The following is a 72,089-nucleotide window of genomic DNA, read 5'->3' as shown; positions in this document are numbered from 1 at the left end:
CCGTGTGTCGTGCTCTGCCTGTGTGGAACCCCATATAAGGACGTCGTCCATGTGGCAGACGACTCCTTCTAAGCCTCCTGTCACTTCCGTCACCATCCGGTTCTGAAAATGTTCTGGAGCTGAGGCAATACCAAAAGGTAAGCGGTTAAAGAAATAACGCCCCGAATGGGGTGATAAAAGTGGTGTAATGGGCACAGTCTCTTGATAATGGGATCTGCCAAAACCCCATATTGGCGTCCAGTTTTGTGAATATTTTTGCACCAGACAACATGCCTAGTGTCTGGTCCACAGACGGGAGGATAAACTTTTCCCTGCACACCGCTTCGTTGAGGGGAGAGAGGTCTACACAAGTACGGATTTCATCCTTAGATTTCTTTGGTGCGACCACCATGCCAGAGCACCACTCTGTCGGCTGTTCAATCCGGCTGATGACTCCTAGCTGCTCCATGCGCTGTAGTTCCTGCTTTACTTTTCCCATCAAGGGCAGTGGGACACGGCGAGGTACTTTCAAAGACACGGGCCTGGCATCTGGTCTGAGCTTAATTGTGTACTGCTGCTGTACTAGACCTAGCCCCCCGCACAGCTTTGGGTATTGCTGTTTTACGGAGTCCAGGTCGATGCTATCTACTCTGGCTACCAGTCTGAGGCTAACTGAGGCGGGTCGACTCAGCAGAGCTGTGTTCAGGTGCTCCACTACATAAATGTCCTCTGTGGTGCATTTGTCACCACATTTCAGTATTTCTCTGGCTACACCGACTACTGAGAGAGGTACATGCCCTGGCCCGAACAGCGTTTTATTACCTGGGGTAAGGTTGTATGCGGTGCCTCTGCATATCTGTCTGTACACCTGCTCTGGTATGACAGTAACGTCTGCCCCTGTATCAATCTTGAACCTCACATTAGTATGTCTAACTTGTAAGTCTACTGTCCATGCATGTTCTCCTGCATCAATGGTTCCCAGGAATATATCATCATCTTCCCTGACAGCACTCACGCTTTTAGCAGACTTGCACACTTTGCCATAATGCCCTCTCTTACCACAATTGTGGCAGTCTGCATTCTTTGCAGGGCACTGGAATTTAGCGTGCAGCTTACCACATTTAGGGCATGACCTATGCTCTGCTCCTGATTGTGCTTCGTATTTGTCTTTATGCTGTTTAAATGGCAGTCTTTTATTTTTCCATGCCTGCTGTTTTGCTTTCTTAGTGTGTAGAGCATCCACTGTTGTTTTTGTAGCATGTGAAGCATCACCTCTCAGATCTGTTTGTTGCCGTTTCATATCCTCTGCTTGTCTGACCATGTTAATGGCTTTTGCCAGATCCAGCCTGCTCTCCATCTGCATTTTCTGCGAAAGCACACTGTCTCTAATGCCTACTACGATCCTGTCTCTCAACAGTTCATCGCGCAGTGTCCCATACTCGCAATCTTCAGCCAGTGCATATAAAGCAGTTATAAACGAGTCTGCAGATTCAGGCGGCCCCTGAGCTCGCTGGTTAAATTTAGCTCGTTGGTAAATCACATTTTTCTTCGGCACGAAAAAGTTTGTGAAGCCGTCTTTGACGGAGCTGTATATCAGTTTCTGTTCAGCGGTTAATGTTAGCCCTTTTAGCACGTCATCTGCCTCGTCCCCCATGCAATATATCAGCGTATTCACCTGATTAGCGTCTGATGACTTATCCAGGTCGCTAGCCACTCTGAAGCGCTCGAACCGTCTTATCCACTTTTCCCAATCTTGTGGCTTCGAAAAGTCGAAGGATTCCGGCGGGTTTATTGAGAACGTCGCAGATGCTTTAGCAGGAAGCTGCGGAGGGTCGTTCTGTTCAGCGTGCTGTCCTCGTTGCGAGAGTGACATGCTTGCAAAGTTTGCTTAAGCTTCTCCACTTAAGTTATTTCCTTTCTCCCTCTTCTCATATAATACCCACTATCCTTTCTCTCAGTGTAGCACCACTTCTGACACCATGTCGCGTTGGGTTCTTTTGCCTCGAATCAAGACAGAGCCGAATATCTTTCACATGGCTTCTCTATTATTCACCCATGAACTCTCCCCCCATAACAACATTGTGACCCCCTCTACCGCCCCCTGGAGTCCAGGCAATGTAACAATATTATAGATCACACCACATGAACCTTCTGTGAAAATCATTCCAAACACTATCATTGCAATTTCTTCCTGCATATCATCCATCATGCTTATTCTGAAGTCTCGCAAGATTTTGTGAGATTTCCTGTGTTCACAGTCAAGATTCTGGTTGAAAATCTGTTCATGTGTGGTGTGCTGTCTTTGTCACATCATGACACACCATACACTATAGGAGCAAAACAATTAAATCTAAGATTTTTTTATCCTCATGTTTGTGGTCTATCACATTTTGAAAATCTTATAAGATGTAAAAAATATTTTGGTGTGTACCCAGCATTATCTTACAAATACCAAAACTCTGCTTCTGTCACTCTTTTTTTTTTGCTTGTGTTTTAAATGGAAGGATACATACTGATTTGCAATAGCACCCAAACATGTCCCAAATTACGGAACCATCTGTCAATGGGAGAAAAGAGATACATATGTTACCAATTTGCTAATTCATGCAAAAAAAAAAAAAAAACGTTAAATCCAGCTAATCTTGGCCTGTCTGTTTTTCTAATAAACTGTATTTCCATCTAAACATTTAAACTTCAAACTATTTGGTCATACTTCCTCAAGCCAAAATCAGTATGTCTTGGCAAACTTTTTTATCTGGTTATAACTATTGTCTCTCTTTGTTAACAGACCGGTGTCCTAGTATGCTGTATGACTGCAGCAGCATTTCCTTCATTACACTTCTCAAAAACATGCTGAACCACCACTTATTAGTCATTGTGTGAAAAGACTAAAAAACCTGCATGTTTTCATGTGATCACGGTGGTGCTGTATAATGCTCAGGCATTCATGGTGTTTTATCAGACATTTTCAGAAGAGTAAGACAAGCAGCAGATTGAGGAAGAACTAAATGCCATGGTCAAAATGATCCCTCATTTTTCCAGTGAGACAGATGCAACTTTAAAAATGATCAATGCTGAAAAAAAAGATGGCTGAGAAGACCACCTGCACATTTTACAGTGGTGTCCACTTTGAGCAGAAGCCAATCACATACATGGAGGCCCTGAATCTGTACAAGCAGCTCCCTGCTCTGCTGAAGAATCCATTGAATGAAGTCCCAATAAAAGTCTGTCTTAATCCACTCAGGTAGCTTAGGTAGAAAGAAAAATCAGTGAAATTGTGGTGTTCAGTATTGAAGCTATAATTGAGGAGCTGGGAGAGGCAGAAATGACATTTAATGACCTGTCAAGACACACACTGGTTAATAGTTTCAGAGACATTTAAGAGAGGCTGTGCTCTTTTCAGGACTCATTTAACATTTACAAGGCAATGCTACTGAAAGCAGTCAGAAAGGTCTTGCCTGCTGTTCGAGGAGGAGAGATGGAGGAGAAGTCTCTGGAAGACATCCTGAAGATCCACAGGAGCTCTCAATTCAATGCTGACATTCTTAACCAGTGGTTAAGTTATGCAATGTCCGAGCTTCACATGTTGAGTTCTCTCACCAAGTCACTGGAAGAGGTCTGAATTGAAGACTCAGATGGTCTCAACAGCATCCTTGTTAATCCTGATTTCCTTGAGCCCCTTTCACACTGCCATTCCGGCAAATACACGGGTAAAGTGTTCCGGCAATTGTTCCCGGGTCGCCAGTGATTACCCGGGATATGTGCGTGCTTTCACACACAACCCGTAAAGATCTTGTAACAACACGTGACATGTAATGTACGAGTCGAAAACGTTATGCACGTTATACTTTCACTGAAGCAAGCGAGCGATCTTGGCGTCAGCGCGCAAAGTGAGGAACTAACTAATCTCTGCTTCATAACAGTTTGCTCATATTTTTTCATCGCGAACGTTGATCTTCCTTCAAAACAGCCGGTAAAAGAGTTGCACGATAACGCGCGTCATCACTTCGACACGGCATTAGATCTGGCTTTTGTTCACACAGCGCTCGTCCCGTGTTGAACCCGGCAATGTTACTAGGTCCCCGACCCAGGTTCAATGCCGGAATCAATCCCGGGACGTGGTTGCTTTCACACAGAAGGCGACCTGGCAATGTTCCGGCAATATGCCGGGTTTGACGTGCAGTGTGAAAGGGGCTTTGGAGTCTTGTGCTTGACCTTCACCTATCAGCCCTGAAGGAGTTTCTGAAAACTGACAGGTTTAAAGAGGTAGACGGGGAGCACAGCCTGGTTCCTGTGGCATCTATCAGGGAGTGGCTTAATGATTCAGATCCCATAGGAAAGATGAGGTTTAACATCCATCTCTTCAAAGGTTTATCAAAGCTGTTTAAGGGACAGAAATTCCTGTTCATTATTTCTGTTATCTCTATGGATTGTTCAACGAAAGAAATATAAAAACCAGACAGCAAGGGATGGTTTCACAAGTCGAAATGTGTTTTATTATATTTTAATGTTACAAAATTATATTTCTAGTTACGTTGGTTTGTTTCAGTCCTTGGTTAATGACCGCAGCTATTCCATGCTAGTTAAAAAACAGACAATGAACAGAAAGTATTTAAATCAATGTAATATGATCGTAAGATATTGGAAATGTGGACAGTTGTTTTGGTCTCTATTCAATAGTTTCTCCGACTGGCCCTGTGTGGCCGAGTTCAATCTTCTTCTATTTCCAGTTAGCATGCTACGCTAACTTCAGTTAGCATTCTTGCCTAACGGATATGAGTCTTAAGTTAAAACATCCACCTGAACAAGTTTATCCAAACATACTGGTTCTGACCCCTATTGTATCTGATGAGCTACGACGTGATGGGAAAAAACTGAAACTGTTTAAAACAACAAAAAACGGGAACAAACCTTTTTAGTCAGGCCCTTTACTCTGCTCTCACTTGGCTATGTCCCTTGAAGTACACTAAATACTATGGATTTATGGATTAGTTTTGTTTCCGAGGCTCTTAATAAGGAAATTAAGTCACAACTTTATGTATGTTTTGTAAGATTATCCGATTATCCTTATCCGTCAAACACATTTAATAAATTGTCCTGGACTTAACACAAGCAGAATGCTCTTTTATGAAGTTACTTCACTTAAGGACATATTTAATGAGATTATGCCTGAAAAGGTTTTGGAATGTATTTATTTATTTGATCATATGTTAATTTAAAAAAAAAGTGTAATATGACTTGCTGTTTATATTTGTTTTGTTTTTGTTGTATTTATATGATATTTGAGTTTTTGCCATGAAAATAGGATTGAATGATGAAAAATTAACTGTGCACAACTGAAAAAAAAAAAAGTCTGGAATTTTTTACCTAAATCTGATTGCACCTTGCTGCTAGTCCTTCTCATCAGTTCCTTGTGGATCAGTAAGAAAAACCTGATTGGAAGATGCATATATACATACTGTAAAAGAGATATTTAAAATTACAGTTCAGCTTTGACCACATTTCTGTGAAGAAGGAATTATTTTAAAAGCTTTCACCAAAAACTTCCAGTGGTCTCCGTGTACATTTAGGAAACTGATAACAGCTTGGTACTTCCAAAGTCCACCTGAAATCTTTGACATTTTCACATTAGTGAATATTATTAAACATTCGTTTTAAATTCTTTAATGTATAACAATACAGTGATACCTTCCACAGACTCTGCCTGCATACAGCATCTCAGTTTCCAGCCACAATCACACCAGGAGAAACAAGACTGAGGAGGTAAGTGGTACTGTCGCATTTTGTTAACATAGTTTGGAATTAGCATTCAACTACCTTGATGAAAAGAGATAATTTATATACCAAAGGTATTTGATCTGCAAGTAATATTTTTATTATAAGAAAGATGTTAAATGCATTGAGATTATTTGAACAAATATATAACAATGTGAAGTAATACCTCTTCAGTTGGGTCTTCAGATGTTTTTTCTGTATTATCAGGCTCAGTGTTGGACTGTTCTCGGTATCTGCCTCGCAGGGATCCATACAATTTCTGTATGGAGTCAGCAGGAACTTTTTTGTTTGAAGGGTGCTCTGTTTAACAATCCAAATGACTGATCCACACGACAGTTAGTTTCCCTAGTTTTGGATTGTTATTGTTGACTGACTGTAGCTGTGCTGATTTCAGAGAACCGGCTATGATCCCCAAGAATCAATCCACTCCAGAGGAGCAAAATGCAGATGTAGCTGTTCATGAGGATGTCAAAAAAAAAAATAATAATAAAAATATTATATATATATATATATATATATATATATATATATATATATATATATATATATATATATATATATATATATATATATATATATAAACACATCCTGAGATTTTTAATGACCACAGAGAGTCAGGACCTCGGTTTAACGTCTCATCCGAAGGACGGTGCTTGTTGACAGTACACTGGGGCGCTAGGACCCACACAGACCACAGGGTGAGCGCCCCCTGCTGGCCTCACTTGCACCTCATCCAGCAGCAACCTAGTTTTCTCAGGAGTCTCCCATCAAGGTACTGACCAGCTCAGCCCTGCTTAGCTTCAGTGGGAAACCGGTATTGGGCTCCAGGGTGATATGGCGGCAGGCAGAAAACTATTTTTCTTTTTTTTTCTGTCTTGCTAATGAGGTGGAGGCTCTTTGACAAATGTGCAGTAAACACTGATGTGAATGGAGATCTGCCACACAGAAACTACACTTGAAATTAGTCCCCAGCTGAAGACAGTCTCCACCTGATGTGCCTGCATGATGTTATTTGACCAAGGGCCCTTAATGTTTCCATCAGCCAACATGTCAGGGTTGGAATTGAGGAGTCGATTAACGCGTATAGGCATTATGAGGCATTTTCTCCTGATAACCCCGAAAAGAACTTAAATTACACTTTCAGTTTTGATCCTACAGATAAGAGAAACAAATCAATCAAATCTGTAAAGGGTCTACATTTTTTGGATACAGACATAATAACAACAAAACTGGGTGCACTTATAAAATAAAGATAACAAACAGGGGGCGCTGTCTGCAGCCTTTGTCTGCGCTGATCTTCTTTTACAAACATGTAAATAAAATGAACTGTAACTCAGTGAATACTCAACGAAGAGACATGAGAGATATATCTATAGAAAGCTTGACATGTCTGCTTTTAACTAAACAAGTGCCGCCGAAAACAGATATTCTGTGATAAAGTAATCCATATGAAAACAACGCGATGTCCGTTTTTCACGTCTCCCTTCATTATCTTCTAATGTGACCACGCCCCCCGCGCTGAACGCGCTATTCAGATTCAAACTGAAGCGCGCGGCTTGAATACACCACACAGAAGAAAAAGCAGCGAGACTGTTCCTTAAGTTCTTTTATTTTACTGTTTGCTTCGCGATGAGAGGAATAAGACATAATTCACCCCAAAAAGATGTTATGTGGTTGAGGATTTGAGATTTGGATTTCCTCAGAAAAAAAGGAATGAAGCACTTTATTCAGCAGAGATCATAAACATGAGTAAGTCTCTTTTTATTTATTTATATACTTGTACTAGTTTTCACATAACGTGTAAACATTTTACTAGTTAGACTTTTTCCAAAGACTTTCTCTAAACTATCATTCCTGACTAAATGTATAATCAAGTGAAACATTATGAAGTTTCAATAACAATATACAATACTATACAATACTATACCATTCAAAAGCTTGATGTAAATAATATAAATGTAACAAATAAATGTAACTGTAACAAATGTTACAAACAATGCGGTTCTTCCAATTTACCCCCCCCCCCCCCCAAAAAAAACTAAAAAATATTCTCCGCTCTTTTCAACATTAATAATACTACTACTACTACTAATAATAATAATAATAACGAAGATGATGATGATGATGATGATAACAATAAATGTGTTTTTTTTTGTTGTAGAAAATCAGATTGTTAAAATGATTTCTGAAGGATTGTGAATTGTGAGTAATGATGCAAAAAAAGCCCAGTTTGTGCTGATTACAGTGAGATTAGAGTTTAGCCATTTAGATGTTTATAAGAAACTGAAAAAAGCACAAATGTCAGGGCATAACAAAACGTCTCTAGTCCCCAAAATTACCCTTAGACTCCAGAGGGTTAAGTGGGGTAGGTGCAAAGGAAATCATGCGCCCGAGGAATGCAGGTTTGAGAATGATTTCTGTCATAAATATGGGAAGCATGGACACATAAAACGAGCATGCAGGTCGAAGCAAGCTGGGGGTAGTTCACATAAAGCACTGTTCAAAGGGCAAAGAGTGGAGAGAAAGGAGAAAGAGAAAGGTAGGAGGTCACATTTAGTCAAAGAGGAGGAAGTGAGTGATGTAGAGGATGCAAGTGACATCAAAACAATTTACAGTTTATCACAAAACCTACCTAAAGTGGCTCCTGTCACACAAAAGTTAAAGGTGAACGGCATGGAAGTGGAGTTTGAAGTTGACACAGGATGTGGTGTCACAATCATCAGCAACGAACAATACCCCAAGCTTTGGAAAAGAACAGACATGCCTGGGTGAAGATCGTGCAATATGAACTTGAAGACATATACAGGTGAGAAGATGGGGGTGCTGGGACAGGTAACAGGAAGAGTGACATACCAGGAAGTAGGAAAAAACCTACAGCGAACATTCATGTTAACCCTGAAGCCCAGCCACGATTCTATAAGCCTCTACGTTTACCTTTCGCAGTAAAACTCCTGGTGGAGGCTGAGCTTCAAAGACTGATGGAAGAGAAAATTACAGAACCAGTACAGTTTTCAGAATGGGCAGCACCCATTGTACCTGTGAGGAAGCCAGATGGCTCCATTCGAATTTTTATTTTTATTTATTTATTTATAAGTTTATTTCTATAGGGATAGTTCAAAAGAAACATTATCCCAGTCAAAACTGGAAAATTTATTTTAAACCACCGCTTTACCTTCAATGTAAAGGACTTTATTTCAAGTATTGCCTTAAACTCATTTGGCAACAGGTTCCAGAGTTTGGAGCCCTCAATAGAAAAGGTTCTTTGCCCTTGTGTAGTTCTACAAAAATTGATCCTACAATTGCCACCTGCTGAACTCCTAGTGATTCTACTTGTATCATCCTGTCTCTTTATCAGTTTACATAGAACAGATGGTGACTTATTGTGCAAACATTTAAAAATCTATTTTATATATGACAGCTTTTTTACATTTGTAAAACTTAGCATATTAAATTTTTTTTACGTTGCAATGATGCCATCGATTTGGCTTTTATCATTTATTTTTAGAGCACGATTATACAATATTTATTTTTTTTTGATTAAGGAATAATTTGTTTGAGTCCAATACAGTATGAGATGTGGGACAAGATCATTGCATGCATAAAAAGATGAGCTGCCTCATTTGAGATATATCTTCTAGTAAGTCTAAAACAGTTTAGGTTACTCCTTACGATTTTTGATAGCTTTTTTTATATGTTTATCAAATTTAAGTTGTGAGTCTATAACAGTACCTAAAAAATTAAGCTCATCTACTTCCTCTATTTTTTATACTTTATATTTACTCAGATTATTACTTTTTCTATTTGCTTTCTATTAGAAAAGCATATAAAGACAGTTTTCTTAACATTCAGAGTAAGATGATTTTCCTGGAGCCATATAGATATACTTTCCATTTGTTTATTTAAAACTGCAGCAACCTTGGCAGATGGCTTAGCTGATGTATAAATTACTGTGTCATCAGCATAAAGCTGACATTCAACATCTGGGCAACAACATGGTAGATATTTTATAATTATAATTTATATTATAATTACAAACTAAAAAGCAAGGGGCCTAAGATTGAGCCTTGTGGTAAGCCCATTTTATTTCTCACAGGCAATGATTTTGTATCCTCAATTTCTGATCTCTTAGATTTAAATATGAGGATAACCACTCAATTGAACGTTTACTAAAATTAAATGCATTTAGTTTAGATAAGAGAATAGTGTGGTTAACTGTATCAAATGCCTTTTTTAGGTCAATAAATACTGCTCCAATCACATGACCCTGATCCAAAGACTGTCTAGCTTTTTCCAAGAAATAACATATAACTGTTTCTGTTATTGAGTTTATAATTTGTGTGGATTATAAACTCATATTCAACACAGCATCCAGTGTGGAACAATATCCTATTCCTAAAGTGGATAATTTGTTTGTACAGTTGGAGGGCAGAAATTCTCAAAGCTGGACATGAGTCATGCATATCAGCAGATCATGCTTGACCCAAGTGCAAAGAAATTTGTCACTAGCAATACGCACAAAGGACTGTACACTTATTGTAGGCTACCATTTTTTGAGTAGCGTCAAGCCAAGCCATCTTCCAATGCACCATGGAAGGAATCTTGCAAAAAATGACACGTCACGGTTTATTTGGATGACATTTTAGTCACAGGAACTAGTGATGAAGAACACCTAAGGAACCTGGACGAAGTATTGTCTAGACTAAAAAGAAGTGGGCTGAGGTTGAAACACAGCAAGTGTGAGTTCCTTGGAGAGGAGGTGGTATTTCTAGGCCACAAAATCAGTGCTGCAGTTGTGCAACCAGTCACAGGAAAAGTCACAGCGAACCAGGAAGCCCCCACACCGCAGTCTGTGAGTGAACTGAAGGCATATTTAGGCTTGTTGAACTATTATCCTAAGTTCCTGCCTAGCCTATCCACCTTGTTAGCACAATTACATGCACTAACAAGTCATTTCATTGTCAGCTCTTCCAATATCTGATAGCGAGGACGATGCAGACCTCCTCTGCCCGGTCAGGGCGCTGAGGATATATGTCGAACGGAATGCTGTTTTCAGACAGTCAGAGCAGCTCTTTGTTTCTTTTGGTGGCCGTACTAAGGGACTAGCCACGTCGAAGCAGAGCCTTTCCTGATGGATAGTTGATGCTATCGCTCTGGCTTATGAGTATAAGAGCTTTTGCTGCCTGCTGGCCATCAGAGCTCATTCCACAAGAGGCATGGCCTCCTCATGGGCATGGTCTAGTAGTGTTTCACTCCAGGACATTTGTATTGTCTACATTCATTAGGTTCTATAACCTGGTAGTTCCTGCCTTGGAGGCTAAGCTGTTGTCAGTCTAGGTGTATATCCGCTGATTTGCCTGACTCAGTGTTGTGCAAACAGTGTTTTATGAGCGTGCTGCTATTATGTATACCTCAGGCACCTGCCCTGGGGAATATATGTGTGGATGTTACTATGCATGCACTGAGTTTCACATTGGGTTCCCGTAGCATAAGCTACCTAACGCAACACGAGATGACTCTTGTAAGACAATGCTCTTGGCTTATGCAAGCTAGCTTACGCAGCACTCGTTCCCTCATCTAGAGAAAACCGAGGTTACGTTAGTAACCAAGAGAGTTTCCTGATCTAATGGCCACCAGTGGGTTGGTATTAGTCATAAATGAGTTGACTGACATTGGTGAGTGAAAACAGAGGAGCTGCTGAATGATTTGATCCCAGTTTATGAATGAATAATGGTAGTTTTTAATATGTTCAGTTTTCTTGACATCTATTAACATTAACATCTTGACATCAGTTTTAACATTAAAAGGCTCTTCCACACCTCAGTCTTCAGTCAGCTTGGATACAGATATACTGTCTCTAACTTCAAAAAGCAGTGAAGAGAGTGACTGTTTTACTATTTTAGTCTGTTTTCCTAATGAATGTTGTTCAGTTGCTTTGACGCAATGTATTTTGTTTAAAGCGCTATATAAATAAAGGTGACTTGACTTGACAAGGAAGCCATCAGTCTCTACTTCATTGTGGTGGATAAAAAGCTCATCCCCTGTCAAGGATCCTCTTCACTGGCAGCCATTGATGAACTCTACAAGGTTCATTTTGTTTTCAGTCTCAGTTATGATCCTCCACTCAAAAAATTGTACACTTTTCTCCAGACTACAGTGTACAAAATTGATGTTGGTACCACAAGTGAGAGCCCAAGAGTAAAGGAGCTTAGAGCTAAGTTTTTCAATGATGTTTAGATGCTACGTCTATAAATCACTGTTTGCTACAATAGCAAAATTAAGTAGGCACCTAAAACATGGTTTATATCCTGGTAAGAATTATGCTGCGGCGCCCGGGGAGCAGTTGGGGGTTCGATGCCTTGCTCAAGGGCACCTCAGTCGTGGTATTGAGGGTGGTGAGAGAACTGTACATGCACTCCCCCCACCCACAATTCCTGCCGGCCCGGGACTCGAACCCACAACCCTTCAATTGGGAGTCCGACTCTCTAACCACCAGGCCACGACTTCCCCCGAAGTTATGAAGGGTTTAGAAAACCTTTAACTAGATTTCATTTTAGGGGTTTAGCATCAAGCAGTGGAATTGTATCTTTACAAAAACCACAAGCTCCAGATCTCAGTGAAGCAGTATCACTTGTTGTGTCTGACACAGAGCAAAGATTACATATTGATGCCAGTTTGCATGAATGTTCTTCTGTTTCAAGGGATAGTTCAAGGGAAATGTGTGCATCTATAATAGCCATATTACAGGGCAATGGTGTTGCAAACAGTATAATTATGTCAGTTGTTGAAAGCATGGAGGATTTTGTTAATGATTTCTATACAAGTTTAAGAAAAAATATTTTACATGTTGTGCCCATTGACAGCACAAGTAGAAATTCAGTTGAAGAAGTTTTTAATGGTTTTAATAATCCATTCTCCGATTTTAATACTGATAGAAAATGGAGAAAATATTTCAGTGAGAAATGGGGTGTTGTTCAACCTGTTGAAATACAGGTATCAGATACGATTCAAGAAGAAATAAAATCTCTGGGATGTATGAACAGACAACAGTTAATGACACTTTCATATTTATCACTCTTCTAAAGACTCTTGAGTTCATTTTTAGGAATGATAAAGTATGTAATCTTATTCAAGAGGAACGACAAAAACGACATGTATCATGATTTTTGTGATGGACAGTATTACTAAAGACATCCTTTTGTACTCCATCCACAGCAACGCACTTTACTCTTATGATTTTGAAACAGCAAACCCATTAGGATCTAAAGCAGGAGTTCATAAACTTGGCTGTTTATATTTTGTACTTCGTAACCTGCCAGCACACATTAACTCTTCCTTAATGCACATGCATCTATTTTCTAATTTAAAGCATGATAAGAGTGTTCTCTTTTCATCTTTATTTAATATTTACTCCGGGATGTTATTAACTTAATAAAGGCAAATCTTTTTTAACCTTATTGCATGTATGCATCATCTTTAATGTCAAATTATTAGTTAACAAAAATAGAAAAAAAGCACTATAGGGCTGTTACCATTCAATTTAAATTTACAGTGCCAAAGTACAACTGCAATACATTTTTAATAGGCCTATACAAAAAAAGATATGCTGAGGGAAAAAAAAATCATATTTTTAAATACACTAAACCACCAGTAGAAGATGGGGATTTACTGATTGGTTGGTTCAAAACACAGTACTGAAACAATTCGTTTGGTGTTGCTTGGAGAATGAAAAATACTTCTGCTGTCATCTTCCTTTGGAACTATTTTCATTGGTGAAACAGAAGAGAACAGTCAATATTGTGTCTAAAATTGTCTTGGTTGTTGAACTAAAATCAAGGTAATATTTGCACTCGTAGAAATATTCAGCAAAATAGCTCCCTTGTCATTGTAGGTTACTTAAATACATCATGTTAGAAATAAACTAAACATTGAATTTTTACCTCAGTATGTTTATATGTTTCTGTGAATTTTGTCCAAGACAGTGGACATCATCTTTACTATACTTTTCTGGCTGGACTAGCAAGGAGCATTAGAGCCAATGAGAAAGTAAGTTCAACGGTTTCACCAAGTTATTTTCTGCAGTAACTGTGGGGAATATTAACTAAAGAGACCTAATCAACAGCAAGCTTTGGATCTACTGAATGTGTATTTTTCAAGCATTTTATTGGTGTTCAATGTTATATTTCTGCATAGTGATGACTGGTGAAAATCGATGTTTTGTCATTTACGTTTTACCAAACCTCTGACTTCTGTTTTTCTCCAGAACTCCAGAAGATTCTTTGAAGAATGCTGGTAATCAAACCCAACAAGTTTGTCAGGTATGGACAGTATGAAGGGAACTAATTGATTTTCATTTTTTGGGTAAACTCTCTTTCATTAGCATGCTACACACTAAATATTAATCATGCTGGGCACAGCCACTTATTGTGCTGTCATTGCAGTTAGTGTCAAATAACAGGAACATTGCTACAACATAAATTTAATGTAGTTCACAATGATGCATTCCGTTAGACCTTTACTAATAGATATTTGCCTATTATTTGCTGTTTACAGGTGCAGAAATGAAAGCTCACAAACAAAGATGTCAGTGGCACTTGAAAGATCTTTACAATAAGGTATCATTAGTTAACGTTAGTAAATGTTGAAATTAACATTAAATAACAATGAGCAATACATTTGTTACAATTTGCATTAATATTTGATACTGTTAAAAAACAACAACTGTTCTTTGTTAGTTCATGTTAAATCTGATCAATTAATGTCAACAGGCACAACTTTTGTTCTTAATGATGTATTGAGTTATAGTTTAAATTAACTAGATTAATATATTAACTACAGTTAACTAAGATTAATGTTAATGTGTCATGTTAAATCATGTTAGGTAGGTAACTAATGTTTCAAATTAAACCTTATTGTAAATTGTAGTGATACCTGAGTGTTTATTCTTTATACGTGTTACATTATTTATATGTAAGTATAAATATTTGTAAGGGTAATTTCGCTTAATGCTATGTTTTTATTAATATATATTTTATATATAATAACTTTTTTTCATCTTTTTTTCTGTAATTGCATAGTTTTGTAAATAAATTGTTCTCATGCCAACTTAATCCAGTTAGTTCTTTACTTTTAAAATTCATTTATCATAATGAGATGACTTAGGGTTAGTGGTAAGTAAACCTTTTGGCAGCGTATCAATTTTAAATGAATGATTAGTGAACAGTAAAGTAAATATAAAAAATGAATGTTGGCCGCACCCGGGGCGCTGTGCACTTAAGTGTTGGGCCGATTCCGGCTCAGATGCGGCAGTGTCGTTTTCAAGTTAATAGAATGGAAATGTTTCTATAACGTTCACATAAACCGAGAAAAAACTTTCCTAATACATAAAAAATGCTAATTTCAAACATTTAAAGAACATTCACTAATAAAATTGTTATAACGTTTTCAAGATGATAGAATGGAATGTTCCTGTAACATTCATATACACTCAGATAAAATGTTCTGAATGCATGAAAAAAACATTTTAAATTTTAAATATTTAAAGAACATTGATGTAATGAAGTTTTTGTAATGTTTTCAAAATGGTAGGATTGAATGTTCCTGTAACGTTCGCAGAAACCCCACCAAAAAATGTCTTAATACATAAAAAAAGGACCGTTTTCAACGTGTACAAAACATTCCGGAATAACGTTTTCATAGCTTAATGGAAACATTTTTTTAAGCTGGGTCTGCGCAGCATAGCATTTCAAATCTGTGAGAAGCGGTTATGCTCGTTTAGGCATGCACAGCATTTAAATATCATCATAGAGTAATACCATCTTAAAAAATACATGTTAACAAGGTAAAACACTTACTTTTGGTGTTTCCTTTTGATAAAAAACTAATTCCCCTTCTCCCTATCATGAGTGGAGAGAACAGCACATAAATATCGCTATAAATCAATATGATGATATTAAACACATATTTTAAATGAGATAAAAACATGTACTTTCAGATATATAATTCCCATATAAAAAATAAATGACATCTTCATCTGTTCCGCATTGCGAGTGAAGGGAAATGTTGTTGAGAAAAGTTTATAAAATGATATGATATTAAAAAACACATTTTATTAATAAGAATAAATACTTCATTTCTCCGTTTTCCATCTTCATATGTGCATTGCGAGCAAAGAAAATGGCGTCTGTGAAAAATATTTCAGATGGGTCAGGCGCGCACACACTAGCAAATGTCCCGGATGTGACTAATAACACTCAGAAGTATTAATAAAGCTAACTCTACGTATGCTCTGCCAGAGGGGGCTGTTTACACTAGCTATTCTTAATTTAACACCACAACTTTAATATTTTACTCTAAAAGTTCCCAACTCTAGGATTTCAATACTGGATAATCTGCTGTGCATTGGTCAGCATTATAAGAGAGCTTTACCCTCCACTGTTAACAAGGGCATTGTGACTTGCAGAATTGAGACAGTGCTGCGTCATCACTAAAGTTTATAAATGTAATTTTTTTTTTATTCTTGCCAGTGTTTAAACCATTTGGTGCGCTCATGCACACTCGCAGCGCACACACATAACTCCAGTTTCACATTATACCTGTTTCACACATACTCCATCTGCAGTGTGTATGCAGTCCATGTGCATTATGTTTGCGGTGCAGAAGCAGCACAGACTCATTGTGCTTTCACACAGGATGTGTTTGCAGTCCGCTAGTTTAGGACACAAACACAACATTTATTTCAAATCATAAAAAAAAAAAAAAAAAATATATATATATATATATATATTAGGGGTGTAACGATACGCGTATTTGTATTGAACCGTTCGGTACGAGGCTTTCGGTTCGGTACGCGGTACGCATTATGGACCGAACGGTTCGTTGGACTAATTAATTATATTTGGAAAATAAAAAAAATTGTGAAATATAATGACATGCGTTCAACAAGGTAGCCCAATAACCCAAAAGACGTAACAGGCAACGCCCCTGACACCCCCGAAGAAGAAAAAAACACCAACTTATATGTTTATGTTAGGCTACTCAGTCAGGCGCTCGCTCACTCAGTAATACACGCTGAAGGCTCGTTGCAAAATGGCCAAACAGACCAGAAATAGAAGATCCTCCAATAACCAACAGGTCTGGTGTTTGGGTGCACTTTGGATTCCCTGTAAGCTATAATGGTGATGGCAAGAGAGTGGTGGATAAATAAAACAACGATATGTCGCATCTAGGGTACACCAGCGGGAATACAAAAAAAACAAAAAAAAAAACACCAGCGGGAATACTTGAAACATGTCAACTCATTTACGCCGACATCACCTTAGTGTGTCAGTATCTGGGAAAAGACGGAAAAAAAGAGAAACATACACGCATGAAAACTATCCCCGCAGCATTTAGACAGACATTTCCAACGGATTCAAACAGGGCAAAAGACATCACCACGGCGATCGGTAGGCTACATTTACGTTATAGCCGCGGATATGGGACCTTACTATTTACTATTCATTCTATCATCACCATTATAGCTTACAGGGAATCCAAAGTGCACCCAAACACCAGACCTGTTGGTTATTGGAGGATCTTCTATTTCTGGTCTGTTAAACGCATTAGCCATTTTGCAACGAGCCTTCAGCGCGTACTGAGTGAGCGAGCGCCTTACTCTGTAGTGGAAAACGTAGGTTTTAAGAACATGCTTAATGGAATTGAGCCCCGTTACAATATTCCTTCACGAGCCCATTTCAGACAGACCGTAATTCCTGCTTTGTTCCAAAAAACATAAGCCCTACAGAGAACCAATTGAGTAAAAACACACTCAATATAAAGAGTTATAGAGTTCCATATAAAAAGTTACATCTTTGTATTTGTTCATTACTAATATAACATTTTCATTTTTTTTTATAAGGAGCTGGTTTTGTTTTATACAGTATGCTGCTAAGAAAACACCATAGAAGATGGGTAAAGAATAGCTCCATCATTGTTCAATGTAAAAAAAAAAAAAAACATACTTTGTTAGTTTTAATAAATAAAACATTTTTTAAAAATCAAGGAAATTTATCTGCCAATTTTTTATTTTTGCTGTATCTAAAACGTACCGAACCGTACCGAACCGAACCGTGAAACCAGTGTATTGTATCGAACCGAACCGTGAATTTTGTGAATCGTTACACCCCTAATATATATACAACCCGAATTCCGGAAAAGTTGGGACGTTTTTAAAATTTTAATAAAATGAAAACTAAAGGAATTTCAAATCACATGAGCCAATATTTTATTCACAATAGAACATAGATAACGTAGCAAATGTTTAAACTGAGAAATTTTACATATCCACTTAATTAGCTCATTTAAAATTTAATGCCTGCTACAGGTCTCAAAAAAGTTGGCACGGGGGCAACAAATGGCTAAAAAAGCAAGCAGTTTTGAAAAGATTCAGCTGGGAGAACATCTAGTGATTAATTAAGTTAATTGATATCAGGTCTGTAGCATGATTAGCTATAAAAGCTTTGTCTTAGAGAAGCAGAGTCTCTCAGAAGTAAAGATGGGCAGAGGCTCTCCAATCTGTGAAAGACTGCGTAAAAAAATTGTGGAAAACTTTAAAAACAATGTTCCTCAACGTCAAATTGCAAAGGCTTTGCAAATCTCATCATCTACAGTGCATAACATCATCAAAAGATTCAGAGAAACTGGAGAAATCTCTGTGCGTAAGGGACAAGGCCGGAGACCTTTATTGGATGCCCGTGGTCTTCGGGCTCTCAGACGACACTGCATCACTCATCGGCATGATTGTGTCAATGACATTACTAAATGGACCCAGGAATACTTTCAGAAACCACTGTCGGTAAACACAATCCGCCGTGCCATCAGCAGATGCCAACTAAAGCTCTATCATGCAAAAAGGAAGCCGTATGTGAACATGGTCCAGAAGCGCCGTCGTGTCCTGTGGGCCAAGGCTCATTTAAAATGGACTATTTCAAAGTGGAATAGTGTTTTATGGTCAGACGAGTCCAAATTTGACATTCTTGTTGGAAATCACGGACGTCGTGTCCTCCGGGCTAAAAAGGAGGGAGACCTTCCAGCATGTTATCAGCGTTCAGTTCAAAAGCCAGCATCTCTGATGGTATGGGGGTGCATAAGTGCATACGGTATGGGCAGCTTGCATGTTTTAGAAGGCTCTGTGAATGCTGAAAGGTATATAAAGGTTTTAGAGCAACATATGCTTCCCTCCAAACAACGTCTATTTCAGGGAAGGCCTTGTTTATTTCAGCAGGACAATGCAAAACCACATACTGCAGCTATAACAACAGCATGGCTTCGTCGTAGAAGAGTCCGGGTGCTAACCTGGCCTGCCTGCAGTCCAGATCTTTCACCTATAGAGAACATTTGGCGCATCATTAAACGAAAAATACGTCAAAGACGACCACGAACTCTTCAGCAGCTGGAAATCTATATAAGGCAAGAATGGGACCAAATTCCAACAGCAAAACTCCAGCAACTCATAGCCTCAATGCCCAGACGTCTTCAAACTGTTTTGAAAAGAAAAGGAGATGCTACACCATGGTAAACATGCCCCGTCCCAACTATTTTGAGACCTGTAGCAGAAATCAAAATTGAAATGAGCTCATTTTTTGCATAAAATTGTAAACTTTCTCAGTTTAAACATTTTCTATGTTATCTATGTTCTATTGTGAATAAAATATTGGCTCATGTGATTTGAAAGTCTTTTAGTTTTCATTTTATTAAAATTTAAAAAACGTCCCAACTTTTCTGGAATTTGGGTTGTGTATATATATATATATATATATATATATATATATATATATATATATATATATATATATATATATATATATATTAGATATATAAATAAATTAGACATTGGTTTAAACTCAATAAATATAATGAAGGGTTTGAGAGCGGACCAGACAAATTAAAGATTTGATCGGGAGCATGGTTGAAACATGAGGAGCCGAATTCCACAGAAATCCTCAAGAGACAGGATGTTGTAAATCAGATTCTAGCACAAAAGTCAGAAGCAAGTCCACTAACTAGACGCTGGAACAGCTTTCAACATAAGAACAATATAACAATTATTGAAAAATCCAATTCAGACAGGAGATTGTCAAATTCAGAGCAAGCTGTCAAGATTGATGGTCAAGAAGATGCATAGCATGACCGTCACATGTAAATCCATGATAGTAATCATGATCACAAGCTCTTTGGATTGACTTTCCCCCACCCAGACGAAAAAAAAACCAGACTGACATTTCTTTAGGAGATATTTTAACCTCTGTTCTCCACAGAACATTTCCTTATGTTCAAGGAATGGCAAAGAAACTGTCTTTTACAGTTGTAGATGCACCAACAATGAACTCAGTCCATTGTTTAACTCCATATTATATATGTAACCCACAAATTTAACTAGTATGTTTCTAATTACTTATTGTGTATGTCTTTTTTAAAAACTATTGGATAACTTAAGGATTCATATTCATGTTTAGTATGTGTGTTTAAATCTTCTTGCTTGAAATATTTCTGCCAATCATTTATTTGTCAAATGTATGATATTCTTGTTATATGAATCATGTCCAAAATTATACACTGCAAGAGCAGGAAAACTGGGTACATGTGACTGATAAATTCACATGTTGATTTATGAAGGGGGAGAATAAATATACAACACCACAAGCAAAGACGATATCTAATTGGTTAAGACAAAATTTTTGGAGGTGTCCCGCAGCCCGGTTTAAATACTCAGGATACCATCAAATTTTGCTTTTAGCCATTTAGCTCTTTAGCTTTTTTGTCGTGGCTTGTAAACAGTGCTGGGGTAGTTACTCAAAAAACTAGTTACTAGTTACTTCTGTTAATTGCAATGAGATTTCTTTACTAGTTACTGCATTTGAAAAGTAACTTTAGTTATTACTTTACTTTGTTTAGGGCCCTATAAAATCTGTTTTATTTTTTCTCAACTCCTTTTTAATGGTTAAATTTAATTGTATTCATCAAAAAGCATGTCTAATTAATTTAAATCATAACACATACATTTTCACAGCAATTTATTAAAAGTTTAACAAAAATTACATGTTTAGGGCCCTGTGAAATGTTTTATTTTTTCTTCACCATATGTTTTATTTTTTTAGCAGGTGTAATTATTTAAATGTATAAAAACAACTTAATTTTTTAAATTTTTTTCTTAAAATAGCCTTGTGAAATGTAAAAAGTAGAGGGGATGCCACACAGTGGTAAACCTGGCCTCGTCCGAACTTTGATATGTATTGCTGCCATGAAATTTAAAATCAACTTATTTTTCCCTTAAAATTATACATTTTCTCAGTTTAAACATTTGATATGTCATCTATGTTGTATTCTGAATAAAATATTGATATTTTGAAACTTCCACATCATTGCATTCTGTTTTTATTCACAATAATGTAAGTAAGTAGGGATATACAGAATTTTCGGCATCCTAAAGTTTTCATAGAAAAAAACATCTGAAAATGCAAGCAAAAAAAGATAGGCTACGTATAATAATGTATGCCGAATAATGTATGTGTTCAGTGTGCATGTTTCACTCTCCTCATCACTGTTTAGTTTGACGCTCCTCTCAATATTCCGTTCTATGATTGTGCGTCCCGCTTAGTTATGCTCATGCTCATCGGAAAAGCAAAGACCGCTCAAATAACGCGCAAAAAGAAAATTTGTATGGTGTGTACTTGCTCCTGTTTGTAGTAGTTCTACTGTGATGTAACATGGTCTACAGCTGTAAATATGATCAAAGGTGGCTGTGAAAATTTATCTGTGTTGTTAATCCTTTTGATCTTTTATTTAAAAAAAAAAATCTAACATTTCATTGGATAATAAGAATTTAAAATGGGGGGAAATGTCATAATGAAATAAATGTTTTTCTCAAATACAATTCAAAACAATTATTGGCACCCCTAGAAACTCTTATGAGTAAAATATCTCTGAAGTTTTCCCATTTATGTTCACAATTTTGAGCAATCCAGGGTGATTATGAACATGAAATTATCCAGCAATGGTTTGTTGTTTCACAGAAATATATATAGGAGGGAAAAAAAGCCCAAATTCCCTTAATCATCCATCACAATGAGAAAAAAAACTAAGAATATATGTCTGATGTGCAGCAAAAGATAAATGAGCTTCACAAATTAGAAAGTGACTTTAACAAAAGAGCTAGAGCAGTGGAAATTCCCATTTCCACCTTCAGGGCAATAATAATATAATTAAGAATTTCCAATCAACAATTACGATTACAATCAATTACGAAACTGCCTGGAAGAGGGCGTGTATCTATATCTTCCTAATGTGTGGTGAGGACGAGAGTTTGAGTGGCTAAAGACTCTCCATATATCAAGACAGCACCTATATCACCACATGTTGTTTGGGAGGGTTTCAAGAAAAATTATCCTTGCTCATCCAAAAACAAGCATATTCAGTTATCAGACAACTGGAACTTCAAATGGGACTGACTTTTATTGTCAGATAGAAAAAAAAAAAAAACCTTCATAGCAGCAAACACTCAAGATGGGTTTGGTGCACACAGGTATAAAAACAGTACCCCATGTGCCAATATTTCTGCTGGAGGTCATGGACATCTTGTTTAGATAGCATCATGGTTTCTATCAAATACCAAAAGATAAAAAAAATAAAGTGAGAAATCTTATAATGGACCATGTTACGATCTTCCAACCATACAATAATCGAAACACAAACCTCAAAAACAACACAGAAATGGGTCACTGAGCTCAAAACCAAGCTTCTGCTATAGCCATTCCAGTTCCCTGACCTGCACCCTACAGAAAATGAGAGGAGTGAACTGAAGAGGAGACGCTGGGAATCAGAAGGGTCTGGAGTGATTCTGGATGAAGGAATGGTCTCTGATCTCTCGTCGGGTGTTCTCTAACCTCATCAGGCATTATAGGAGAAAACTGTTAAAGCTGTTAAACTGGCAAACGGAGGTATTGGGGTGGTGTTAGCGCAGTGGATAAGACGCATGCCTGTGGTGTGAGAGACCCGGGTTCGAATCCACTGTGAACCGCCAGTGTGTCCCTGAGCAAGACACTTAACCCCTAGTTGCTCCAGAGGCGTGCGACCTCTGACATATATAGCAATTGTAAGTCGCTTTGGATAAAAGCGTCAGCTAAATGAATAAATGTAAATGTAAATGTATTGAAAGTATTGAATAAGTATTGAATAAAAGGGTGCCATTAATTGTGGCCAATTTTTGACTGTCGATAGCAAGAGATAGCAGATAAAAAAAAATATAAAAAAGAGGAGCATTTTGGAGGAACAAACATTAAAAGAATTGGGTTCAAGAGATAGGACAAGCCTTCCATCAGTGGATAAACTCAAGGAGTGGAAGGGAATCGGATGCCGAGATTGATTTGCTTCTTCTTGATAGGTGAGTTACGTTGATTTTGCTTTTCCCCACAACTTTTACACACAAATATTGTGATTTAATATGCTGCTGCCGGTAGACACGGCAGAGGCAGACGGGGCAGAGGCAGAGTTATTAAAATAGGGGTGCTATGTGCTAGGGTTGACTGTACATACTGGTTTTCTAACGCATTCTCATCCCAAGGCGTCATATACTGACCCTTGTGACATTTCGTCAACATCCTACGCATATGGCACCCTCTAGCGTCAATCTGAGACACAGATTATGGATTAGGGTTAGGGTTAGGGTTAGACTGCTAGGAGGCGCCTTCTGGCCCATATTTATCTGCGTCTAATATTGACGCTAGAGGGTGCCATGTGCGTAGGATGTTGACGAAATGTCAAAAAGGTCAGTATATGACGCCTTTTGGCCATACTCAGATGCATTTGTAAGTAGGTTAGAATACTGAGAGTACATGCAGGTCTTTTCTCTGATTAGATAAAACACCATCAACGGTCTCATAAACAGTGCAATGCAATGTTAGTGCTGTGTGGTTATGAGAATGTTTGTTTTGGTGCTTTCAAATATCAACATCGTTTGGCAAAAATCGCTTAATGTGCACATTTAATGTGAAACAACAGTGAGTAATGAATAAAACCATAAAGTGATGAAATCATCTGAAGATAAAAGACATTAAAACTTTCAAGATCTAAATAAACAGCTCCATAAACAGCGTCACTGGCTTCAATGTATTGAATCAATGTGTTGTATAAAGCTCTACAGAAAGTAAGTAAGATTCAGGGTTTCCAGGCTTTTTACCATGACTTAAGACCTAATTAACATTAAAATCATAATGTCTAAGCAAATGTTTAAATAATAAAAAAATATATGGCCCATTTAAGTATATGGTGTTATTTGATAAACACCAATAAATAAATAAATCTTAAAAACAAATAAATACTGTTTGACACAACAGTGTGTATTATATCTCTGATAGCACACTTACATCACAGAGATGTCTATTTGACATCTGTGTTTAATATTGGCAGATCTGTCTTTGTAAAGGACACATAACTCAAGCCACATACAAGATTATCCTTAAAGAAACAGTTCTGACAATGTTCCCCAATGTTATTTTTTCCCACAGGAAGATGTGGGAAACAACCATGATTTTCCTGTTGTACACTTAAAAGCTGCTTGGACATTCTGTATAAATCCCTGTATAAATAAAGATGACAACTTGACTTCATAATGTAGTTCACTGTTGATATCTCTAACGTCTCTGCATGCCTCCAGACCTAAAATGCTGTTAACAGAAGAATCTTTAAAGATGTATGATTGTTCTGCTATTATACCTATGTATAGGGTTGACTATACATACTGGTTTTCTCACATTTCTGGTCATACCTTTGTAAGTAGCTTAGAATGGGGAAGGTACATGCAGACCTTTTCTCTGATTAGATAAAGCATCATCAGCTGTCTCATAAACCATGCAACACATCAATGCATAGCATCTGATCTTGGGTCTTTTTTCTTATTTACTCTTTTTTTTTCAAGTTCATTGATTGTGTACATTTTATCATTGACTGCATTGCAGCACATTGTTCTGTTCCCGTCTGAATATACAGGCTTCACTTATTACTAATCAGATTGACTTTATTTCTGTCAGATGTCTACAAAAGCTCTTATTGAGAATCAACAGAGGTTTAGATGATTATTTTCCCTTACAAAAAAGTAGTATACTTTAAGTTTATTTTACTAAGTATACTTAAGTAAAGTTCAAGTATTTTTATATAGTATACTGTATGTGTCAAGTATACAAATATCAGTGGTCTAGTAGTATACTTGTAAATGTACTGTTTCAATACTCCTTGGGACTACTTGGCCCACTTTCTAGTGTATAAAAGTATACTTTTAAGTATCCTTTAAATATAACAGTAATAAGCTTTGTACACAACTAGTTTACCTCTGAGTTTGTAGTTTGTACTGCAATTATACTAAAAGTGAATTTATATGTAAACTGATAGTTTACTAATCAAATACTTTGTACACTTTGAAGTATAGTCTCAGTTAGCTAGTAGTTTATGTATACTACTATGTCCCTATTTAGGGTAGAATTTGTATATATATTGTTATATGAATATCTGAACAGGGTATCTTCTTGAAAACAAAAACATTTTATTCTAGCATTATGCATTATTTTTAAACACTTTAATGTGTTTCATAAAAAATAAATAATAACATTTTGAACAAAAAGCTGAAAAAAAAGACTGAATTGGATTCAGAATGATAATCAAAACATAGATGGAGTCGATCAACACCTCAACATTTCATCGGTCAACATTTTATTCCATAACATTACATTTTTATGCTGTTTCATGTCAGATGATCGTTTTACATTACATGTGTTAGTATCCGGTGTTTCTTTTTCTTCTTCACTTGTGTTTTTTTGGAAATACTGTGCAGAAGATGTGTACTAGCGCCCTCTATTGTATAACAATGAAAACAGATTCTAGGAGCCCAAGTAAAGTTCAAATATATTTAGACTTTTTGTAAGTCAAGTATACTTAATTGTAATTTTAAGTATATTTCAGAGAAGAACATAAAGCCCATTTCTGAGAAGTACATGAAAAGTAAACTAAAAGCATACTTTTCTATTTTTAGTTTAAAAGAAGTATACTAATAGCTGTCACAGCCACAGCATCATCTTCACTCGCTCCACCCTCTCGTTCACTCTCCCCTGAATTCTAATCACCCTCACCTGGCCATCTCATCATCTCATGCCCTTTATAAACCACTCTCACTCACCAGTCATCGTCTGGCCTCGTCAATTCCAATGACAACAGACTCACCCGTGCTACTTACCTCAGAGCTAACCACTTACCTTCAGAAGTCTACATTCCCGTTCATCAGCCGTCAGCCAACCGTCTTCCTTCTGTGAACCTTCCCGAACTTTCCCTCCAGCTCCTAAACCAGATACTTTGGTTACCACTCAGTTAAGTCACAGAGAACGATATCTTCAACTTCATAACTCACCTTTGCATCCCGGTTCTGTTGCACAAGATTAATAAATCTCAATTCTACTCACCACCTGTCTGCCTCTTGTGATTACCTGACAGAAGGCCAGACCGATCACAATGCATGCTGCATCAGAAACCGAGGATCCGCCGCAGCGGCACCCTTTTGCTGAACTGGTTCAAGCCGTCAGTCAAGCCATACAAAGGAATCCTCCTGTCATCGCTACTGACTGCCAAGATCCTCACTCACCTTCACTTCCGCAAACACCCGCTGTTTCGGTAGCTGCCTCTGCTAGTCCCATGGCCCGATCAGCGACATACTCAGGCGAGGCGGAGAACTGCAGCGGCTTCCTTCTCCAGGTTTCTCTATATTTCGAGATGCAACCGCATCAGTTTCATAATGACTCTGCCCGTATTGCTTTCATTATATCTCTGTTATCTGGCCGCGCTCTTCAATGGGCCCAATCTATATGGGACGCTAACTCACCCATAACCCAGTCTCTTACCAGCTTCCTTCAACATTTCAAAGAGGTTTTCAGTGTGTCCGCTGAAGAACTCTCCATTCATGACCAGCTCTTCAGTCTTCATCAAGGATCATCTTCGGTATGTGACTATGCTCTCCGATTCCGCACCCTGGCGGCCTCTAGTGGCTGGAATGAGACCGCTTTAATGACAGTGTTTCGACACGGCTTAAATTCGAAAATCCGGCAATTAGTGGTTGTTTATGATGACGCTATGGGTCTCAAGAATCTCATCCAAAAAACTATCCAAGTCTCTCAACGTCTCACAGCCTGTGGTCATACATCACCAGCCGCTGCCAGTTCTCCGCTCCCAGCACCTTCTCTCGCTCCTCCAGCACCAGAGCCCATGCATGTCGACTCCTATCATCTCTCCACCGCTGAATGGCAAAGAAGGATTCAGAATCATCTGTGCTTATACTGCGCTTCTGATCAACATCTTCTCAGTGGCTGTCCTGTGCGTCCTCCGCGCACTGCGGTAAGCACCATTCAAGTCCCTCCTAAAATTGAAACTCTCAATCGTACTATGGTCTTACTCCTAACCCCTCGTCTTTGTGTCTCAGCGCAAGCCCTACTCGACTCCGGTGCCAAAGGGAACTTCATCTCCTCTCAACTACTCGAAAAATGTAACCTTCGAAAACTCAAAACTCATCAAGATCTCCGAGTACAAACCATCCAAGGCAAACCCCTGGGTCGAGGAAGGATTCGTCACTTTTCCCCAACTATCCCTCTTCAGATTGGATGTCTTCATACTGAAAGGATCTCGTTTATGGTGCTGGAGGAGTCAACTGCCGAGCTCATCCTGGGACGCCCCTGGATCGTTCAACATCAACCCACCATCGACTGGAGGTCCGGAGAGATCTTATGCTGGGGTGAATATTGCTTTTCCAACTGCTTGTCTTCAATTAAGAAACCTTCACCTCCCTCTTCTTCTAAGAATAAGCGTTCGTTCCGAGTTAGTTCAACCACCGTCGAGAGTCCCGAAACTCAACAGTCTGTAGTGATTCCCTTGGAGTATGGGGCGTTCCAGGATGTATTCAGCAAGCAACTCGCAACCAAACTACCACCTCATCGGCCATGGGACTGTGCTATCGACCTACTACCTGGAGCCACCTTACCTAAAGGACGCATTTACCCTCTGTCCATCCCGGAGCAGAAGGCCATGGAGGAGTATGTGGAGGAAGCCCTCAGTCAACAGTTCATTCGGACCTCAACCTCCCCTGCCGCTTCCAGCTTTTTCTTCGTGGGTAAAAAGGACGGAGGCTTGTTGCCGTGCATCGACTACAGACATCTCAATTCTCAAACCATCAAGTACAGCTACCCCCTTCCTCTGGTTCCAGCAGCCTTGGAACAGCTGCGTGGAGCTCAAATCTTCACCAAGTTAGACCTTCGTTCAGCCTACAACCTCATTCGCATTAGGCGGGGTGACGAATGGAAGACCGCGTTCGTCACCCCCTCCGCCATTATGAATACCTCGTCATGCCCTTCGGACTATCCAACGCCCCTGCAGTCTTCCAGGGATACATGAACGAGGTCTTCAGGAACTACCTCAACAGGTTCGTCATAGTATATATTGACAACATTCTAATCTACTCTTCTTCACTCTCTGAACACCACAAACATGTCATCCAAGTCCTAGAAAAACTGAGAGAACACCAACTGTATCTGAAGCTGGAGAAGTGTGAGTTCCATATTCCATCCGTACAGTTCTTGGGCTACATCATTGACCAACACGGAGTACAAATGGACCAGAGGAAGGTGGAAACCATTCACAACTGGCCTCAGCCCACTTCGGTAAAGGAACTTCAGCGGTTTTTAGGATTTGCCAATTTCTACCGAAGATTCATCAAGGGTTTCAGTCTCATCAGTAATCCATTAACTTCTTCTCTGAAAGGCCGGCTGAAGTCTCTGTCCTTGTCTTCTGAAGCCATCCAAGCATTCCAGGACCTCAAAGATGCGTTCGCCACTGCCCCTGTACTGGTACATTCCAACCCCGATCTTCCATTTTTCGTTGAAGTCGACGCTTCATCCACTGGAGTTGGTGCTGTATTGTCTCAGCGGCAGGGTGAGCCTCCTAAACTCCATCCATTGGAATACCTGGTCGACTGGGAGGACTATGGACCTGAGGAGCGCTCCTGGGTTCATCAAGATGACATCCTTGATCCTACTTTACTCACCCAGTTCCATTCTGACCATCCGGACCGTCCTGCACCTAGAGGTCGCGGGAGACCTCGTCGCCGTACTCGTCCCTCTTCTCAGTCGTCAAGAGCCGCCTCGGGAGGGGGGGTACTGTCACAGCCACGCCATCATCTTCACTCGCTCCACCCTCTCGTTCACTCTCCCCTGAATTCTAATCACCCTCACCTGGCCATCTCATCATCTCATGCCCTTTATAAACCACTCTCACTCACCAGTCATCGTCTGGCCTCGTCAATTCCAATGACAACAGACTCACCCGTGCTACTTACCTCAGAGATAACCACTTACCTTCAGAAGTCTACATTCCCGTTCATCAGCCGTCAGCCAACCGTCTTCCTTCTGTGAACCTTCCTGAACTCTCCCTCCAGCTCCTAAACCAGAGACTTTGGTTACCACTCAGTTAAGTCACAGAGAACGATATCTTCAACTTCATAACTCACCTTTGCATCCCGGTTCTGTTGCACAAGATTAATAAATCTCAATTCTACTCACCACCTGTCTGCCTCTTGTGATTACCTGACAATAGCACACTTGAATAAACTTCTTTTTCGTAAGGGTTGTTTGACACTACTAACATAGAGATCAGTGTTCACTAAAGTTTCACTCAACCCTTGACTTTCTTTCATTAGCTTTTTCTTCATCTGCTTTAATTGTGTTTATAAAACACATTTGTTATGGCAAAAAATAAAAAATCCTAGAGATGCCTGATTTGATGATCTCATCTAGTGTGTAATCCCCTATTGATTTTGTTATTTATTACTGATATACTTTAACATTTTTACTACCACACAGTGCGTTTGAACAATCTGGTGTTATGAAGGAAATTTTTGTTCACCAAAAAAAAAAAAAAAAAGGTTCTGAACATCAAGAATCAGTATACGAATTTAAACAATTTGTGAGAATCAATACACAGATTTGGATCTCAAAATCACAAAAACAGTAACAAGAAAACTAACAGAAATAGCAGCAAATAGTAAGAATTACAGAAAATAATAGGACAATTCAGCTTCAACTGAATCTTACATTTTCATTGAAACTAAAAAAAAAAATTATAAATAAAAAAGAACCTTTAAGCGGTAGCTTGCATAAAAAAAATTCCAAGTGTCAATTTGTCTGCCTTGTGATCAGATGATATTCACACTGAGACTGCGTCCAACATTGTCTGATTGAGCAGGACAAAGGAAACATGTCTGGTAACAAGAGTACACACAATAAATAGACTGAGACTGAGGAATGATTTTACAAGAGCAAGTGAAGGATTTCTATCACGTCACATTAGTTTCTGCTTCATTTGATCTGAATAATGACACTATATTGTATTATGTAAAAGGGTTCCCAGGCTTTTTACCATGATTTAAAACCTAATTATCATTAAAATCATAATGTCTAAGCAAATGTTTGAATAAAAAAAATATATGGTCCATTTAAGTATATGGTGTTGTTTTATAAACACCAATAAATAAATAAATCTTAAAAACAAATAAATACTGTTTGACACAACAGTGTGTATTATATCTCTGATAGCACACTTACATCACAGAGATGTCTATTTGACATCTGTGTTTAATATTGGCAGATCTGTCTTTGTAAAGGACACATAACTCAAGCCACATACAAGATTATCCTTAAAGAAACAGTTCTGACAATGTTCCCCAATGTTATTTTTTCCCACAGGAAGATGTGGGAAACAACCATGATTTTCCTGTTGTACACTTAAAAGCTGCTTGGACATTCTGTATAAATCCCTGTATAAATAAAGATGACAACTTGACTTCATAATGTAGTTCACTGTTGATATCTCTAACGTCTCTGCATGCCTCCAGACCTAAAATGCTGTTAACAGAAGAATCTTTAAAGATGTATGATTGTTCTGCTATTATACCTATGTATAGGGTTGACTATACATACTGGTTTTCTCACATTTCTGGTCATACCTTTGTAAGTAGCTTAGAATGGGGAAGGTACATGCAGACCTTTTCTCTGATTAGATAAAGCATCATCAGCTGTCTCATAAACCATGCAACACAATGTCAATGCATAGCATCTGATCTTGGGTCTTTCATTTGTTGTTGTTTTTTTTTTTTTTTTTTTTTCAAGTTCAGTGATCATGTACATTTTCTCATTGACTGCATTGCAGCATATTGTTATGTTCCCATATGAATATACTGAATGAAATAATGAACTTGTGATGTTTCTAGATTTCATATGAGTCAATGTTCTTTTATAACAATATCCAAATTAAGTGAAAACAGGTGAATTATAAACAATTTCACTACTTCAAGCATGAAGCAGATGTTAGTATTTATGAAACTTTAAATAATAATAATAATTACATTAAATTAAATAGATTTTATAATTTTTTTCAGAAATGTAACATTTACAGAAATGTTTTATATGTTTAATCCATATTTCCGTATACTGGTGCTAAATATGGAGATGAATGGTGGATAGAATGTACATGCCTTGAATGTATTTCACGATGCATGTGTGAATTAAATGATGAAGAATGTCTTTTTTGTTCTTCTGCATAGTTCATGCTTCTACATGCTGTTTTTCCCAAGGCAAAAGTTGTGGGGAGGATATCGCCTTTAGTAAAAAGTGTCAATAACATTCGACTCGCATCCACAAAAGATGCCTGTGAGATTAACATAGTGGTGGGGCGGAGACAGAGAACTCTTGATAAAGGGAGTGGTTCTCATCAGAAAGCTGACAGTCAAGAAACAGTCAGATCACTGAGCAGTGCAATAATGATGAAGTTCAACAGCGCTTTGAGTGTTGCTGCAGTCACACTTCTCTACATAACAGGTGAGAGCTTACAGAAAAACTAACATGAAATTAGATGTCCATTTAATAATGTTTGTTTCAGTTGTTTATTAACTGACAAGCAATTTAATTCCTAAGAACACACTTAACAATTTATGTTTCTCATGACTGTAAAAACGTTTGAATCTGAAGACTTACGGTTAAATGCTTGAAACTGGTTTTGTACATATATATATATATGTATGTGTGTTTTTAAAACTAATAAATAAACCTATAGAGAAAAAGAGGTATCTCATTCACAAACACACTGCATGTTAAACTAAACTGATTTAGGTTAGTTAATTTATTCACCTTGTGAATATAAAATCATTTTACATGTATTTTTTTTCTCATGTTTTCATGCTATTATCCACCAGCACTGATGTAACAGGTGAACTACACCAACCAGTTTATCAGCTCTGTCTGGATTACTCTCTGTTTATTTTATCTTTGTCTTTCCACACAGGTTCTCTCTGCCAGTTAGATGGTAAGTTGTCATAAAGATAACAAAGCTCATAGATGTGTCTGAGAGGCACTGAGAAATCTGTCTTTCTCTCATCAGTATGTGGTCGAGCCCCTCTCAATAACAAGATTGTTGGAGGAGAGAATGCGACGGCAGGTGCTTGGCCGTGGCAGGTCAGCATTCATCTCTCCTATAAGGGCATGGACGCAGGCCATTTCTGTGGCGGGACTCTCATCAATAAAGACTGGGTGTTAACTGCAGCGCACTGCTTCCAGTGGTATATGTTGAAAGCTTAAATAAAGCTTAATATACATTTGTAGATTGATAATAGTGGGATTAAAGCAGACCCTCTCTATTTACAGGTTCAATGCATCTTACATTGTGATGTACTTCGGTCGTCTGAACCAATCTGGCTCAAACCCTTATGAGACAAACAGGACAGCAAGTCGAAACATCATCCATCCTAACTTTAACATTTCTAATGTTGACAATGATATAGCCCTGGTCCAGCTCTCCTCCTCTGTGACTTTCTCTGATTACATCAGGCCGGTCTGTCTGGCAGCGGCTGGGAGTGTGTTTGGTGGAGGGACAGAGAGCTGGGTCACTGGATGGGGTTTGCTGCAACCTAATGGTAAGTGAGCATTTGATTGACAGTTAACTGAATGCAATACATTACTGTAAACCTTGAAAGTTTACCTAGAAATGGTTTCTTTAAAAGCTATGCAATGTGTCCTCTGATCTGTGTCACAGGGACTCAGCTTCCTGACATACTGCAGCAGGTGATGATACCAGTTGTGAATAACAGTGCCTGTGCCAGTGCTTATGGAGGGGTCAACATAAGCATCACAAGCAATATGATTTGTGCTGGATTGTTAAATCAGGGAGGAAAAGGTGCATGTCAGGTAAGACATCACTCATTCATTTAAACCATTTTAAATCCCAATCAATTTGCAAAACATTACTCACCAGTTTTGTCACCTCCAAACTTTACACTGTCAGTCTAATTTCATAATTAAGCCCTGTCTTTACTAGCCTGACTACATCAGAATTCGTACTTCCGCTCAATTTCATTTCACTTCTGTACTCAGTCTGAGAGAGCAAACTATCTCCTAGTTTTCCTCCGGCCTCAAAACAGCCGGCCAATCAACGAACAGAGGACGGGCTGAGAGCCGTGACCTAGACGTTAGCTAAGCGCTGAATTTAAGATCATAGTTTAGGTTAGGGAAATAGAACACGACAGCAGACATGGAGAAACGGGATGCTATTCACTCTGTTGTGGAGAATAAATCCGACATTTGCCAACTGAAGCCCGAACAAGAAGAGTGTTTGTTTCACACCTACTCCCAACAGGTTTCGGGAAAAGTTTTTTATCAACTGTTACCGATCGTCAGCAAGAAACTGGGGAGGCCAAAGTCCGGCAAGGCGATAAGTGTGATTGTGTCCCCCTTGGATGCTCTCATGGAGGATCAAGTTAAAGAGGCAGCAAAACTCGCTCGATGGTTTTGTTTTCACAGCACACCTGTGTTTATTGCAGAAGTTCTAGGCAGCTGAGCCGGCGCATAACACTCTTCATAACCAAACGTCATGTGATTGGCTCATGGGTACACCAATGATTGTAAACTTCAGACAAGCTCCCCCTCACGCAAAAGTAAACGCTTGTCAATTATGCCCTTCCCGACTCTGTCTATTTTTTTTTTTTTTTTTTTTTGTAAGACTTTTCATAACTTTTCTAAAGTCTGTTTCTAAAGTCTATAAAAACATAGATAGGACAAATCTAAATACGAAAAATAAGACTGATTACCACTTCTGGAAAATGCCCAGCTGGATGTGCATTATAGCGCTTTGGGGGCAAAATCCATGGAAATAATGTGTTACTAAGATAATGTGTTACTAAGACAGAGACCTGGACCATACCTCCACGCACATATATGGACATTATGAATTATCTAGTTTTAGGTGTAAGTTACTACACAATGCAGGAGTTTAAAAGCCGCAAGTCTTTGGAAAGTTACGAGACTTTCTGCTGTGGCTGGGTCCATCTCAAGCCTCCAGGTGATGAAAACAGCGTTGTACTGTCCAAAGTAAGTTTATTCACATCCGTTTTAGCATGTTGTAATTACGCATTGCATTTAGCAGACACTTCTTGACCAAAATGACAAAGTAACTTAAATAACTGCGACTGTTTCATAAACACTAAATTGTAACGGGATGTTCAATGTACACAAACGTTTCCAACATGTTTTGATGTAGGCTAAAGCTGTGTATGTTTCGTTATAATTTGATTTTAACCCAATGACACATATTGTACCAGGTTTTTGTGTTGGGGGCTGCAAAGTGGACAAACCAGTTCTGGGTTGGCTAGGGTAGTTAAATGTGTGATAGCAAGGTGACTTACATCGTAAACAAGACCACACACAATGTTCGTGTGTGTGGAGGTAAATGGTCCAGGTCTCTGTGTCGCTGCAGGGAGCTCGTATGGGTCGATATTTTGGATGCCTGAGAGCTTTTTCAAACACCGTTTTGCGCATGGTGTGAACTTGTTCCTGTAAGGTCCCCTTTCTTTAGCCTTATCTTTTTGTATTGCTTTACTTTCTTACTTTTCTTTCTTGTATTCGTAGATCCGTCTCGATCTGTTCCGCCGACAAAATAAATGTGCAAAAATTAAAGAGCTCTGAAATGTTTAGTCGCGCCTCTGTGAAGTTCTGAAGGCGTCGCCCCTGGCAACCGATAGCGTGTCTTACCATCATGGCCGACCGGCTCAGACCCCGCCCAAATCAACCCAAATTGGCACGTGACTCCTCACTCTCAATAGTTGTTGGATGTGATGGTTGACTTGTGTAGCATTTGTCTCACCCCTCCTCCACTGTGATTGGACAGCTGAGTAAAAAGTGACAGTGATAAGTGCTACATTTTACAAATAGACTGAAAAAGACAGACAATGCATCAACACTTCCTTTCACTGTAGAAAAATGAAGCCAAAATGTCCCAGAAATGTGCGCTGTATCAAATTCCCAACTTAAACTCCCTGAGACCCAATCACAAGCACACATGGGTATCAGTAATCAAATTATTTACCTTATTCTGAATAAGACAATATTATTATTATGGTGTTTACATGAGTTGCTTTTCGAATATTCCTTTCAAGTTCCCGTTTTATATGTTATAGTACAAAGATCAATTAGTGGCACACGTCACATTCCCACGCAACGCCATCCAACGTTCCCCCTTCACAAAGAGCTTAATTAACAGGGGATCTGACCAATCATAACACATTTTGTACAACAAACCAATAAGATGGGACAGGGGGGTAGGGTAACTTCGATGGACTTAAACTTAAAAACCTTGTATTATTACCTTGTAAAACCTTGTAAAAACCTTGTGTATTGACATCTTTCCATGGTTGAAATATAAAACGTTCTAATGTTCGTTTATTTCAAGCTTTAAGGATATATGAAAAGACGATCGGTTCATGTGCCGCTTGAACTGAGGCTCTACAAAGATCTGAAATGACACATTAAAGAGCCACAAAACAGTATTTATTGTATGAATTTATTTTAAACAATGACAAAATTTGAAAGCTAAGACTTTGTTTCATACCAGAAGTAACCTGCTCTCTTGTCTGTGGGCATGTTGTCAGTTTCCTCTTTGCTCCGCGATGTATTTTTCTCTTTGTGGGAACATGATGTGTAGTGTCCCTTACCAAAAAGTAGTATACTTCACGTTTAATTTATTAAGTATACTTAAGGAAAGTTCAAGCATATTTTAAGTATACTTTACGTATCAAGTACACAAATATCAAAGTGTATTTATTTTCTGGAAGTATGTAGGTTTTAATTTGTATATATTTTGTTATATGAATATCTGAACATACAAAACATCCAAAGAAAGAAGAGGGTATCTGATGTGAACAAAAACATTTGGATCTAGCTTCATGCGTTCTTTTTTTGAACACTTTAATGTGGGTAAATTTCATAAAAAATAAAAGACAACATTTTGAACAAAAAGCTTTAAAAAGACTATGAATTGGATTCAGAATGATAATCAAAATGTAGATGGAGTCGATCAACACCCCAAAGCTTGACTGTAATTACTACTTCTTCATCGTTTTATTCCATAACGTTACAGTTTTGATGCCGTTTCATGTCAGATGATCATGTTACATGTGTTAGTATCTGTTGTTTCTTCTTCTTCTTCACCTGTGTTTTTTTTTCTTGGAAATTCTGTGCAGAGGATGTGTACTAGCGCCCTCTACCATATAATAATGAAAACACAGATTCTAGGAGTATAGCTCAAATATATTTACAATTTTTGTAAGTATAAGACAAGTTTACTTAAATATATTTTAAACTATATTGCTGAGAAGTAAATAATAAGTTAACTAAAAGCTTACTTTCCTACTTTTAGTTTAAAGGAAACATACTAATAGCACTAATAGCGGCATGGCCTGTCGGACATAGCAACAGTAACTAAGGAGGGAGGGTTCTTGCAAAGGGTCAGTTTCAGATATCAACATACAGTTAATCTTCGGTACTATACAGTTTTGGGTGTTTCTTTTTTAATTTTACAAAACCTTCAAGTGTAGTTAATTATATGTCATGCTATACGTTCAAACAGACGACGACAGATAAAAACGTGCCTTCTTGCTTGAAGCCTTGCTCTTTTGTTTTGCCGTCAAACTGCCGTATGTATCCTGCCGCACAATGTGGCAAATAGTTCTACATTATGGTAATAGTGTGATTAAGATGTGTACATGTCTATACTGCACTTCAATAATGCAACTAAAATAGGAATACTCCATGTCCTAATTAGTTTTGTGTTTACTTCAGAAGAGAAAAATGCTCAGCGCTTGCACTGCAAATGATTGTAAAATGTATGTTTGTCGCTGCAGGAAAAAAATAAAACATTTTGACGGATAGACAGCCAGCCTACCTTTACCCTTGGGCTACACTATTGCATACTTGTGTCTTTAACAGTTGTTGACTGTATACTATCAGAGATATAAATGCTGAATGTTTGTAAATGCAGGGAGACTCTGGAGGTCCAATGGCCAGCAAGAAAAGTTCCCTGTGGATTCAGTCTGGCGTTGTGAGTTTTGGTATGCAATGTGCTGACCCCAAATATCCCACTGTGTTCGCCAGAGTCTCTCCGTTTCAGGACTGGATCAAGTCTTACACGGGCAGCAACCCGCCTGGATTTGTCCTATTCAGTGCAGCATCCAACTTCGGAAGTGTTCCAAGCCTCCTCTTATTTCCCCTTTCTCTCACAGTCTCCCTAATTCTTTCTCCCTCTTCCTCGCTTCCTAAAGAGAGTGATTGAACAGTAATTCTCAGGTTTGTTTGATGAAGAGGACAGTTTTGCTGTAAATGCTCTCATGGTCCAGGAGAAAAGCAAGACACATTGAGAATATTCTGCATGTAACTTTACTTGTAGGCAGTAATTGTGTGGTTGGTGATTCTTTAGTTACAGTAGCTGATGCATGTGAGCTATTGCTAGCTAACTGTTAATTGCAAGATATTTACTTTTCACGGTGAAGGTATTTGATCATAATAATAAATAAAAAAAATTTTGATCATAATTATGATCAATGATCATAATACACAAAATACACAAGAAGGAACTGATTTGGTGAATTTTCTCTCACCGTCTCTCTCTCTTCATACTGTCTTAATATTTTTGTATAATGCTTGAAGCATCCCCCCCCCCCAAGATACTCAAATGTATTAATGTACACAAAAACATTGTGCAGCACAATTGTTTTCAACATTGATAATAATCAGAAATGTGGCTCGAGCAGTAAATCATCATATTAGGATGATTTCTGAAGATCATGTGACACTGAAGTCTGGAGTAATGATGCTGAAAATACAGCTGCACATCACAGGAATCATTTTTTACTACACATTTACATAGAAAATAGCTATTTTCATAGGTCTCCAATTGAGGGGGAATGCGGGTGGATGGCATCCCCCAGTTGAAAAAGAAAATGCAAAAAAAGTCATGTATAAAGTGTATTATGTAAAACTTACCATGCAAATTCAATGTTAAAATCATCTACTTAAGACAGTTCATGAATAAAGGCGATTGGCCAAACATCCTCCACTTGTTTGTGTTGTAGTTAACATAAACTAATAAAACATAAACTAAATAGTAGAAATGAAACTGCTGTAAAAAAAAATATCTAGTCAATGTGGTCAAACCATAGAAGAGTACTGAACCGTAGCAATCAAGTGATATTTTATTTTATTTTACCATCCAGACCCATATTTGACTAAGACTGTTTGTGCTGTACACTTCATGTGTAAATCAAATAACAAAAAGGCACGTGTGATTGTGTAAATATTGGAACTATAAAAATATAACATTTAACTACAATTCAACTACACATTAATAAATTGTGTGTAGTTTATTGTAGAAATGTGTTATTCTATCTTTGGGTGTTAAGAAGATTGGGTAGGGTCAGACCTCAACTGTTTAAGCAGCTTGTTGCAATAAAAACCTTTGCTGCCATCAGATTAAAACTCATGCAGCTCCAGTCTGACCAGCGTTACCGAACTGGGTTTGATGAATACTGAAAATTTAAATTTTATCTCGTGTTACATACAGTATTTTCTTTTCATCACTGCAGACAGTCTACTGAAAGCTGTAAAGTTTTTTTTTTTCTTTTTTTTTCTGGACTATGAAAAATATAATAATAATAAAGTGAGAATGTAGAAGTTCTGTCAGGATAGATAATGATCAAATCTGATCTAAAATGTTAGACCTGCAACAAAAAAAAAAAAATGTAATGTCTGACAAACATGAGATTGCCTTTTGATGTCACCACATCAGATATTTCACACCACGGTTATCATCGCCAAAGAAATTCACAGTTTCAAGTTTCAAGTTTGTATTTATTTATATAGCACATTTAAAAACAGAAAGCAGGGCTGACCAAAGTGCTAAACAATACACAAGATAAAAAAAAAACACTTTCATGAAATGATGTCTCAATGAATTAAAAGCTAAAGAAAAAAGTAGGTTTTATAAGATTTAAAAACAGTTAGAGATTGAGCCGTTCGGATGTAAGCCGGAAGGCTATTCCACAGCCTAGGCCCGGCAATCGCAAAGGCTCTGTCTCCTCTTTTCTTTAGCCGTGATCTGGGGACAGCCAAAAGTCTCTGATCACCAGACCTGAGGTTTCGTGTGGGATTATGTGGCCAGAGAAGCTCGGACAAATAGCTCGGTCCCAGAGAACACCTAAGTTCTTAGTGCAAGATGAAGTTGGAGAAAGGTAATCCAGATCAATGTTACTCCAATTAAAGTTGTCATGGGGGCCAAAGACTATAACCTCGGTTTTGGATTAATTCAGAAATAAAAAGTTTTGAGAAAACCACATGTTTACTTCCTCTAGGCATGCAAAAAGAGATTTCAGAGCAGAATCTTTGTTGTGTTTCAGAGGCATATAAATTTGTGTATCATCTGCATAGTAATTAAATGATACATCATGGTTTCTGAAAATGGAGCACAGAGGAATTTAATACAGAGAGAAAAGAATGGGTGCGAGAATAGACCCCTGTGGCACTCCACAAGAGAGTCGGGTTGGTGAGGGAAAAAAAATTACCAAGTTTGACAGAAAAACTTCTATTTGTTAGATAGATAGTTTATATCTAAACCAAATAAGGACAGTTCCCTGGGTGCCCACATAAAATTCTAGTCGGGATAAGAGAGTTTAATGATCAATTGTATCAAATGTTGAGGTTAAGTCTAACAGTATTAGGATCACAGAGTCACCAGCGTCAGTCGCTAACAGTATATCATTAGAAACCCTTAATAAAGCAGACTGAGTGCTGAGCAGACTGGAAAAGTTTCATGAATTTGATTTGAGTTAAGGAAAGACTGGAGTTGATAGAGAACCATTTTCTCCAATATTTTTGTAATAAAAGGAAGTGCCGAGATAGAGATTTCGACCTATCATCAAGTGACGGATTCTTAAGGAGAGGTGTAACAGTAGCTTGTTTTAGTATGTCGGGGATAGTCCCTGTGCTCAAGCATTTATTTAGAAAAGACACCAAACATGTTCCAACTGATTCAAAAATTTGTTTCACAATACGGGGAGAAAGAACATCAAGAGAGCAGAAGGAAGGTTTCAAATGATCAGCAGTTTCTCTGAGAGACAGAAGAGATACAGGTAGTGGGTCAAACGCACTCCAAATGGCTGAAGAACAGCCCAGTTCAGGTGAGACATCAGCAGATGGTTGTAGCTGAGATCTTAGAGAGGTGATCTTCTCACAGAAAAACCTTGAGAAACCTTCACATAATGATACTGAGGGATTTGAAAACACATCTACAGGAGGATTTAGAGCAGAATTTAACACAGAGAATAAGGATTTTGAACTATGATAATATTTTAAAATTAAATTAGAAAAGTACTTTGATTTAGAAGATATCATAGCTTTCTGAAAAGCACTTGTAGCAGGGTAAAGTATTAGCCCAGATATGATTGGTTGACGTCATGCCAGCCTGGGAACTTATCAGTGTTCCTACTCCTTCGTCATTGGTTAAAATGGTTTAAATCCAATGAACCTATCAGTGTTGGGATTGATCCTATTAAAAAGGGAATCGTATGATTACTCAAGATGCATCATCCTGGGTACTAGATCATTGTGGAAAGTCATGGATAAAGGATAGGGTTTTGTTGCATCTCCCTGTTGGTGTCGCAAGTAGGCCTTTTTCAGGTTATTTTCCCAATTCTGAGAAAAGGATTTGCTTTTTATAAAGGGGTTTTATTGTTGTCTTTTGTTCATCAGCATGCTAGCAGCCGTGGTCTTGTGTGGTAAGCAACCATGCGTTTTGCTACATTGGAATTCTCTCTCGGTATGTATGATGGGAGGTTGTCATGTGTTTATGTAGGTCATCTTTGTGTTCTGTTCAGCATGTGTAACTACACCTCCAGGGGTTTCCAGTACCTTGGTTGAAGACGAATGTAAATCAGTATGACTACACTGCTGCTTTGTTTTTAGTGTTTGTTGTGTAACAGTTTAACTGTTGTGATATGAATGTCTTAGTTTATACCAGTTAATTATGTGATTTATGAGTAGGAACTTTTAAAGCGGAGGTTTTATACTTTTAATTTGTCCACTTGGGGTAGTGTGGTGTTTGGCCAATTGTATTGCTTTCACAATTGAGTGGTTTGTGGTATGGTGTGAGGTGATAATCCAAAAGGCCCCTGCTGATCATTTTTCTCCTCCTGGTCATTTTGTAACTGGTAGACTTGTGTATTAGGCATGTTTTATATTGTATCCAAAAAAAAAACAATGTTTGAACCATTACAGTTTTACATAAATAAATTGGAAATGTTTTATACTATCTCTGTTTCCATGCTCACCCTGGCTGTTGGCCACGAACCTGTGTGCCCTTTCGTAGGGATGTTATGTCCCGGTATATTCCGGGTGGCGTAGTCGATGTATATCCACTTTTGGTGGGTCCCCTCCCCTACCTGACCACTTCTTGCCACACACTGAGAGTTTTTCAGCATTTCATAAGAGATTTGTAGCTTGTAACTTTTCCATTTGCATTCAGCTCTTCTACATGCTCGCCACAGAGACCGAATGGTATCATTTAGCCATGGTCCAGTCTTAGGTGTTTAGTTTTTAAAGGAGCAATGGTATTTAAAACCTCAGAGCATACAGTGTTAAAAAGACTAAGAATGTCACGTTGGGTGTTACAGATAACACAGGAGAGGGAACCAATTAGCAGGTAAGTCATTTATTAAAGGGTAATCCACAGGGTTAAACAGTCCAGGCAGGGTCAGAACCAGAATATCCAAACTAAACAAGAAGACAAGGCAAGGGCACGAACTGACGGACATGAATAAACAACGACTCCGTGACACATACTAAGACAGACCGGGTTATATACACAAAAGGATAATGGGGAAACAGGAGACAGGTGGGGAACAATCAATTAACTAAACAAGGAGGAAGGTGACCAAATAAGGAGACAGGAAGTGATAATATGATAAACACCGTGGGAACTGAGGACACCTAGTGGAAACCCAGGGAACACAACCCAGACACTGTGACAGTACCCCCCTTCTACGGAGCGGCTCCCAGACGCTCCAAGACAGACACAAAACAGAGACCAGGAGGGAGGCGGACAGGTGGAGGCTCAGGGGGAGGGACGGAGGGCCAGAAAAGAAAAACATGGGGAACAGGCACCAGAATGTAAACACAACACAGAAAGACCAGGAGGGAGGAGGACCGGAGGAGGTTCAGGGGGAGGGACGGAGGGCCAGACTAACAGAAAGGAACAGGGACAGACATTAACACAAAAACAAAAGGAAAAAACAACATGAAGCCCCCCAGGGCGGAGCAGAAGACCACCACACCCTTGTGGTCAAGGCCAGAGTCCTCCAGGGCGGAGCGGAATACCACCACAACCGTGTAGTCAGGGCAAGCGCCCCCCAGGGCGGAGCAGAAGACCACCATGTCCGTGTGGTCAGAGCAGAAGCCCCCCAGGGCGGAGCAGAAGACCACCACGTCCGTGTGGTCAGAGCGGAAGCCCCCCAGGGCGGAGCAGAAGACCACCACAACCTTGTGGTCGAGGCCAGAGTTCCCCAGGGCGGAGCAGGACGGAGTCGTTATGTCACGTTGGGTGTTACAGATAACACAGGAGAGGGAACCAATTAGCAGGTAAGTCATTTATTAAAGGGTAATCCACAGGGTTAAACAGTCCAGGCAGGGTCAGAACCAGAATATCCAAACTAAACAAGAAGACAAGGCAAGGGCACGAACTGACGGACATGAATAAACAACGACTCCGTGACACATACTAAGACAGACCGGGTTATATACACAAAAGGATAATGGGGAAACAGGAGACAGGTGGGGAACAATCAATTAACTAAACAAGGAGGAAGGTGACCAAATAAGGAGACAGGAAGTGATAATATGATAAACACCGTGGGAACTGAGGACACCTAGTGGAAACCCAGGGAACACAACCCAGACACTGTGACAAAGAAGTTCTTCAGCATCCAAGTCGTGTAAGGGTGATTCCAGGGAAAGAGACACCTCATTAAAGTTATTGAATTCATCACGGAAACTGGGAGAAAAGGAACGAGTCCATTGTGTAGTAGTAATGTAGTAATGTGTGACATTGATGGGGGAAAGGACATAGACAACAGTACAGGAATGTGCAAAGTATGTCCATGAGTATGTGTCAGATCTTTCACCCACTGTACCATGAGATTTAAAAATGCCATTGTTAGAGGTTTTGACTGACCGCACACATGAATATTAAAGTCTCCTAGCAGAAGAATATTGCTGTAATTGGTTATACATTCACCCATAAAAGCAGTGAATTCACTTATGAAATCTTTTACTAGGTGAGGGGGACGATACACCAGCGCTAACAAAACAGGATCGTCAAAGTCCAGATGCAACAGCTGTGCTTCAATATATAATGCAATATCTACAGAAAAAAACATTGATTATTTGGGTATGTTGATTATTATATGACATGGGGAAAAAAAATCATGATTATATTTTTGGCTATATAGCCTAGCCCTTCACATGAAAATGAAGAAACGAGCTGAGACAGATGTTTGTGTTCCCAAAACACAGACCAGGGCACAAAATTAACACGCCAATTGTGCCAAATGCTGAACGGACCACTATTCGGTTGTTAAGTGATGACGTAAGAAGCACTGTTTCCGGGTCCAAGCCTCAACTCGCTTCACTTGAGAATACTACCTCAGCAGCCGTTTATTAGCACTGTTTATTCATATTAATCATTTTTTCTAAACGCTTTCAAACTTACGGTATCAGTCTCCGTGCTCACAGCATCCCAAACACAAATATTTTTTATATTTATTTATATTTTTTTACGTTGTCTGGCTATCTGGGACTTTGGTATGCAGTTAAAGTTTAGGATTATAACTTTTTTGCTAGTATTATATCACATTGTGAGTGTATATTAGCACCTTTTGTTCATTCTTCTTCGCGCAAGAATGATATTGATCGCTACTTTCCAGCATACCCCACACCTATCAAGTAAGTGTACTGTTGGCAGTGGAAACGCAAGCCAGATCAAGGTTTACTGTACCGAATCATACTATACTGCACCGTTCCCTTGATGGAAATGAGCCATAAGTGAAGCACAAAAGGTGGCAGTTATCAACAAGAAACTACAGAGGATGCAACTATACATCTTCAGGAGACCAGGCTCATGGGTTTTGGGACCATCAGGGAGAAAGATTTCCCCTTCTCCTGGCAAGGCAAGTCTGAAGAAGAACAAAGTGAACGGTGTAGGCTTCACAATTGAGAACAGTCTGCTGGAAAGAATTGTCCCTCAAAATATGGGATCTGAGCATATTAAGGCCGGTTTACGGTGGGTTTTAGGTGGGTTTTCGCCTGGAAGGCTTTATAGAAATCTGGCATCCTACTGAACGAAGTTAAACTGAGAGAGTGTGGCGTTCACAGACACCAGAATGAACGAGTTCACAGAAACGTTCATCAGGCAGTAATGCGGTACGTTCAGTTCAGTTGCATTATATTACAAATAAAAGATGGTAACAAGAAATATGGCAACGATTCCTATTTCAAAGAGAGCGCGGACAGATGAGGAGTTACTGAGCTTGCTTGGTGGTGGAAAAGTTAACCGGACGCAACACAACCGCGTTGCGACAGGTTTAGTCTGTCTAGTATCTATACAGGACATTTGAAGTCTGTGTCAGTAGCCTACATCACAGACCGGACGGGGATTTATCATGTCATGTTGTGCTACATCCAGTGTAGCATCACTGATTATAATGAGTATTTTGTTGCGCTGCATTGCTCGCGTCCGTTAGACAGGGTGTATTTAACTTTCTTATTTAGGCTACTTTCTTGTAGCCTAAATAAACATTATTTCTTTGATATTTATTTTAGTGTTTTGCAGGCGGCGTTCACTGACAGAAGTGCTCAAATAAACATGAACTGACGAGTTAAATAGGTTGTGTTAGATGAGTGAGACAGTGCTGGGCTGATTTCTAGACGTGCATACATATAAATATATCCTGTATATAATATATATATAATATATTACATGCATGCACAGTTTAAGTCAGCTTTAATCACCTTTTTTGGTAATTCCATGAATTAACTGACCACGACACTGCTTGCATATAGTTTATTTCGCAGTTTGATATGAAAGGATATGCACAAAGGAAGCACGCACCGCCTTTGAGCACAGGACCGTCCGCGCTCGCTTAACTTGCACCTGATAATAAAGTGAAGTGGAGCGCGTGTCTGAAAAGTTTCCTGTTCAGTCATTCTGCGAGTCTGCGACTGAATAAATTCACTTCTTGTCATGAGAAAAAGTGACAGAAGCAGCAGTTGTGAGTGGGTGGCCATCCCTGCCCCTACGTAAAATAATTTGAATATGTTAAACTGGAAAAAAATTATCGCCTTGGTTAATGAGCAAATTTTGACACTAATATATATATATATATATATATATTTTTTTTTTTTTTTCAAACACCGCGCCACCGGCGGTTGTTGGTCCATGACTACCGCGGTGGTAAAAATCAGCCACCGTCACAGCCCTATACATTTGACAAATATTTGATTGTCAGGACTATTTCAAGCAAGCAGTTTCCATCACAAACATACCAAACATGATTATGAATCCTTAAGTTATCCCATAGTTATTAAAAGACATACACAATAAGTGATTATAACATGATAGTCAAATGTGTGGGTCACATATAAATGAATATGGAGTGAAGCGATGGACTGATTCATTTATAAGTCTTTTTGAGTTCATTCTGGTCCATATACATGTACAAAAGACAGTTTATTTGCCATTCTCTTGACAAAGACTTCTGTGGAGACAAGAGGTTCAAAGCCCCCTTCCCCTTTAGGAATTTCAGTCTGGTTCTGGTAGGTGGGGGGAAGTCAATGAAAGTGTTTAACTCTCATGGGTTTACATGTGATGTTCAGCGTTGCATTTCCATTACGAACAACAAATTTGACACCAAATTTCTCTCCTTCGAACTGAAATTTTAAAAATTGTTCTAGGGGTTTTAATGTTGAAAGCTATTGTGTGAACAAGTTGGTTGCTCATCTTGCTTGGGACTTGTGGCACAGAATGTTTTATGACTTCCTGAGGAATTTGGCTCGTGTTTCAAATACAGCCCTGATCGACTCTTTAATTTGTCTGGTTTGAGTCATTTCGGTTACATACTGGTACTCTGGTAATTTATCTTTATTTGATCTTTATTTATCTCTTACAATGAGCAATAATCTATAAGAAATTTTACGAACATAGATAAAATAACTGCCGATAGTGAGCTATGATGTCAGATCGCGCTTTCAATAGGAAAAAATATCCCACCTTTACTAGTCGATCTCAACCGTCTGGCTGAGGCCAGTCTAAAAAGACGCTCAGGACAGTTGACAGAACGTTTGTGTGTGTTAACACGAAAGTGTATCATTTTCACTTGTTATTAAGCCTTGCCACTTGCCAATTTAACCATTCAAAAAACTTTAAAGCATTCAAACACAAGAATGGGAAAAGCTGAACTTAGCAGCTGGTTACTCACGCGCTGTGCTCGGTGCGCACGAGAGAGAGAGCCGCGTCTCACAGATGGTAACACTGAACTGAGCTCTCCTTTGCGGAAATGCTAATGCAACCTTTTCACACCACAGACTTAACAATTAATCATTGCTTCGTAATTGGCCAACAAAGTATTGCCTGTTGTCTGAAGTTTTGTTTGATTGTAATCCATTACATATCTTTTTATCAAAGTTATCTGATATTATCAAGATGAATTTGAACTCTTGAGTTCTTACCATATTTTATTACCATTTTCTAAACTATAGCAAATAAACTGATAATGTGAGAAATGTTGAAGGTGTCTGAATAAATTTTGGTTTGACTGTATGTTTAATTTTTACAGTGCTATTTTACATTTAATTATTCTTTTTCTTTAACTGGACACTTACAAACTTGAAAAAACTTAAACACTGTAATTAGTACAAACAAATAAACAGAACAAACATACAATTTAAACACTTTCAAACAGGGCCCACTGATACAACCTGCACCGGGGCCCGGTAAACCCCAGCTAAGGCCCTGCTTACAGTACAAACCTTGTCAGTGAACTATGAGGGCAAAAAAACAAAACAGAAACAAAATAATCGTTCATTAATCGTAATCGAGGTAAAATGTTCAATCAATCGAGGTTTTGATTTTAGGCCATAATCATCCAGCCCTACTCCACCTTCAATACCACGACTGAGGTGCCCTTGAGCAAGGCACTGTACCCCCAACTGCTCCCCGGGCGCCGCAGCATAAATGGCTGCCCACTGCTCAGGGTGTGTGTTCATGGTGTGTGTGTGTTCACTGCTGTGTGTGTGTGCACTTTGGATGGGTTAAAAGTAGAGCACAAATTCCGAGTATGGGTCACCATACTTGGCTGTGAGTATGTCACGTCACTACTGGGGTTCCTCAAGGCTCAGTGCTTGGACCACTTCTCTTCTCCATCTACATGACATCATTAGGATCTGTCATTCAGAAGCATGGCTTTTCCTATCACTGCTTCGCTGATGACACTCAACTCTCCTTCTCATTCCAACCAGATGATCCGACAGCTGCAGCTCAGATTGCAGCCTGTCTGAGTGACATTTCTTGCTGGATAAATGACCTTCAGCTCAACCTTGCTAAGACAGAACTGCTGGTAGTTCCTAATACTAGGAAAAAAAGAAAAAGGAAAAACAAACACAGCTACGGGTTCTGTGCTAGACTAACTGAGACTTGTATGCTTGTACACTGTTGTTGTTCTCTCGTTGGTCTGATTGCTTCTATTGTTCTCATTTGTAAGTCACTATGGACAAAAGCATCTGCTAAATTATCAAATGTAAATGTAGAATTTCATTTTATTTTTCTTCTATGGAAGTTAATGATGGCTGAAGACTGTTTGGTTACAAACAATGAATGATACATGAGCTACAATGGATTATTTTCATGCATATACATGAAATTGAACCATGCCTCCATTATCTTCTATGCAAAAACTCTAAATCACCGACTATTGTAGATAATGATATATGAATGAACTGACCTTTTCACATTTGCAAAAAAAAAAAAAAAAAATTTAAGTCCTTTGAAAGGTGGATTTAAGACATTTTTTTGCACTTATTTTTATTAAGAAATGTAAAACTTATTAAGGATCTGCAGCACCCGGTTACATCTTTGTTAGCTTGCTGTACCACAAACTGTAATTGAATATGAATGAAGAATAAACAGCAACCTCCATGTTCCTCATGTTTTATTCTGCAGGTTTCTAGTTCACTGATGTCCTCTTCACTCTCCTCTTTAACAAACTCCATCTTCACAGCAACAGATTTCAGTTCAGATGATACTCCTCCAGATATTCCTACTTATTAGAAAACTTAGTCACGGCTGTGACATTACAAGTATTTATTGACCTGATTTTAAAAAAGGGGCGTGCCAGATGAAGCCGCGATTCGAGGCTTGTGTTGATAACATGGAAATCACGTGACTGATGACAAACGAGGCCTCGGTTTGTGTGGACACGTCATCGGTTCGGTCTGAGTGTCGGTTCCGGATAAAGGGGGTTCGAAACTCACGCCACCTTGGGGGTGTTGTCAGGAGTAGATGAACCAGTTGTAGAGGACAGTAAGAATGTTAGGGCTCTAGATATGGCTTTGGATGCGTCTAGCTCAGGGATTCCTGTACATTGTTCGGTTCCCGAAACAGAGCCCTTGCAGCAGGGCAACTGGGTGACGGTGAGGCAGCGTAGTTGTGGGTCAAAACACCGCTCTTCTGTTCCGATCAAAACATTAAACAGGTTCTCCCCACTCAGTGATGCACCCACTGAGAAACCTGATGAAAGTGCTCTAGTTATTGGTGATTCTATTGTACGGAACGTGAATATAGAGACACCAGCCACCATAGTCAAATGTTTACCGGGAGCCAGAGCGCCTGACATCTTGGCAAATTTAAATGTGCTGGCTAATGCTAAATGTAAATACAGTAAGATTGTTATTCATGCCGGCGCTAATGATGTTCGACTTCGCCAGTCGGAGATCACTTAAAATAACATTAAAGAGGTGTGTGAACTTGCAAGCACGATGTCAGACACTGTAATATGCTCTGGTTCCCTCCCTGCTTACCGTGGTGATGAGATGCATAGCAGATTGTCATCACTCAATGGCTGGATGTCTAAGTGGTGCCCACAGAATAACATAGGTTTCATAGACAATTGGACAAGCTTTTGGGGCAGACCTGACCTGCTTAAAAGAGATGGTCTTCATCCCTCCTGGGGTGGCGCCACTCTTCTCTCTAGAAATTTGGCAAATAGTCTTCGTGTTTATACTTGACTAACTGGGGCCCAGGTCAGGAAGCAGACAGACTGGCTAAACCGACCGTCTGCTAGCCGCCTCCCGTCATATAGGTCAGTTAATTCTCAGCACATAGAGACTTTTTCACCTAGATATCACACTATAGAGACTGTGTCTGTTCCCCGAACTAGAAAAAACAAAAAACGTCCAAACCAAGTTAAGATTAACAATTTAATTGAGGTTCAACAAATAAAAAACAGAAGCAATATGGATAAACCAATGATAAAGCTTGGCTTATTGAATATCAGATCCCTTTCTACGAAAACACTTTTTGTAAATAATATGATCACTGATCATAATATAGATGTACTCTGTTTGACAGAAACCTGGCTAAAACCTGATGATTACATTATTTTAAATGAGTCCACCCCCCAAGATTACTGTTATAAACATGAGCTGCGTCTAAAAGGCAAAGGTGGAGGTGTTGCTTCAATTTATAACAACGTTTTCAGGATCTCTCAGAGAGCAGGCTTCAAGTATAACTCGTTTGAAGTAATGGTGCTTCATATAACATTATCCAGAGAAACAAATGTTAATGATAAATCCTCTGTTATGTTTGTACTGGCTACTGTATACAGGCCACCAGGGCACCATACAGACTTTATTAAAGAGTTTGGTGATTTTACATCCGAGTTAGTTCTGGCTGCAGATAAAGTCTTAATAGTTGGTGATTTTAATATCCATGTTGATAATGAAAACGATGCATTGGGATCAGCATTTATAGACATTCTGAACTATATTGGTGTTAGACAACACGTTTCAGGACCTACCCATTGTCGAAATCATACTCTAGATTTAATACTGTCACATGGAATTGATGTTGATGGTGTTGAAATTATTCAGCTAAGTGATGATATCTCAGATCATTATTTAGTTCTGTGCAAACTTCATATAGCCAAAATTGTAAATCCTACTTCTTGTAACAAGTATGGAAGAACCATCACTTCTAACACAAAAGACTGCTTTTTAAGTTATCTTCCTGATGTATCCAAATTCCTTAGCATATCCAAAACCTCAGAACTTGATGATGTAACAGAAACTATGGACTCTCTCTTTTCTAGCACTTTAAATACAGTTGCTCCTTTACGCTTAAGGAAGGTTAAGGAAAACAGTTTGACACCATGGTATAATGAGCATACTCGCACCCTAAAGAGAGCAGCCCGAAAAATGGAGCGCAGCTGGAGGAAAACAAAACTAGAGGTATTTCGTATTGCTTGGCGGGAAAGTAACATATCCTACAGAAAAGCATTAAAAACTGCTAGATCCGATTACTTGTCTTCTCTTTTAGAAGAAAACAAACATAACCCCAGGTATTTATTCAATACAGTGGCTAAATTAACGAAAAATAAAGCCTCAACAAGTGTTGACATTTCCCAACATCACAGCAGTAATGACTTTATGAACTACTTTACTTCTAAAATCGATACTATTAGAGATAAAATTGCAACCATTCAGCCGTCAGCTACAGTATCACATCAGACAGTGCACTATAGACCTCCTGAGGAACAGTTCCACTCATTCCTTCAAACTGGTTGTTATTAAGCCTCTCATCAAAAAACCACAGCTTGACCCCAAAGAACTAGTTAATTATAGACCAATCTCGAATCTCCCTTTTCTGTCCAAGATACTAGAAAAGGTGGTATCCTCACAATTATATTCCTTCTTAGAGAAAACTGGTATATGTGAGGATTTCCAGTCAGGATTTAGATCGTATCATAGTACTGAGACTGCTCTCCTTAGAGTTACAAATGATCTGCTCTTATCATCTGATCGTGGGTGTATCTCTCTATTAGTTTTATTGGATCTTAGTGCTGCGTTTGACACAATTGACCACAAAATTCTTTTGCATAGACTTGAACACTTTGTTGGCATCAGTGGAAGTGCATTAGCATGGTTTAAATTGTACTTATATGACCGCCATCAGTTCGTAGCAGTGAATGAAGATGTATCCTATCGATCACAAGTGCAGTATGGAGTACCTCAAGGCTCAGTACTAGGGCCGCTACTCTTCACGCTCTATATGTTACCCTTGGGAGATATCATCAGGAAACATGGTGCTAGCTTTCACTGTTATGCTGATGATACTCAACTCTATATTTCTTCGCAGCCCGGTGAAACACACCAATTTGAAAAACTAATGGATTGCTTAGTCGATATAAAAAACTGGATGACAAGTAATTTCTTACTGCTAAATTCTGAAAAAACAGAGGTGTTAATTATAGGACCTAAAAACTCTGCTTGTAATAACCTAGAACACTGTCTAAGACTTGATGGTTGCTCTGTCAATTCTTCGTCATCAGTTAGGAACCTAGGTGTGCTATTTGATCGCAATCTTTCCTTAGAAAGCCACGTTTCTAGCATTTGAAAAACTGCATTTTTCCATCTCAATAATATATCTAAATTACGGCCTATGCTCTCAATGTCAAATGCAGAAATGTTAATCCATGCATTTATGACCTCAAGGTTAGATTATTGTAATGCTTTATTGGGTGGTTGTTCTGCACGCTTAGTAAACAAACTACAGCTAGTCCAAAATGCAGCAGCAAGAGTTCTTACTAGAACCAGGAAGTATGACCATATTAGCCCGGTCCTGTCAACACTGCACTGGCTCCCTATCAAGCATCGTATAGATTTTAAAATATTGCTTATTACCTATAAAGCCCTGAATGGTTTAGCACCTCAGTATTTGAATGAGCTCCTTTTACATTATAATCCTCTACGTCCGCTACGTTCTCAAAACTCAGGCAATTTGATAATATCTAGAATATCAAAATCAACTGCGGGCGGCAGATCCTTTTCCTATTTGGCGCCTAAACTCTGGAACAACCTACCTAACATTGTTCGGGAGGCAGACACACTCTTGCAGTTTAAATCTAGATTAAAGACCCATCTCTTTAACCTGGCATACACATAACATACTAATATGCTTTTATTATCCAAATCCGTTAAAGGATTTTTAGGCTGCATTAATTAGGTAAACCGGAACCGGAAACACTTCCCATAACACCCTATGTACTTGCTACATCATTAGAAGAATGGCATCTACGCTAATATTTGTCTGTTTCTCTCTTGTTCTGAGGTCACCGTAGCCACCAGATCCAGTCTGTGTCCAGATCAGAGGGTCACTGCAGTCACCCGGATCCAGTATGTATCCAGACCAGATGCTGGATCAGCACCTAGAAAGGACCTCTACATCCCTGAAAGACAGCGGAGACCAGGACAACTAGAGCCCCAGATACAGATCCCCTGTAAAGACCTTGTCTCAAAGGAGCACCAGGACAAGACCACAGGAAACAGATGATTCTTCTGCACAATCTGACTTTGCTGCAGCCTGGAATTGAACTACTGGTTTCGTCTGGTCAGAGGAGAACTGGCCCCCCAACTGAGCCTGGTTTCTCCCAAGGTTTTTTTCTCCATTCTGTCACCGATGGAGTTTCGGTTCCTTGCCGCTGTCGCCTCTGGCTTGCTTAGTTGGGGACACTTCATCTACAGCGATATCGTTGACTTGATTGCAAATAAATGCACAGACACTATTTAACTGAACAGAGATGACATAACTGAATTCAATAATGAACTGCCTTTAACTATCATTTTTTCATTATTGACACTGTTTTCCTAATGAATGTTGTTCAGTTGCTTTGACGCAATGTATTTTGTTTAAAGCGCTATATAAATAAAGGTGACTTTGACTTTGACTTTGACTTTGTAGTACAGTCAGAGAGTCAGAGTTAGAGTTAGATAGTTGTGTCGTCGTCATTATTGTGTCATATATGTGTTAGGGCTGTATATTATTAGGTTTATTAGTTATAGTATATTGTTATTATTAATTAAAGTAGTTATATTATAGTATTGTTATATTAATTAAATAAGATTTTTCGGATTGCTTTGGTTTTTTGGATTTGGACTGGACTGCTTTTTGATTTGGATTGCCCTTTTGGATTTGTTTGCTTTTTGTGAACTCTTCCTTTTTCCTTGTAATGGAGCCAGCAAGAAAGAGGAAATCCTCCCCTGTCTGGGAGTTTTTTGAAATGGTTGGTCACAATAAGGTATGTGTATTATTATTGTTTTACTTTCCTGATCTATTAATAATACTCACTATAAGGCTGTATTATATTTCATGTCTATTCGTTTATGTTTCTAGGTGAAATGCTTGCTGTGCCTAAAGGAGCTGACATACAACAATAACACCTCCTCCATGCTCAGGCATTATCGAGCACTGCACGAGCATGCACAGACTACTAACAATCTTTATCAATCAAATCAAATCAATATTTATCCAAAGTGAATCTCACAAGATCTGAGGATCCACTAGTATATTGGGCTCAACATAAACATCTGTATCCTCATTTATACCAGCGGGCACTGACATTCCTCTGTTCCATACGAAAGGATCTTTTCCAAGGCTGGAGAGGTTCTGTCCAAAAGGAGGAATCGTCTTAGCCCCAACACACTTGAAAAAATTCTGTTCCTCAATAAAAAGAATGTGTGATCCTTCCTTCACCCGCCCCAAACTGCAGTGTTGCAGTTTGTTCCTCTAAATCCATAGTCCCATAAGCACAACACTGAACTAAAACTAGTAACAGTTTAATGCACAAAACACACCAGAAACAATTCTTAACCTTTCCCACCAAATACTTTTCTGTTGCAATTTGCGTTATTACACTCCCTCCACCATAAGAACTACACTCAACACAGTCTCACTTTTGTTGTTCCTACTGTCACTATCCAAACAATTTATGAATAATGAATGGACTGTGTGTGACAGTTGTCTCTGCACAAGTCAATTCAGCCAGAGAGAGAAACATATTTTATTTGATACCCAGGCAATGGACAAAATGTCTGCTCAGGTCATTGATTCAGTATTTTTTTTATTGGTCTGCTATTTCTTTGCACAGTAGCTAGGTGTCACTAGTGAGCAATAATGAATGAAGCTTCGAGTAATGAACCTTTTGGTGAAGCAATGGGGTGCGAGGTCCCAGTGGTTCAGGAAGCCTCATTTTGCCATCACTACAGAAAGTACATTTTTAACTGGTTGTATAAACCAGTATCACGACAAAAACACAGAGATCACCGGATAAATTTCTTCCTCTGAGGTTTAATTGTGTTTGTCAAGCAAACGTTAGTGTTTTAGCGCCACCCATTGGACTGGAGAGAAGCAGCGAGTGGAGGGAAACTTGAAGCCTCATTGCGCACTGATTTCCATCTGACTGTTTCGGGAAAAGATTCAAAGCTGCAACAACTAATTACTGTATTTGCATTATTGTAGACTAGGTTTCAGCAGTGGCAAGCGGTCACTTTTTTACGGATAAAGTGATGCTGAGTGCTATAGGATTAACCTGCACCAGAACGTCCTCGTCCTCAAAGCCCCCCCCCCCCCCCCGCTGTTTTTCAATGGAAAGCTTATAAAGACTGCATTTGCTACATTTGTGTAAGCAGTTCACATAAAAAAATAAACATTGAAAACGCTGTACATACCAGATCCGTCGTAATAACGAGTCATAAACACATCCACAGCTGTAAATCATCATCTCATGAAGCACGTTTAGTCCAATGAAGCAATAACGTTGTAATATGGATCATAATTCCTTTGTTTACATTTCCTTTCTTCAGCGAGAGAATTGTTTGCGTCTGTTATGGAATAACTCACGGTCGGAAACTGCGTCTTGGTAGTAAAAACACGGCGCGGTTTTGCAGCGTACAGTGTCACAAACAGAATGAATGAAAAATAGACGGAAGATAGTTTATTTGAATTTTTTTTTATTATTATTATTATGCTTGCAAACAATAGAGATGACAAACATGTCAATACAAAATATAGTAATAATGTACAGTTCAATGTCATCTGAACATACAAATTATCAGAACATAACTAAGACAAATAAAATAAGGAGAAATGAAGAAGAAAAAAAAGAATCATGAGGGTAAGACATCTTATTCATCATTTAGTGTATACAAATTAAAATCATTACAATTTGAAATAGTTTTAATAGCTTTCTTATTTACTGAGGATGAAATAGTGTTAAGGTACATTTTAAATTCTTTCAAAAAAACAATAAAAATTGGTTTGTTATTGGTGAATTTACATTTATGAATGTAAAATTTGCCAATAAAATAAAATAAATTAATAACAAAGCAGGCATTTTTTTTTGGGGGGGGGGGGGGGGGGGTCAGACTCAAAATATCCAAAAATAATGTCTTTAATTAAAGGTTACTGATATATCTTGCTGGATATTATCTTTAATAAATATTTCAATATTTTTCCATAGTTGTTCAGTATAGAAACAAGACCAAAATAAATGATAAACAGTTTCTGTGTGAACTTGGCAAAATGAGCATTTTGTGTCAATATTACTTTTATATTTAATCATAAAATATTTAACAGGGTAGAATTTATTTATTATTTTAAAGGACACTTCTTTTACTTTATTAGTTAGAAAATATTTCTGTTGTAAGGACCAAATCTTTTTCCAATTTAAGTTTTTAAATAAATTACTCCAATAGTATTCAGAAAGAAATTCACTGTAAGTCATTAAAAAACCTTGGTTGTTAAATAGTTGACTTACTAAAAGTAAACCGTTATTAAACCATTTATCAAAAAATAAAGATCTATTTTTGTATAAAATATTTTGATTATTCCAAATAAAGAATTTATGGGGGGTGAAATTGTGTTTATATATTAAAGCCCATGCCAAAAGTACCTGTTGGTGGAAATGTGAAAGTTTGATGGGAATTTTAGACATGTTGTAATTGCACATTAATAAAGATTTTATACCCCCAATTTTTGAAAATGCTTGTTGTGGGAAGATATTCCAGATGGAGTCTTGATTTTTCAAATACCGATGAAGCCAGTTTATTTTAAAAGTATAATTTAAAGAACTAAAATCAATAAAATTTAAACCACCTTTGTTATAGTTGTTTAGAATAACTGATTTCTTCATATAGTGGTTCTTATTTTTCCAGACAAAATCTGTCAGATCTCTATCAATCAATTTACACGTGGACTTATCAACATAGAGAGATTGGGACCGCATAAGAGAGACGTGAAAGTCCCTCGGTCTTAGTGAGCAAAACTCTTCCTTTAATAGAGAGATCCCTTTGAAGCCAACAATTAAGTTTTTTCTTTGTTTTAGCAATAATCGGATTAAAGTTTGTTGCACATCTACTTTTATCTTTAGTTATTTCTATGCCAAGATATTTTACAGTACTTTTAACAGCTATGCCACATATTGAAGAAACATTACAATTTTTAATGGGCAATAATTCACATTTATCATTATTCAGATTTAGACCAGAAGCTCTAGACAATGACTGAAGGATATTTAAGGCTACAGGGATTTGAGAGGAGTCTTCTAAAAACAACGCTGTGTCATCCGCTAATTGACTTATAATTAATTTTTTGGTTCCTACAATGATGCCTTTTAGGTTGCTCCTTGTAATATGCAAATTAAGAAATTGCACTGCAATTAAAAATAAATAAGGGGACACTGGACAACCCTGTCGAACACCACGATTAAGGAAAAATCTGGGAGAGGTACCGTTTTTTAGTTTAATTGAACTATTTCCATTTACATATAACATTTTAACCATCTTACAGAAAAAATCACCAAATCCTATTTTTTAAGAGCTTGAAATAAAAAGCTGTGTTCTAAAGTATCAAAAGCTTTGTAATAATCTAAGAAAAAAATTAAGCCGTCATTATTAATTATATCAGAATAATCTAAAATATCTAATATTAATCTTATATTGTTAGATATGTGTCTATCTTGCATAAAGCCAGACTGTGATTCATCAATAATAGAATGTAATACTCCTTTTAATCTTTTGGCTAATACTAAAGCAATTATTTTAAAATCATTGTTAAGTAACGTTATAGGATGCCAATTATCTATTAAAGTAATGTTTTTATTTAGTTTGGGAATTAAAGTGATCAGCCCTTGGCATAATGTAGGAGGGATAGACGATTTATGTATGCTTTCCTTAAAGACATTTAATAAGAAAGGAGCTATGTTTTCACTAAATATGTGATAGAATTCTGACGTTAGTCCATCTGTACCAGGGGATTTGTTTATTTTTAAAGATTTAATTGCTTCATCAATTTCTTTTAAAGTAATAGGAGAATCGCAGAAGGCTTGATCATCATTACCTAATTGATTAATGGAAAATAACGAATCAAAAAAATGATGAGCATGTTGCTCGCTAAATTTAGATGTGTATAAATCATGATAGAATTTGGCACAGAAATTAGCAATGACTCTTTGGTCTTCACATAGAGATCCATCAATCATTAGTTTTCCAATCTGATTTTTTCCATTTGTTGTCTTTCCAATCTAAAGAAATAAGAAGAGTTTTGCTCACCTTCCTCAATCCATCTTTTTCGTGATCTAATAAATGCCCCCTCAGCTTTTTGTTTATAAACCTCATCCAACGCATTTAGATGATGAGCAAGCTCAACCTTTTCAACATCAGATAGAACCATTTTAGATAGAAGATTTGAAATTTTACAAATTATAATACTCTCATCATTGTTTTTCTTTTTAGCCAATTTGCTACCAAAAGAACGTACGTATTTACCAATTTCATATTTCACTAATTCCCATTTACTGCAAAAATTGTTTTCCTTATTTGCTTTTTCCCAATAAGTAGTGATTATACATTTAATTTGATCTTTTACTTCTTTATATTTAAGCAATGAATTGTTCAGTTTCCAAAAGGAGGTAAATCTTTGCAAGTTAGCAGAATCTGAAAGAGAAATTAATATGGATATGCATTTGTGATCAGAGAGAGGCGATGGAGAAATATCAGAGGATACATTATTTAGATCTCTAGAGACAAGCCACATATTGATACGAGACTGGTTTGAAAGAGAATTGTTACTCCATGTAAATTGTTTTTGAGAAGGATGAGTTTCTCTCCAACTGTCGAGTAAAGAGAATCTCTGCATAAACCTCTTTAAATACAGACTCGAGTTATCAGGTGACTTTGGAGGCCATCTATCTAAGATGTTATCCAGTGCCACGTTAAAATCTAAAAAAGAATTTGGGTATTTAGTGAGTAATTTCAACACATGTTCTTCTACTTGATCCATAAGTTTTTCATTGTCTTTTTGTTGATTGAAACCATAAATATTAACAATAATACCCGTTAAATTCGAAATACCCAGTACGAGACAGATATATCGACCACCTGAATCACAGACAGAGCATACAATCTTCCCATTAAAGCGGTTTTTGAGAACACAAACACCAGCTGAGTTACTTGTACCATGAGCCATCCACAAATCGGATCCCCATTGAGATCTCCAAAAAACATAATCCTCTTTGGTTGAATGGCTTTCTTGCAAAAAACAAAAGTCAGATTTAAATTGTTTAAGAAACAGAAAAATTGCTTTCCTTTTTGTAATATTTCTTAACCCTCTAGTATTAAAAGAAGAGATAGAAAGAGACATAAAGTGAGAAAAAAACCTATAAGCTATAACCTATAGTCCTATAGAGGTAGATCTAACCGGTTTCTGAAAATGTGTTAAATATACACACAGAACGATGAGAACAGCAAACTCTATACTAATACAAATTATATAGTGCAAATCAGAGTTTAGATTTCAATATTCACAACACATGAATAATCTCTTTTCTTGTAGTAGAAATATAAATTCTACAGTGCAAATGCAGAGTCTATAATAACATAACTAACAAGAGCTAAATTCCTTGTTTTTTTTTTTGTTTTTTGTTTTTGTTTTTTTTTTTCACAAGGAGCGAGATTGAACAGAACAAACTCCTGAGATTAGGATGCCTGACAAAAAAAACTTACAAAAATAAAAAAAAATAAAAAAAATAAAAAATAAATATTAATAAAAAAATAAAATATATATATATATATCATTAGCATTGCAATCACATAACTGTATAAATTAGGGTGGCATTAGTACTTAGGGTGGCATTAGAACTTAGGGTGGCATTAGTATATTCGTTCAAAATATCAACTAGCCTAAATGATATTTTTCCTTCTCCTCTTTTCGTAATAATAATAATAATAAAAAATAATAATAATAATAATATATATATATATATATATATATATATATATATATATATATATATATATATATATATATACATATACACACACACACATATATATATATATATACATATACATACATACATATATATACATATAAACATATTTTAAAAATGTTTAAGGCAGGCAACACTCTCGAGGTTGAACAGACTCTCTTTAGCCCATTGTTTCAGTGCAAGTTACAGTCAGGCTTCATGTAACGCTAGATCCATATCAGCTACATAAAGTTTCAAGCTGGAGGAAATATTTCGACTCCATCTACAAATGCCCTACCTCCAATAAAGTAAGCACGCTTGTTGTTTTGTCTGGCTTTTTCTACTATCGGCCACAGTTTGTTCCTCCTCTCTTTATCAGCAGGAGACAGATCCTCTGATATCTTCAGTCCAATTTCCCTGAGAAACGTAGACTCCTTTGCTGCACGCCACACAGCGTCGCGATAGAAACAGGAGGCAAATTGAAAAATAATACCTCTTGGTTTATTCGGTTGCTTGCGACCAAGCCGGTGTACAGTATCTATGGCGGTCGGAAGTTTATCTTTGTCCTCTGGCAGGAGTTGCTGACACACCTGGATGACCTGTTGTCGAACATCTTCTTTCTCCTTCTCAGGGACTCCGTGGATTCTTAAATTCCACCGTCGCGAATAACTCTCCAGATGCGCTAGTCTTCTCTCTTGTTCAATGGTAATCTGATCCATTTTGCCGACCTTGGACTCCACCGCGCCATACTTAAGTTTCAGACTGTTAACTTCCTCACTCATGAATTCGATGGCTTCCTTGACACTTGTGATTTGCTTGGTGTTTTCGTTTATTACCTCCTTCATGTTAGTAATCGCGCGTGTATTTTCTCCTATCATTTTTTCCAGGGAATCAGACTGAGTGTTTACTAATTGCGAGAGGGCACCAAGTTGTGAGAGAACGTTAGCCATGTCAGAACGCTCAGTCTTCCGTTGTTTGGCGGCAGGAGATTTGCTCGGCGTATTTAAAAGAGCTGGGAATTCCTCCTCGCACAACATGAATTCGTCAGAAATTGAATCCAAGTCTTTCCTGACATAATCATGTAGGTTCACTGAACCGGGACCTCTGGAAACCTGCAGCGTTTCACTATCGGCAACGTTAGCAGGATTAGCACTAGCCTGCGAAGCGCTCTTGTTTTTTCTTTTTTCAGTCTTGCCCATTGTGTCACTCTCTAAAAGAGGGATGCTTATCAACTGAAAGATGTTAGAAGTTGAAAGAGAGTGATGAAGTGTTTCTCTGACTGCACTAAAAGCCAATTTTACGTTTTGAGTTTGCAGAGCACATCAACTTACATGTTGCTAGAGCGCCATCTTGAACCGCCCCCCAGTTTATTTGAATTTGGCGCTCTCTCCTCAGAGCTGGTGACGCGCTCTGACGCACCTGTCAGCTGATGGAGGCGGAACTTACAGCGATCGCAAATTCCTGACTTTCTTTTTTATTTTAGAGAGTTTTTATATATGTGAGAGTGTGTTTTATGTTGAATGTGAATGTATGTGCATGATTACCATCTGTTTGAGTGCAAATCAGCCCATATCAGCTCGCTATTACTGAATGGTCACGGCTATCAAAGTGAACGCGTCTATATGAATAGGGAGAGTGGATTATTTACTTCGGCACATCAGCACTTATTTGCATCGTAATTCATTGTAAAATATGCATCTCTAGCAATCTCAGGATTTTCTGTAATTGGCAAACAAAGTTAAATCTTTTTTTTTATTTTTCTTATTATTCTTATTTTTCTTACTCAAATTATTCTTATTGTATTTTTCTAGTGCTCAAATAAATCATTTATATGATGTCTAAGTTTCTGTCTAGTGTTTTATAATTGAAAAAAACTATGCAGTGGTATGTTTACTGACTAAATAGTTTGTAGAAGCCTTCAATACTATTGGGAAATATATTTTCTTATATTTGGGGGGTGGGGGGGTGAGAAAAATCTCAGAAAAATATTTGCAGGTCCCTTTGAGTCCCATAATGGGGGGTGCTGGCTAACAGGTTAAAGGACACACTCAAAGATTGACAAGAAACACCGTGGTAGGTGTCGATTTAAAAGTATGGACATATCCTACCTTATTTGTAAATGAAATTCATCTCCAATCCCTTATAGTTTCATGTTTAGCAAGTGTTGTTTGAATGCTAGAGAAAAAAAGAGTAAAAGAGGCCAAATAACACATTGTTGGCTATATAATAAAGCAGTATTCAGGGAATGGGGAGATGGGTGATTCCCCTGGACCATGTCTCTGATTCTGCTAAATGATTTTTTTACTGACTGTAAATAGGAGTAAAATGTCTTATCCGGGTAATGCTACTCCAATACAATACCATGTAAAAATACCAATGGTCTTTTATCTATTATCTCTGACAAGTGTTCATAACTGCATGCGATTCATCTGCGGTTATGATGCGATATTGCGTAGCTTGTCAGAGAACATCTCGGTTACGTATGTAACCTTGGTTCCCTGAGTAGGGAACGAGATACTGCAATGACGTCATTGCCTTGCAAACACCTATGGTGTGACGAATGTCTGAAGCCCTTATACATCACGCCAATTTATTGGCCAATAGCGCTTAGCACCGCCCATACGTACATATGCTATATATGCGTGCTGAGCGTCATTTCATCAGATTTACACAATGACGAAGAAAGTGCTATCGAAGGTATGGAACGGCCAAGCATCGCAGCATCTCATTCCCTACTCAGGGAACCAAGGTTACATACGTAACCGAGATGTTCCCTTTCATAGGTTCACTTCGATGCTGCGATGACGTCATCGCCTTGGGAACGATATACCATAACGCCTGACATACCTAAGATAGCTGGAGGACCAAGGAAAGAATCTGCTCAAGCGGAAGAGACCCGGGAGCCAAGAGCCATCCTCACATCCAGATAAGTAGAACTTGATGAAAGTGCTAGGAGAGGACTAACCTGCCACAGCACAGACATCTCATACAAAGCTCTTAAAAGAGAGCCTGAAAAGAAGCCATTGCTCTTGTAAAACGAGCACGCACCTTAGGAGGTGAAGTCACACCATGCGCCTCATAGGCTAAAGATATAGTACTATTTGACCCCGCATAGCAAGGGATAAAGCCTCCAACCACTTGCTGAAACGAACAGTGTTGAAGCAGCCTTAGGATATGCTAGGCCTAGGAAGCAGTAAGACTTAACCGACCTTGGGGAAAAATCCATACAAGAGGAGCTGACAGAGCCTGCAGATCCTATTCCTCTAATTGAGAATAGATGACTTCAAAGTTATCTGACAAACTTAAACGGCTCAAATGGATGGCCTGCCAGGGGGGACATGAACTGCTCTGATCGACAGGAACCTGGTCTGCGTCCAAAGAAGAACACATCTCACCAACCTGACAGGGGGCGAGAGTGTAATCCTCTCTGACCAATGTATGAGACCACAGCAGTCCTCAGTCCTTGACCTAATGTGACAGCCACTCAACTGGCATTAAAGACCAGTTCAATTGAATAAAGTATTGGCAAACTTCATTCAAAAAGCAAACCTGAGGAACTTCCTGTGTCTCCTGGCAAATCACATGAGCCAATATTTTACTCACAATAGAACATAGATAACGTAGCAAATGTTTAAACTGAGAAATTTTACACTTTTATCCACTTAAATAGCTCAATTAAAATTTAATGCCTGCTACAGGTCTCAAAAAAGTTGCCACATTGGGGCAACAAATGGCTAAAAAAGCAAGCAGTTTTGAAAAGATTCAGCTGGGAGAACATCTAGTGATTAATTAAGTTAATTGATATCAGGTCTGTAACATGATTAGCTATAAAAGCTTTGTCTTAGAGAAGCAGAGTCTCTCAGAAGTAAAGATGGGCAGAGGCTCTCCAATCTGTGAAAGACTGCGTAAAAAAATTGTGGAAAACTTTAAAAACAATGTTCCTCAACGTCAAATTGCAAAGGCTTTGCAAATCTCATCATCTACAGTGCATAACATCATCAAAAGATTCAGAGAAACTGGAGAAATCTCTGTGCGTAAGGGACAAGGCCTTAGACCTTTATTGGATGCCCGTGGTCTTCGGGCTCTCAGACGACACTGCATCACTCATCGGCATGATTGTGTCAATGACATTACTAAATGGGCCCAGGAATACTTTCAGAAACCACTGTCGGTAAACACAATCCGCCGTGCCATCAGCAGATGCCAACTAAAGCTCTATCATGCAAAAAGGAAGCCATATGTGAACATGGTCCAGAAGCGCCGTCGTGTCCTGTGGGCCAAGGCTCATTTAAAATGGACTATTTCAAAGTGGAATAGTGTTTTATGGTCAGACGAGTCCAAATTTGACATTCTTGTTGGAAATCACGGACGCCGTGTCCTCAAGGCTAAAGAGGAGGGAGACCTTCCAGCATGTTATCAGTGTTCAGTTCAAAAGCCAGCATCTCTGATGGTATGGGGGTGCATAAGTGCATACGGTATGGGCAGCTTGCATGTTTTGGAAGGCTCTGTGAATGCTGAAAGGTATATAAAGGTTTTAGAGCAACATATGCTTCCCTCCAAACAACGTCTATTTCAGGGAAGGCCTTGTTTATTTCAGCAGGACAATGCAAAACCACATACTGCAGCTATAACAACAGCATGGCTTCGTCGTAGAAGAGTCCGGGTGCTAACCTGGCCTGCCTGCAGTCCAGATCTTTCACCTATAGAGAACATTTGGCGCATCATTAAACGAAAAATATGTCAAAGACGACCACAAACTCTTCAGCAGCTGGAAATCTATATAAGGCAAGAATGGGACCAAATTCCAACAGCAAAACTCCAGCAACTCATAGCCTCAATGCCCAGACGTCTTCAAACTGTTTTGAAAAGAAAAGGAGATGCTACACCATGGTAAACATGCCCCGTCCCAACTATTTTGAGACCTGTAGCAGAAATCAAAATTGAAATGAGCTCATTTTGTGCATAAAATTGTAAACTTTCTCAGTTTAAACATTTGCTATGTTATCTATGTTCTATTGTGAATAAAATATTGGCTCATATGATTTGAAAGTCTTTTAGTTTTCATTTTATTAAAAGTTAAAAAACGTCCCAACTTTTCCGGAAATTCGGGTTGTAGTACATAATGTGGCTATTCACGTAAAGCGAGTGTTAGCGAGAGTAGGCTGACCATTGTGAGCATTAATAACTTGCCATAAAAGACACTCTTACATGTGAATTTGTTCACAAAGTAGCTCAGAGTAACCCAGTTGGGTTGAGAAGAATAATGATAGGCCAGTTATGCAAATAGTTTTGGTAGCCTGAAGTGCCAAAAACCATGTTGCATGACAATGTGTGTTGCAAAACTCAACAGATCCAGCTCGTAGCACAGAGTTTACTATTTGTTCCAGCTCAAACAGCAGTGGAGCTGAAGAACATTACTAGCTGGACAGTCTAGTGTTTGGTAGCATGAAGCGCCAAAAACCAATGCGCACTGCAATGTCAGCTGTGGAATCCATGATAAAAACGGGTCACATGTAACTAGAGTTGAAAGCATAAATGCCAATCAATGTACATGCATTCATGCAGTGCAGGAATAGAGACAAAAAACCCCTGCTCACTCTGCAGCTCCAGTCAATATGGCATTAGGTTTTTCATAAAAACAGCTTGCCATAAGAGTCTGCTCAGATGTGAGCTCCCCCACTGATTCGTACCAGCTCAAGCATCAGCAGAGCTGAAAGACAAATTAATAGCTGGGTCGACTTATGCTTGGTAGCACGAGGTGCCAAGACCATAATGCAAGACAAACACTGGCTGCAGAATTCTTGTAGTCTGCGCCTAGAAGCAGTACACGAAATAAGTGCTGGAAGTGTAGCACCAATTCAATGCACGTGCCTGCATCAGTGCAGCGCAGAAGTAGAGAGAGAGAGAGAGATAGGAAAACCCGTCTGCTCAACTTTACAACCTGAGCCAATATAACATTAATGTTACAACAGCTTGCCACTTAATATTTCAGCTCAATACAGCAGCAGAGCTGAACAAACTATCGTACTCAGGCCCGGTTCATGGCAACCGTGCCTAGTGTGAGTACACCCTAAAACAGTACACGAAACAGAGATGGAAGTCAAATCAAATGAAGCCAAATCAAATGAACGTGTCTGCATTAGTACAGTGCAGCAGTTAACGTTAGGGAGAAAGGGGAATTTTTAACCACCTGCCTAATCACCGTTATAGAGAATATTCTAAAGCACATGCTTTTTTTGATCCACATGACAGCTTACTGACAGTGACAACAGCAGCAGCATAAATGTAGTAAAATTTAAAACAATTCTAATATTTTAATAATGAACACAACATGTTTTCAAGCAGGAATGCATGCTGGGAAGGTGTGCAATATTGTTCCATGTAAAATTGTTTATTCAGATGACTCAATTTGAAAAGCCTAGAGATTGTTGTGAACAAATACTTGAGTATCTAAGTAAGTTAAACAAAACAGCTTATGCTAGTGACAAGGTTTTTTTTTTTTTTCATTTCACACAAAACATTAAACTGACTTCTACTAAACATTCTTTTTTCAGGCTACTTTTTTACATTTGTTAGTAGGACTTTTTGAAAGTTGGATTTTTTGTGTATATAGTTCTCTGTTTATTTGTGCTTTTTTTTAATACAGGTAAAGAAGATAAGTGAATCACTGTGTTATCTCCTGTCAGTGGGATCGTATCCATCAGGGTATGATAGATCCAAAAGGCACAACCTTCGTAGATTTGCACTCAAATTCAACCTAAAGGGTTGTTACAAACCCGATTCCAAAAAAGTTGGGACACTGTACAAATTGTGAATAAAAACAGAATGCAATGATGTGGAAGTTTCAAATAGCAATATTTTATTCAGAATACAACATAGATGACATATCAAATGTTTAAACCGAGAAAATTTATCATTTTAAGGGAAAAATAAGTTGATTTTAAATTTCATGTCATCAACACATCTCAAAAAAGTTTGGACAAGGCCATGTTTACCACTCTGTGGCATCCCCTTTTCTTTTTATAACAGTCTGCAAACGTCTGAGGACTGAGGACACAAGTTGCTCAAGTTTAGGAACAGGAATGTTGTCCCATTCTTGTCTAATACAGGCTTCTAGTTGCTCAACTGTCTTAAGTCTTCTTTTGCATCTTTCTCTTTATGATGCGCCAAATGTTTTCTATGGGTGAAAGATCTGGACTGCAGGCTGGTCATTTCAGACCCGGATCCTTCTTCTACACAGCCAAGATGTTGTAATTGATGCAGTATGTGGTCTGGCATTGTCATGTTGGAAAATGCAAGGTCTTCCCTGAAAGAGATGACGTCTGGATGGGAGCATATGTTGTTCTAGAATGGAACATTATTTCTTCGGCAAAGTTACTTTACGTATAATCAATCGTAGGAGCGAAGCAGGAATCCCCGGTAGGATTTTTCGATGAGGTAGGATATATCGAGACATTGCTAAAATTTTGCGGTACGGTAGGTAAATCTGATGAGGTAGGACAAATCGACAGAACAACAGCTCTGTATATTAAGTGCCGCTTGATTTGAAAGCAGGTGATTGTTATTTACTGCTAATCACAGAACCGGCTTTACTAAGGAGACACGCATGACAATCTCATGCGATTAATCGTGCAGCCCTAATAATATTGCCAAATAAAACGTTAACAACAATAAAATCAACTTTAAAAAAAACGTATTATTTTTATTCGTTTGCTCAGGCATGTTGCTAAATAACCTATATTTTCAATTAACCTATATTTTCATTGTCTATGACCAAAAATTTTGTTTTTTAAATATTCATTTTCAGTGCACTTGCAAAAATGTTTGATGGTGAAAACATGAAAATATACAACTGTACATATATATATATATATATATATATATATATTTTTTTTTTTTTTTTATTTAGTCGAGTCAGTTTTGCATCAAACATTGATCAATCGAGATCTGGCAGCAGTAGCGCTTCGCGGACTGCTTTACTAAGAATCTGGATGTGTCTTGTGAAATCATCCAGTTGCTAATAACTATGAAGAACTGGACACTCTCAAGCAGACAGATCTAATTGTTAGGCTGGCTTGTAAACTGTAAAAAGAGACCAAACTCAATATTTCAACAATAAGTCAATGTATTATCAATATATATACAGTAAAGACCAAAAGTTTGGACACACCTTCTCATTCAAAGAGTTTTCTTTATTTTCATGACTATGAAAATTGTAGAGTCACACTGAAGGCATCAAGGGCTATTTGAGCAAGAAGGAGAGTGATGGGGTGCTGCGCCAGATGACCTGGCCTCCACAGTCACCGGACCTGAACCCAATCCAGATGGTTTAGCGGTGAGCTGGACCGCAGACAGAAGGCAAAAGGGCCAACAAGTGCTAAGCATCTCTCGGGGAACTCCTTCAAGACTGTTGGAAGACCATTTCAGGTGACTACCTCTTGAAGCTCATCAAGAGAAAGCCAAGAGTGTGCAAAGCAGTAATCAAAGCAAAAGGTTGCTACTTTGAAGAACCTACAATATGACATATTTTCAGTTGTTTCACACTTTTTTGTTATGTATATAATTCCATATATAATTCCACATGTGTTAATTCATAGTTTTGATGCCTTCAGTGTGAATCTACAATTGTCATAGTCATGAAAATAAAGAAAACTCTTTGAATGAGAAGGTGTGTCCAAACTTTTGGTCTGTACTGTAAATCAAATGATTAAACAGACACAAACAAATGTCTATGGGAAAACACACGTGTGTGGGTATTAAGTAAAAAAAAAAAAAAAGAAAGAAAAAAAAAAAAAACGGGGCCCTCCCAACACCAAACACACAGATCCTTTTTCTGTCCAACAAGACTGATTAGGAATTAATTTCACCTTTTGTTCAGAAAGCACCTGCACTACACAGCAGAGCCAGAAGAAGGTAGCAGGCAGGCGATAACACTGATGATGACCTTTAAGAATTCAATATAAAGCGCTCTCAACATATGTATTATTATTGAACTGCACTCTTACCTAAATACAATAGAAATTCAGACACTGCTGGAATACATATGTTTGCAGATTTAAATTTGGCACAGCCAGCTCCGCTTAACTTCAACACTGTTAGTGAAAACAGAAAATAATGTGTTGGCTATACCCTTAAATATTCTCCAAAATAAAAAGTGTCTCTCTGAAAGAAGAACAGCCTGTTCATAAAACATGATGCCTGATGAGGTTGCCTCACAGACATTTTAAAAACACATGTACAGTTTCCTCATATTTGACTAATAAATACTTAAACATTAAATTATATATATTTTCTTGGCGTGCAAGATAAGTGTTGAAGAGTGTGTCTCATTACTTTGTCTGTATTGAATGTCCCCAACTAAGCAACTCAAAGTTAACAGACACAAACTCCACCCAGAGACAGAAATGGGGGGGGGGGGGGGGGGGTAATACTTATAAAATAAAAGACATTCAAAATTAAATTGCTAAAGGCTATGCTTTTCCCCAATTAACATCCCACAGGATTGAATTCCAGTAAAATATCCCTGTTATCCAGCACCCCCCATTATGGGACTCACAGCTGAAAGTGCTCTATCAAACTTATAATTGTAACAGTTTCCTACTTCAGTGTGTTACAAACATAATTTTGGTGTCTTTGGAAAGAAGACACTTTGGGCTTTACTTTTTATCAACCAGATTTGATAATACTCAAAAATATTAAATGTTATAGACACTGAAGTGCCTTGAATTTTTTTTTACCACGCTTAAATATTTTTTTATTTGATATAAAAATACATTAAATGAGTCCTGGAGCAATCTAGAAAAGTTATGGGTTGAAAGTCACATGTCTCATGAGTTTCTGTTTCAAATCTGAATAAAATATCATGAAAAATGAGACTCCTGCAAATATTTTTATGAGACTATGTCTACACCCCCCACCCCCCAAATATACAAAAACTGTATTGAAGGCTTCTACAAACTATTTAGTCAGTAAACATACCACTGCATAGTTTTTTCAATTATAAAACACTAGACAGAAACTTAGACATCATATAAGTGATTTATTTGAGCACTAGAAAAATACAATAAGAATCATTTGAGTAAGAAAAATAATAATAAGAAGAAAAATAAAAAAAGATTTAACTTTGTTTGCCAATTACAGAAAATCCTGAGATTGCTAGAGATGCAGCTTTTACAATGAATTACGATGCAAATAAGTGCTGATGGCCACTTATACAGATGGTAATAACACAAATGCACCATAAAGTAAATAATCCACTCTCTCTATTCACATAGACGCGTTCACTTCCAAATACAGCACAGTTCTTGGCGTAGTGGGTCTCCAAAGTCATGTCTCCTCCAAAACACGTGAACTTGCACAGGCAAACCAGAGGCTAACCCATGACACAATGAGACATGCCGCTTGCAAAAAGGTTGATTGCAATGATTGCATCATGAGAAAACATTACATTACAGAGTGCATAATATTAGAATAATAATGCCTTTCATTCTCACTCAGTCTGCAATAGCGTGATGTAATGTGCTGATGAAGTATAATGTCTGCGCAAACAGGGTGAACAGAGGTATGTAAATATATATATTGACAGTCAGGTAGAACAGCCTATTGTTATCCTGTGAAGACTGAAGAATATGATTGGACGAACATTTTAAGGTCCTATGCTTTCCACAGATTATATAAATATATATAGAAATATATTTGGACTACTTAACTTAGTAATTGCAATCGCGATGTGAAGAGACTTTCAACCAGCATAACAAAAAATGTAGTTGAACCAAATCACCTACCTTGCCTTTAACATTGAGGGGAGAGATGTCTTATCCACCGGGCACTGGATAAGAGCTGGGGCACTTGAGCCTGCCAAATTTCCCCCCATGATCTTCCACTGAACAGGGGCAACCACAAGTAAAGGAGGCAATATGAAGCATGAGGTGTCCCTCTGCTGTGTAGGAGCATGTAGTCTCATAGATTTAGATCATAGCCTTGGTGTTCCTGGCCAATCGGACTTGCTGGGATATTCACTTGGACCTCTGAATGTATTCCAGGTTTTCATGATCGGTGTATACAAGGAACTGGTTTTGTGCTCCCTTCAGCCAATGCCTCCAATCATCAAAGGCAGCATTCATGGCCAGCAGTTCTCTGTTGCCCATGTCATAGATCCTTTCTGCAGAATTTAGTTTCCTGGAAGAGTAAGCATTGAGAAAGGACATCCCCCTAGCCTATAGACAGATGCATCGACAAATGGTAATGAGTGGTCAGGGTGTTTGAGAATAGGAGCACAGGTGAATGATGATTTGAGCTCTTTTAAGCGTTGGGCTGCTGCAGATGTCAAAAGCAGTGTCTTTGGGGCACCACAGAACAGGGACATGAGGTTTTTCATGAAGTATCTAGAACATTTAATCATTTTACATTTAATCATTTAGCAGACGCTTTTATCCAAAGCGACTTACAAATGAGAACAACAGAAGCAGTCAGGTCAACAAGACAACAACAACAGTATACAAGTGCCATGACAAGTCTCAGTTAGTCTAGTATAGACCGCACAGGTAGGTTTTTTTTTTTTTTTTTAATTAAAAGACAAGAAAAGAAAAAGTGCTAGTGTTAGTTGGTTAAGTGCAGGCGAAAAAGATGAGTATTTAGCTGTTTCTTGAAAATGAGTGAAGACTCAGCTGTACGAATTGAGATTGGGAGGTCATTCCACCAGCTGGGCACAGTCCAGGAAAAGGTCCGTGAGAGTGATTTTGAACTTCTTTGGGATGGTACCACAAGGCGTCGATCACTTGCAGAGCGCAAACTTCTGGAGGGCACATAAGATTTAACCAATGAGTTTAGGTAAGTTGGTGCCGTGCCAGGGGGAATTTTACTGTTATTTAATTTAACCCACATTAAATCAAAACATGGTCTGAGAGTGCCATTTTTATTTTCCACAAAGAAAAGCTGGAGAAACTTTTAGATGGATGAACCCTTGCCATAACGCCTCCCCCACATGATAATCCATGGCTTTAGTCTTTAAGGTATAGTTCCCCCAAAATGAAATTTCTCTTATTAATTACTCACCCTCAAGTTGTTCCAAACTTGTAAGACCTTCATTCATCTTCAGAATACAAATTAAGATATTTTTGATGAGAGCTCTTTGACCCTTCCATAGACAGCAAGGGAGAAGAATTGTTGAACAAAATATGTTATTTTTGTTTTCTTTGCTCACAAAAAGTATTCTTGTAGCTTTGTAAAATTATGGTTGGGCTACTGATGTCGTTACTACATTTCTGGACCCTGATCATGGTAGTACCCTTGCTGTCTATGGGAGGGTCAAAGAGCTCAATCAGAGTGGTGTGAGGCAAGTACCGTCTAGTTGCACAGCTTCGGGTGCTAGAAGTTCAGGTGTAGAGGGGTGGAACATGAGATTAGAGGAGGCAATAGCAGTGCAGGTAGGGATGAGATTGTCTATCTTTACTGAGAGTTGATTAAATTGATCTAGAGACATCTTATCCCACCTGGCAAGTTCAGA

At 38.3% G+C, this 72,089-nt stretch overlaps 1 protein-coding gene across 1 annotated transcript; it reads left to right on the top strand.

Moving 5' to 3' along the window:
- The first annotated feature begins 31,579 nt into the window (after positions 1–31,579).
- On the top strand, positions 31,580–37,699 carry LOC132149711 (trypsin-1-like). The gene is made up of 6 exons (XM_059559121.1): positions 31,580–31,685; positions 32,149–32,169; positions 32,245–32,422; positions 32,508–32,776; positions 32,896–33,047; positions 37,171–37,699. Exons 1-6 carry the CDS (start codon positions 31,628–31,630, stop codon positions 37,459–37,461), a joined length of 969 nt encoding a protein of 322 aa, XP_059415104.1. The 5' UTR covers positions 31,580–31,627; the 3' UTR covers positions 37,462–37,699.
- The last annotated feature ends 34,390 nt before the right edge of the window (positions 37,700–72,089 follow it).

This window comes from Carassius carassius, chromosome 9 (assembly GCF_963082965.1).
Source record: "Carassius carassius chromosome 9, fCarCar2.1, whole genome shotgun sequence".
NCBI lineage: Eukaryota > Metazoa > Chordata > Actinopteri > Cypriniformes > Cyprinidae > Carassius > Carassius carassius.
Note: the sequence above shows the minus strand (reverse complement) of the source record. Positions and strands in the feature narration are given on the sequence as shown.

Bases quoted from the DNA above. Each gene is read 5' to 3' on its own strand.
- LOC132149711 (XM_059559121.1), top strand. From the start codon at position 31,628: ATGATGAAGTTCAACAGCGCTTTGAGTGTTGCTGCAGTCACACTTCTC. The intron at 31,686-32,148 runs GTGAGAGCTTAC...CTTTCCACACAG, and splicing joins CACACTTCTCTACATAACAG to GTTCTCTCTGCCAGTTAGAT. The intron at 33,048-37,170 runs GTAAGACATCAC...TTGTAAATGCAG, and splicing joins GAGGAAAAGGTGCATGTCAG to GGAGACTCTGGAGGTCCAAT.